At 39.1% G+C, this 72,089-nt stretch overlaps 3 protein-coding genes across 6 annotated transcripts; all 3 read left to right on the top strand.

Annotated features, from left to right (window-relative positions):
- The first annotated feature begins 26,946 nt into the window (after positions 1 to 26,946).
- Positions 26,947 to 27,972, top strand: LOC147502927 (uncharacterized). Its single transcript, XM_086604654.1, has one exon. The coding sequence runs from the start codon at positions 26,947 to 26,949 to the stop codon at positions 27,970 to 27,972; it is 1,026 nt and encodes a 341-aa protein (XP_086460780.1).
- Positions 27,973 to 30,517: 2,545 nt separating this feature from the next.
- On the top strand, positions 30,518 to 30,877 carry LOC147502926 (uncharacterized). The gene has a single exon (XM_086604653.1). It carries the CDS (start codon positions 30,518 to 30,520, stop codon positions 30,875 to 30,877), a length of 360 nt encoding a protein of 119 aa, XP_086460779.1.
- A 3,927-nt stretch (positions 30,878 to 34,804) lies between these two features.
- On the top strand, positions 34,805 to 36,405 carry LOC147502925 (uncharacterized). 4 transcript variants are annotated; one of them, XM_086603923.1, is made up of 6 exons: positions 34,805 to 34,903; positions 35,350 to 35,427; positions 35,511 to 35,549; positions 36,015 to 36,078; positions 36,155 to 36,253; positions 36,349 to 36,405. In XM_086603923.1, the coding sequence occupies exons 2-6, from the start codon at positions 35,381 to 35,383 to the stop codon at positions 36,388 to 36,390; spliced, it is 291 nt and encodes a 96-aa protein (XP_086460049.1). In that variant the 5' UTR covers positions 34,805 to 34,903; positions 35,350 to 35,380; the 3' UTR covers positions 36,391 to 36,405. The 4 variants fall into 4 exon arrangements, with proteins under 4 accessions (XP_086460049.1, XP_086460046.1, XP_086460048.1 ...); XM_086603920.1 differs by having other exon boundaries at positions 35,499 to 35,549; XM_086603922.1 differs by lacking the exon at positions 34,805 to 34,903 and having other exon boundaries at positions 35,286 to 35,427.
- The last annotated feature ends 35,684 nt before the right edge of the window (positions 36,406 to 72,089 follow it).

The following is a 72,089-nucleotide window of genomic DNA, read 5'->3' as shown; positions in this document are numbered from 1 at the left end:
TGATTCTACAGGTGAAAGAGAGAGTTTTGTAGAATATTAGAGAAAAAGGGGTAAAACGGAGCAATTCCTCCCATTAAGGATCACATGGGAAGCCCGTGGACAATCATGGAGAAGGCCAAGGAATTGGAGCTTTTAAATATGCGACTTGGACCTATTTTAAAGCCTATTTGGAAGCCCAAGGTCAAAGGATTCGTTGCTTGGACCAAAGCCAGTAAAAGAGGATAGAAGAATAGAGCAGAAGAGACAAAATAGGCTTACGCATCTGGGATGCATGGATTGACACTGTAGCCAATTCTTCTCAGTTTTGGACACAAAGTTGGACTATGAAAGAAGTCTATTTGTATTAGGAAACAAATGACTATTTGGAATGCTTCTAGAGCTCATTGTAACCTCTATAAATAGATGACCTAAGTGCCTCATGTAATTTCCCAATTCACTTATACTCTTGTCTCCATCTTGAGGCAGAGAGAGATTAATAATAAAAGATCGGTTTTAACTAGCTGAGTCTTAATAAATTAGTCTTTCTAGTCTTATGTTCTTTGACTTTTCTTCTTCTCATTCTTCGTGTTCTTCCTTCTTTATGGAAGGCTAATCTTCTCCTTCAAGGGAGGAGATGAAGCTGATGCTTAAGGTTTAATGATTCTTCTGGTTCATGGTGTTCTTCAATCAGGTTAGTTTTTTATGTTTTTAGTTATTAGTTCCATTGCCCACACTAGGGGATGGAAGTATAGAATAGGGTTTATGTTTTCCAATATTAATATCATGCTAGTGTTCTTTACTTTTCTTCTAGTAGTATAGTTTTTTAGAGTTAGGAAGTATTCTTTGTATTGCCTTAGAAGGGGTAGCTCGGGGGAGTGGCTGCCTAGGGAAGTATTCTTTGTGTTTTGCCTTTACGTGGTGATTCATTGAATGGCCACCCTATTAGGAAAGTACTCCTGATGTTGCTCTGTAAATACATTAAATGGCTGCTGCCCGCTTACATAAAAGGAAAGAATATATTAATAGCATAAACATAGAAACAACCTTAAGTAGAGTTAATTGTTAATAATGTTTTGTCCAGAGGGCATCGGCAGACTTCATTTCGATTACCTAATTGTAGTCTACTTGTAAGAACAACCATGAAGCGAAGGTCATAGATTAAAAGTATTGGTGGATTCTAATCTCTTGAATTCCCTCTCTTATAAATTCTCAATAGTTTAGTAATTTAGTTTAGTTTAGCATTAGAATCTAAAATCTCTACAATCATAGTTTTTAATCCTTTAAACCCCATTTCCAGTCCTGTCCTTCACATAACATACACTTAAAAGTGGAACGATATCATACTCATCCTTTACTTCTTAAGAGATAATTAGGTTTTGATACGCTTCTATTTTGTTCAACGATTATACACCATCTACATACACAAAAAGAGGCAAGGTCATATGGCGCCGCTGCCGGGGATATAATTAATTGTAGCCCTGGAAGAAGGTCAAATGGCGCCGCTGCCGGTTTAAGTTGTTTATGTTTAACGTTTTCTTTCAAGATTAGAATTTTGGATCTTGAGGTAATTTTAGTCGCATCATCCATCCTTTTAAGAAAGAAAGAAGCTTGAAGGACATCTCGAAGACAAGATCTACCATCCAAGTTAGTCGAATCTTCATTCTTTTTATTTTATTCTTAGTATAGTTGCATCATAGTTTAGTTTTATTGCTTTCTAGTATAATTACATTTAGGACCTTTTCAACAATTGAAGTTGTAAGCCAACACAGCGAAATATCAAACTCTAGTGTTTCTTGTCTGAATCTTGACAAACGGACTATCGTCTATGGGCCGTGGTGCTTAAGCAATCCAAGTGATTCACCATAACCCTAGAAGAGACAACTTTAGACAACGTGCGAGATACTAGCTGCAAAGCCCAACCCAGTTGAAGGAAAGTAGTTTTACATTTTAGTATAACTTAGAATAATTGCATACTATTCAAGCATTATATGATAGTTTTTCGTCATTTTCATAGCATTTTCTAGTGTATGCCCCGTCGTCCATATCATCGTCCGGTAAGAACACAACAGTGGACAAGGTTTAACAACCGACTCACAAGAATACTAGACGAGATTGATCAATGGCGCCTTGAATGATGGAGGTGTTTTGGACACCAATAGTCCTAAAGCTATCCCACCCATGCAAGCAATGTGAGGAAGAAGCCGAAAGTGATTTCTATTCGCCAATCATTGGAGACCCACCTAGCAGTATTGTTTTTCCAGAGACAGAAGTTAACCAGTTTAAACTTAGGGTATCAGTAATCTCTATGCTTCCAAAGTTCAATGGTTCGCATTAATGTTGACCTTTATGTTCACATGAACAAATTTCTATCAGTCCTCAAAACTTTCAAGAACCAGAATATAAGGGATTAGAGTATCAAGTTAATTCTTTTTCCACTCTCACTCGAAGGTAAAGCATCCGGATGGTTAACCGCCTGACAAAATCAATTCAATCAACAACTGGGAGAAGTTGAGAACAAAGTTTATGAACAAGTTCTACCCACCCCAGAAGACAGATGCCATGCAGCAAGCCATCAACAATTTCAAACGGAAGGTGACTGAAGAATATCATCAAAGCTGGGAGAAATTCAATAATCTGCTAGTCTCATGTCCACATCATGGTTATGATAAGAGCACACTAGCTCATTTTTTCTTTCAAGGACTTTCTACTATGAACAAGCGGATGATACTGATCCAATGCATCAAGGTAAGTTTACATCATTGGATGGAGAGGAAGCCTACAACTTTCTCGAAATTTAGTCAAGACACTCAACAATGGAGTACTAGCAACGAGGACGTAGCTAGAGTGGAGGGGGTGCCGAAGCAATTTGGTAACCAAATTCAAGAAGACCCAAATCAAGCGATGATATCAATTATGGCAAGCCTATCAACAGGATTTGAAACTCTGAACAAGAAGTTTGATAAGTTCTCCATGAATCCTCCAAAAGCAAACAATTTCCAAGCTAAACCTCAGCCATCCAAGCCTTGTTATTGATAGGGTTATATACTAAAAGCATTACTTTTGTATTAACTCCAATTCTTTATATTTTGAATGAGAATCATATGGGCAAATGTTATGCATATTATATATGTTATTAGTTATATGCATGTGTCTAATACTTTATGTTGTAGAAGATATGGTGTGAACACACAAAAGATCATATCATCAGTACCTTATAAAGTATAAGTAATCGTTCACAACCTAGATAAATTTGGACAAACCATTAGTACGGTTGTAGTATAATCTGGTATTAGTCTATCTTGACCATAGGATTAGACTAGTACACTTTGTGTGTATTGAACAGGACCAAGTGAGGTTGTTTCTCCTTATACTGACTATATAAGAGAACAAACACCTCTGTTATTATAGATGTTTGTCCTCCTAATCCGGATATAATAACGGGCACTTACATGCATTGTACATTGCTTTAAATTATCAATGAGTGAGATTCATTTGTGAATCAACAAACTCGATGGATTGGGTAATGACATTATATGTAAGGTGACTTGTTGATTATAGAAGGAATCCATGTCCCGCAAGAAGTCGGGTTGATGATGTCCCCTTGAGGAGCTCAAAAAGATTGTCATATAAACCCTGCAGGTGGATTTATTCCGACATGACAATGAGGTTGAGTGGTACTACTCAAGGACATAAGAAGTTGATTAATGTAGTTGTCAGTAACTTGACTTAATCAACGGACATTCGATATCTTAAACACGGGGAGATCAACGAGCATATAATATGGAGCCCATAAATGCTGACATGTAATTTGGGATTAGGGCGGTAGTGCAACAATGGCCTTTAGTGGAATAAGCCATTTGTTGACGGACTTGGGCCGTGTGTTCTGGGCGAACATGGGAAGCCTAAGCCCGTCAAGAGGCCCAACCCTAATTTCTCCTCATGGTCCCTGTTGTAGCCTATAAATAGAATAATCTTTCTCTCTGGCCGAAATTCACTATTCATCTTAACAGAAAAAGAGGCAAGGAAAGATAGATTCAAAATTGGATCTAGCTTTATGAGAAAGAAGGGGATTAGTAGATCGTTGTCCACACAACGTCCAATCTATTCTAAAGGAATACAACAGAAGATCAATTGTTGATTCGGATTCATAAAGCTTGGATTCTCAGTGTTATCAAACCGGATCTAAAAGGTATGTTCTCTATCACAAATCGTGGACACCCATTGATTTCACTGCGCGTGGTGTTCACGGTTTGTAGAAATATTTGCATTCTGAATAATGGTTCCTACAGTTATGTCATTTGTGAGCTATGTTCTAATGAAGGCCACACCACTGAAGAGTGTTCGTACTATTTAGATACTAATACAGAGGCATGTAGTATCAACTCTTTAGGAAGAAATAACCGGTTCAATCGAGGGACGAGAATTATTGGAAGCCACAAAATACAAATCGAGGAATTTTTCCTCCGTGATTCCAAAATCATCAAATCGATTACACGAATAACCAAGATCAATTCCAAACTGCCGGCAAACCATACGTAAATCAACAAATATACCATAACCCGGCAATACCAAGCCAATAACCGGGAGAAGTTGAGAACAAAGTTTATGAACAAGTTCTACCCACCCCCGGAAGACAGATGCCATGCAGCAAGCCATCAACAATTTCAAAGGGAAGGTGGTCAAGAATATCATCAAAGCCGGGAGAAATTCAATAATATGCTAGTCTCATGTCCATATCATGGTTATGATAAGAGCACACCGGCTCATTTTTCTTTCGAGGACTTTCTACTATGAACAAGCGGATGATGATCATATCAATACATCAAGATAAGTTTACATCATTGGATGGAGAGGAAGCCTACAACTTTCTCGAGAATTTAGCTGAAGGCACTCAACAATGGAGTACTAGCAACGAGGACGTAGCTAGAGTGGAGGGGGTGCCGAAGCAATTTGGCAACCAAATTCAAAAAGACCCAAATCAAGCGATGATATTAATTATGGCAAGCCTATCAACAGGACTTGAAACTCTGAACAAGAAGTTTGATCAGTTCTCCATGAATCCTCCAAAAGCAAACAATTTCCAAGCTAATCCTCAGCCATCTAAGCCTTGTTATGTTATTTGTGAGCTATGTTCTGATGAAGGCCACACCACTGAAGAGTGTTCGTACTATTTGGATACTAATGCAGAGGCATGTAGTATCAACTCTTTAGGAAGAAATAACCCGGTTCAATCGAGGGACGAGATTATTGGAAGCCACAAAATACAAATCGGAGGAATTTTCCTTCGTGATTCCAAAATCGATCAAATCGATTACCCGAATAATAACCGATTATCAATTCCAAAACCGCCAAAGAACCATACACAATCAACAATCATACGAAACCATCCAGTAATACCAAGCCAACACAAATAGAGAGTTAGTACTACATCTTATGAGTGGAAATATTGCCCTTACGCCTCAGTCGAGCAAAGCAGTTATCCCACATCTGGAAGAAGCTATCACCACCATTGTTAATGAGCTGAAACAGACAAATCAAAGAACCCAGAAGTTGGAGAGTAACTTTAGTGTCATTCAAGGCCAGATAGGGCAAATCGGTGCCGCCTTGACGAAAAGATCGAAAGGAGCATTACCAAGCCAGCCGGAGCTAAATCCAAAAGGAAGAGGTGTCCTGCAGGTGGATAACCTGGAGATTACTCAGTCGAATGCCCAACTTAATTTTGTCACCACTCTGAGGTCAGGAAAGAAAGTTGATAATAAGATTGTCTATGAACCAGGAAAAGATTCTGTGGAGCCTGAGGTAACTTGTGTTCCCACCATCCCACCCAGTTCTAACATTCCAAATATATCTAGTGTTTTGCCACCCACTGAAGTAACTGTTAAGAGAGAAGCTGAAGGAACTATTGTGGAAGTAAGTAAGAAGAAGCCATCACGAGTGACTCCAGCTGTCACTCTACTATTTGTTACCAAGCCAACCGAAGCCGAAAGAAGAGAATCAATATTGAAGAATCCGCCAGCACCGTTTCCTTCGAAACTAGTGAATACTAGAAAGGATGACCAATACAAGGAGATTTGCAATGTATTTCAGAATTTACATATTAATATCCCATTTCTGACCTCCATCAAGTAAGTTCCTTCGTATGCCAAATTCGTGAAAGATCTAGTGAAGAAGAAGACCAACATTCCGAAAGAAGTTTTTATCACTCAAAGATGTTCATCGTACCTACAGAATCTAGCGGTTGTGAAACTAAAAGATCTAGGAAGTCCAACTGTTACATGTAGAATTGGAGATTCTTTGGAGGAGCAAGCTTTATTAGATTTGGGTGCTAGTGTGAATATTCTACCATATTTCGTCTACGAGAAGTTGGGCTTGAATGATCTAAAACTGACTGATGTTACTTTACAGTTGGCAGATAGATCAATAAATATACCTAAAGGAATCATTGAAGACGTCATAGTCAAGATCAAAGATTTCTATTATCCGGTTGATTTCGTAGTACTCGACACAGAACCTACATCTAGTAGGCAGATACCAATCATTCTAGGCAGACCATTCTTGGCCACTGCAAATGCACTCATCAACTGTCAAAATGGTAATATGAAGTTATCCTTGGGTAATATGAAAGTCAAGACCAATGTTTTCCATATGTTACAGCAACCACAGGAGGTGTGTGTTGTGAATGAGGTATGCATGATTGAAGCGTTATCACAAGATTATCTGACTCATTTATATCCTGCTGACGAGTTGTTGAAAGCTCTGACAGACTCAGACTGTGAAGAACTTAGTGTCGAGGCAATCAATGCGATTTTGGATTCATCATCTATCATGGACGATGACGACAGCAAGTTTAGAGAAAAGTTTGAATCGCCTATGCCTAATGGACCATCTAAAGAGCTTAAGAAGGAGCCGCCTAAGCTAGAATTGAAGCCTTTGCTGTCTACACTCAAGTATGTTTTCTTGGGAGATTTGGGAACCTACCCAGCAGTCATTGCATCAGATTTGACTGAGGAGCAGGAATCCAGGTTAGTAGCACTTCTAAAGGAATACAAGTCAGCCATAGGTTGGACAATTGACGATATCAAGGGGATCAGCCCTATGATAGTTCAACATAGGATTCATTTGGAAGAGGATTCCAAGACTTCTAAGCAACCACAGAGGAGGCTTAATCCAAAGATGAAGGAAGTAGTTTGAGAATAGGTCGTCAAACTCCTTGACGCCGGCATTATCTACCCTATTTCTGATAGTCAATGGGTTAGTCCAGTTCAAGTTATGCCGAAAAAGTCCGGAACCACAGTGATCGAGAACGAGAACAATGAGTTGATTCTTACCAGGATTCAGACTGGATGGAGAGTTTGCATCGATTACAGGAAGTTGAATAGCGCATCAAGGAAAGACCATTTTCCATTGCCATTCATCGATCAGATGTTAGAAAGATTAGATGGACAAGCTTACTACTGCTTTCTTGATGGTTACTCTGGATATTTTCAAATCCATATTCACCCTGAGGACCAAGAGAAGACCACATTCACATGTTTGTTCGGAACATTTGCCTACCGTCGTATACCTTTTGGTCTATGTAATGCATCGGCCACTTTTCAGCGATGCATGATGAGTATTTTTGACGACATGGTGGAGAAATACATGGAAGTTTTTATGGATGATTTTTCAGTTTTTGGATCATCTTTTGAGGATTGCCTACACCATCTCTCATTAGTCCTTAAACCTTGTTGCAATACAAACTTAGTTCTGAACTGGGAAAAGTGTCACTTCATGGTAAAGGAAGGGATAATGCTGGGTCACCAAGTTTCAAAGGAAGGAATTCTAGTAGATCGAGCGAAGATTGATATTATAAAGGACCTACCCAAACTAAGAACTGTCAAAGATATCCGTGCCTTCCTAGGTCACGCGGGATTCTACCGTCGATTTATCAAGGACTTCAGCAGAATTACAAGACCGTTGACACATCTGTTAGGGAAAGATATTGTCTTTGATTTTGATACCTCATGTGTCGAAGCTTTTATGAAGTTAAAGGAAGCACTCACTTCAGCACCAATCATTCGTGCTCCCGACTAGAGCCAGCCATTTGAGATCAAGTGTGATGCATCTGATTATGCTATAGGAGCCATTCTAGGACAAAGAGACAAGAAAGTGTCGTACACAATCTATTATGCTAGCAAGACTCTAAGTGGAGCTCAGATTAATTATTCTACCACTAAGAAGGAACTCTTAGCCGTCGTCAATTCTCTTGACAAATTCCGACAATATCTGATAGGTTCAAAGGTGATTGTTTATACTGACCATGCTGCCTTGCGTCATTTACTCGCTAAGCAGGATGCCAAGCCTAGGTTGATCCGATGGATACTACTTTTACAAGAATTTGATTTGGAGATACGTGATAAGAAAGGACCAGAGAATGTCGTTTCTGATCACCTTTCAAGATTGCTAGTGGAGAATGCGGAAGACATCTTACAAATCTGTGAGACTTTTTCTGATGAACAATTGTTCAGTATATCAGAAGTACCATGCTATGGCCACATCACAAATTATCTTGTGACCGACAAGGTACCATCGCATTGGAGCAAGCAGGAAAAAGATTTATTCTACTTAAAGGCCAGATATTATTTTTGGGATGATCCATACTTATTCAAGAAGTGTTCGGATCAGATTATTTGACGATGCATCCCAGAATCGGAATAGGAATCCATTTTATCATTCTGTCATGATCAGCTTTGCGGAGGACACTTTGGCCCGCAATGTACTGCAGACAAGGTATTACAAGCTGGATTCTATTGGCCTACTCATTTTAAAGATGCAAATGTTTATTGCAAAGCATGTCCGAGATGCCAATTTTTGGGTAAGACCTCGAAAAGGTTCTAGTGGCCTCAACAACCGATCCTTATCTCATAAATCTTTGATGTATGGGGTATAGATTTCATGGGACCATTTCCACCTTCTTTTGGTTACACCTACATTCTACTGGCTGTGGACTATGTTTCAAAGCGGATTGAAGCAGTTCCTACAAAGACCGCAAATCATAAAGTCGTCATGGACTTTCTGAAGAAGAACATTCTACCAAGATTTGGAACACCGAGAGCCATCATCAGTGATAACGGTCTTCACTTTTGTAATCGTGTATTTGGGAATCTTATGGCAAAGTATGGAGTAATTCACAAGCTAGCTTTACCATATCATCCTCAGATTAATGGTCAAACAAAAGTTTCGAATAGGGAAATCAAGAGTATTCTGGAGAAGACAGTTAATCCTTCTAGAAAAGACTGGTCTCTTAGACTCCAAGATGCACTATGGGCATACAGAACAACATTCAAAACACCTATAGGGATGTCGCCCTATCGCTTGGTATATGGAAAGGCGTGGCATCTACCTGTTGAGTTAGAACATAAAGCCTACTAGGCAGTGAAATAGATGAATTTTAGCCTAGATCAAGCAGGAGAAAGGAGAAAGCTTCAGATCATTGAATTAGAGGAATTGAGAAGTGATGCTTATGATAAGTCAAGGATTTACAAGGATAAGACTAAAGCATTACATGAAAAAAGAATTATGAAGAGAGAATTTGAACCTGGACAGAAGGTTCTGGTCTACAACTCTCGTCTAGAAATTTTCCTTAGAAAGTTGAGATCTAGATGGACAGGACCGTTTGTAGTAAGACATGTCACACATTTTGGAGCTATTAAAGTAGAAGACATAAAGAGAAGAACTCGTTTCAAAGTCAACGCTCATCGACTGAAGCCTTTTCTGGAGTTGCCTACTGGAGACGTAGAGGCCGTTTTTCTCAAGGATCCGGTTTATCAGACCACTGTTAAAGTAGAAAATTGGGGTAAGTTACCTACACACCTTAAAGATTACAATCTATGTCTTGCTGAACCTATTACTCTGTCTAGTTTAAGTTTTTTGCATGAGGAAGCCAAGCGTCGTAAGCTTAACTCCTTAGGATCTCATTAATATAAGTGCCACCGATAGCCGGGCCCTCAGATTTTCATAACTTTATCCTTTACTGAGAGGAGTTGCAAGCGCCGGAGTGAAAGTCTCATAACTCTAGTAGACCGAGTATAAAATGTCTACAGGAAGTAAGCATGTTGTTGAGAGATCAGTTTTGAGGTGGGAATACTAGTCTTGAGAATCTGACTATAAAAGACTCAAAAGTCTTGAGAATCTGACTTTCAAAGACTCACATTATGTCTTGGGGATCTGACATAAAAAGACCTTAAAAAATATATATATATATATATATTGTTTGTATGGGTTTGGACCGAATCACTTCACATTTCAGCCCAACTCATTCTCTTCCCCACACCACCTCAAAACCCTAAACTAGAATAGCTACCACCACCACCACCCATTGTCGGAAATCAGTTAAGGAATCATCCCCCAAGAATTCCGAACCTCACCACTCAACTGTGCGTCTGGGACACATCAATTTTACCTACCCCTTACGTCCAGACGCAACCAAACCAAACTTTTTGATTTTTTGCATTTTGGCACCACCACTTCATCCTATTTTCATATATATCGTTCACAACACATTATAAGCTACCCACCATTGCCATTTTCCAAAGATACCATCAAATTTCACACCCCACCAAAATCAAAATTTTGAACTTGACCTGTGCGTCTGGGACTCATAGGATTGCACTGCGATTTGCGTCCAGACGCATTAGCTCGACTAGGGAACAATAATTACAGTTTTGCCGTTTTAGTTGTTGTTGTTCGTTTTCGTTTGTTTCATTATTATGGAAGCCTTAAAAGAGATACATCCGGAGTTGAAGTTTGGGAATTTGTTCGAGCAAGAGGGTCTCTCGACACACTTTGGAAATGCCATCTCGACGCTGAGTTGGGATGTTTTTTTGTATGACGATAGCGACTCGTATGATGAGGGTCTGGTTAGACAGTTTTTCAGTGCTATAGACCATTTCATACCATAGACGAGTGAGCTTGTGTTGAAATTTGAGACAGACGAGTTTAAGTTGACGAGGGAGATGCTCCAAGAGTTCACCCAGATTCCGATGTACGAGGGGGATAAGACACCTATACTAGGAGGATTGAAGGATTACCATGGACGTCTTGGCCTACATGCAGAGGTTAATCAAGCAGGCCAGACGAAGACCAAGTCTTTGTAGAAGAACCAACAGCTAGCATACAGATAGCTTTGCCACAACGTAGTAGGCACGGTGAGTGAGAACACTTTATACCAGTCCGGTCTACACTTGCTTTGGATGTTGATGACTAGGGACGTTAAAATCTGTATGTGTAGATTTATTCTTAGAAGGCTGGGGAATATGAAGACAAAGAAGGTGGAGCATTCTAAGATAGCGCTCCCGGTCATAGCCACAAAGATCATGGAAGGCTTAGGATTTAGATCAGCTACTCGGATGAGACTCGAGAGCAATGATCCTGAGAGTATTTTGGCTACGAGGACTGCAGGAGAATGGAGCTCCGAGTACTTAGATGTGTAGGGACAACCGATGTACCCTGTAGCTGCACCATACCCTACTGAGTATGATTTTGGAAACATAGCACCCTATCAAGCTATAGAGGATCAAAACATGAGGGCTGCTATGATACATATGCAGAGGGGGATGCAGGCGTTGTTTGAACATCAAAGGACTATCGAAGCAAAGACCACCTATACACTTTCGGGACTAACGAGGTCAGTAGATACCCTGGCTGGTAGTGTTGACGAGATTAAAGAGCAGGTAGTCAGGCTGGAGAGTCGACCGAGAGGCGGACGAGCAGATAGAGGACGTCGTAACGCGAGGTCGAGGCCATTTAGTAGTTTTGAGCACTGTTTGCTCAATAGGATTAGTTACTTTAATAATCCTGTATTTGTTTTGTTTCTTGAACTAATTATATTTGATTTTCTCTATTTTGTGAGCTTAACCTTTATATGACAGAGAAAGATCAAAATATTGATATTCGGCATCAATGGTAATATCCTACCTTTTTCTCATCCATTTCATTTATTTCTTTATACATTGAGGTCAAGCATGCATAAGTAGGGGGAGGGTGTACTTGAGAAATGAATTTCGAAAATTAGTTTTCAAAAACAAAAATATTTTTGTTTCTATATCAATAGCATGAAAAAAATGGATTTTAATGATGAGTCTGGGATATATATTCTATATTGCTTAGTATTGAGTTTGATAAATAGTTGATATTATTGATTTCATTACCGCTTAGACTATTTATTATGCTCGGAAACAGTTCTTGTTGATAGAATTCTTTATCAAGGCACCACCATATAATACTTGGTCAGTTTTGTGTACTTTTGCTAGAAGAGAGATTTAAACCCCTAGTAAACTGGAAGTAGAATTTTTAGACTTAGCTCGTGAGACTTTAGCTTTATACCCATTCTTTGGAGAGTTCTTACGAAAAATCTGAGTCTTAGGGACTCAACATCTTTCAGTTCTTTATGTCGTTGTAATATAGTCTCATTATTTGTTGATTTGGTTAATCATGAAGTGATATCAATTGGGGAGATAGCCATTAGGTCTTGTAGTCTATTCGAAACAGAGTATCATACTGATAAGTCAAGTAGTGAACCTATTTAGCCTTTATCCCACCTAGTAGGACCATCATGTTAAACCCTTTTGAGCCTTATAATAAGCCATTTTCTTTCATAAAACCATTTACCCTTTATCCAACTCCAGACAAGGAGTATAGCCAAAATCTTTATCAGCCATACCCATATGTTTCTGAGAATACGAGGGGCACAAAGAGGAAGAAATAGCACAAAAGGAAGATTACAAGGAAATACCAGAGAGATACAATGAAGACCATCATTATGTTCTAAGTGAAAAAACTAATGGAAAACAAGCATATCCAGTACTAATCAAGGATATACCACTGAGCTATAAAAAAAAAAAAAAAAAAAAAAAAAAAAAGGTTGAACAGAATGGATGGAAAAGCTAAGACAAAGGAAAATTTTTCTCTACAATACAGAATTTGAAGAAATCTTCCAAAGAATGAAGGAAAACCCTTAGTGTTTTCAGAAACAACCTTAGAATCCTTTTTACCTTTCCTTCATAAAGCAATATCCAAGCCAAGTTACAACCCATGACTTATCACTACAGTATGGGACAAAGTCTAGAATAGGTGAGAGGATGCTAAAGGGAAGGACCCGACACTTCATATGTGATTGACATTCTTTCCATGAGACTACTGTCATCTAGAAGTCTGTTTTTCAAGGTAGTATGTGGGATGTTTATATGCATTATTCTTTTCCCCACATACATGAGGTAAAATAGTATACCATCTTCTAAGATATTCTTTTCTGAGAGTATGACTAGTGAGGATTGAAAGTCAAGATTATCTATCTAAAGGTAAACTAGGGATTCTGTTTCTTGGATAGGAGAGTATAGGAGATTGACTAAGTACACACATGAGCCTTGATTTAGAATTTTGTCAATTTTTACTATCTCCCATCATAATCTATGAGTCTTTACAGCAATGTAGTTAGCAATGGAGACCATCTATTGGAGTAAGCACTAAGTGGGTAAGGAATTTCTCTCCATGAAAAATACTATCATTCTTAAACATGATATTGATTGATTTTGTGGGTATATCACCTAAAAACCCTCACGAGACTATAACTCGTCCTTTTTGGGGAACTTAAAGGTTTAAAGCCTTGTTGCATATGGTAAATGCAATCGCGATGCCTGAGAAAATGAGTTAGGATTTTCTTTTTGTTATTAGGATGTGATTTTGATCACTTATCTATTTTTTTTATCTTATTTGCTAAGAGACTAGTAAAAGGCTAGTTGGGAGTTGTGATAAGTGCTCAAAAAGTGCTATTTAACCCTCGATTATGCCTCTCGTTTAGCCATCTTAGTGGATTAATAGTGTTTGTAAGTTATGTTTTATGATTCTACAGGTGAAAGAGAGAGTTTTGTGGATTATTAGGGAAAAAGGGGTAAAATGGAGCAATTCAGAGCATTAAGGATCATATGGGAAGCCCGTGGACAATCATGGAGAAGGCTAAGGAATTGGAGCTATTAAAGATGCGACTTGGACCTATTTTAAAGCCTATTTGGAAGCCCAAGGCCAAAGGATTTATTGCTTGGACCAAAGCCAGCAAAAGAGGATAAAAGGATAGAGCAGAAGAGACAAAATAGGCTTACGCATCTGGGATGCATGGATCGACACTGTAGCCAATTTCTTCTCAGTTTTGGAGACAAAGTTGGACTATGAAAGAAGTTTATTTGTATTAGGAAACAAATGATGGTTTGGAATGCTTCTAGAGCTCATTGTAACCTCTATAAATAGAGGACCTAAGTGCCTCATGTAATTTGCCAATTCACTTATACTCTTGTCTCCAGAACTTGAGGCAGAGAGAGATTAATAATAAAAGATCGGCTTTAACTAGCTGAGTCTTAATAAATTAGTCTTTCTAGTCTTATGTTCTTCGACTCTTCTTCTTCTCGTTCTTCGTGTTCTTCCTTCTTTATGGAAGGCTAATCTTCTCCTTCAAGGGAGGAGATGAAGCCGATGCTTAAGGTTTAATGATTCTTCTGGTTCATGGTGTTCTTTAATCAAGTTAGTTTTTTATGTTTTTAGTTATTAGTTCCATTGCCCACACCAGGGGATGGAAGTATAGAATAGGGTTTATGTTTTCCAATATTAATATCATGCTAGTGTTCTTTACTTTTCTTCTAGTAGTGTAGTTCTTTAGAGTTAAGGAAGTATTCTTTGTGTTGCCTTAGAAGGGGTAGCTCAGGGAGTGGCTGCCTAGGGGAAGTATTCTTTGTGTTTTCCTTAAGTGGTGATTCATTGAATGGCTACCCTATTAGGAAGTATTCCTTGATGTTGCTCTCGGTAATACATTAAATGGCTGCCCGAGCTTACATAAAAGGAAAGAAGATATTAATAGCATAAACATAGGAACAACCTTAAGTAGAGTTAATTGTTAACAATGTTTCGTCCAAGAAGGCATCGGCACTCGCTCGATTGCCTAATTATAGTCTACTTGTAAGAACAACCATGAAGTAGAAGGTCATAGATTAAAAGTATTGGTGGATTCTAATCTCTTGAATTCCCTCTGTTATAAATTCTCAATAGTTTAGTAATTTAGTTCAGTTTAGCATTAGAATCTAAAATCTCTACAATCATAGTTTTTAATCCCTTAAACCCCCTTTCCAGTCCTGTCCTTCACATAAGATACACTTAAAAGTGGAACGATATCCTACTCATCCTTTACTTATTAAGGTATAATTAGGTTTTGATACGCTTCTATTTTGTTCAACGACCATACACGATCTACATACACAAAAAGAGGTAAGGTCAAGGAGTTAGTTCGATCGTTTGTACAAGGAATCGGGGGACGCCAGGTTTCAAATTCTTAAACTCCTCAAAGTTTGTCGAGGATATTATTTGCTATAACCTGTTTTACCTCGCATGTTTGTGTGTTGGCATGAGAACTTGTTGCATGTAAACGTAGTTCGTCATTACATCTTCGCGTTAACACGATTAATATGATTCGAATATATTTGGATGTATGCATAATTTCAAACCACCTGCTTAGAATATTTTTGTATGTGTATGGTACATCAATTCACGTACGTGGTATTCATTTGCATGAGTTCATTCTCGACATCCCCCTAGCTCACATATAGTTGCACGTATCGGTAGCTATAGATTATTGCATGCGTAAGACATAATTCTATTCACATATAAATAATATAGATTTGCATGTGTAGACTTCTTGTGTAAAACTAGCATATATGTTTAGTTTATATTTTGGCATCTATCATTTTAATTGCATATTTCGTAATCACGTCTCCATAATACATTAATTACGTAAACACAAAATACAAAAAAAAATTAAAAAAATAATAATAATTATTAAAAATTAAAAAATAATAAAAAATAAATAAAAAATCATAATAATTAAAATTTCATCATAATCATCTTAATAATACCCCGCATAATACACCATCATAAATCATCATCCTATTCCATCAGTGTCTAGGAAACTTGAAAAATTGAGGTTACCTAATTAAAGAACGTGCCAGCACGAACAACCTCCCTCAATTCTCTCAGGTCACCTAGCTGCTGAAATATTTACACGTTGTCCTAGCTTACCTGCTCAAGTTAGCAACAGCTCAGGAAGACGTGCTTCACCTCCCTCCTTCCTTAATTCTGAAATCTCTTGTCATAATTCGTTCCTTATGAGCCTTGAATTAAAGTTTGTATTTGTATGAGACTACGGTCTGGTAAACATAAGGAATTAGAACTTACATATCGTCGTCGGAAATACAATAAACAACTGCTTATGCTATCTCCTAGACATAGTTCCTCCTCTGTAAACCAACCTCGTCAAACATCTCCGTTGCCATTATCTCCCTTAATTATGGCCCAGGAAAATCTCACAGTCGAGAAACCCTTTTCGGATTTCTATACTGCCTTACAAGAAGGACCTGCTTCCTGCATTAAACTCGATGCGATTGTAGGTGATTTTCGCATTCCGCCAAATATTTTCGGTTTATTACCTGTGTGCCATGGTTTAGACCATGAAAAACCGTACAATCATCTTCGTCAGATGTAACAAGTAGTCACCACTTTCCACCATCCGACTGTTACCAACGAACAAGTTTTGCTTAGGTTGTTTCCCTACACCTTAGCTGATAAAGCTTCAGTTTGGCTCGCAGGACAAGTGCCGCAATCCATTGACACATGGGCCAAACTTGTACAAGCATTCATGATAAAGTTCTATACTTAGAAGAAAACTACAGAAATGCTTCAAAAGATTCAATTCTTTCGCCAACATCCCCAGGAATCCTTTTTGGAAGCATGGAGCAGATTTACTGAATCTGCTTCTCGAATGTCCCCATCATCAACTCGACACTGCTGTATTATTCCCTTCATTCTTTAATGGTCTCTCTGACCATAAAAAGAAAACATTAGATATCATGAACGGCGGTTGTTTCATGGACAAAGGCGCTACTGAAGCATACACTTTCCTTGAGAAACAAGCTTCACGAAGCACCCATTGGGGAAACACTGATTTTTCCAGATCTTCTAAAGACACTCCTACCAAACTTACGTCTATGTTTGAGGTTAAACCCGATCCGGAATTAAAAACTTTGATCGAGTCCTTAAACAAAAAGGTCGATGCTCTTTCGGTTCAAGTAAATGATCAGTAACCCAAACAGGTCATGGCTGCCAACGCTTCCCCATGTCCTCTTTGCTTAAGTCCTGTGATAAACGTAAAATTGATAGTTTTACTAATGAATAAAGCGATGAAACTTTAAACGCAAGTAAAACTAAAAATGAACTACACTCGTAATTATCAAAGATTTCTACTCTCGATACTATTGAAGTAGAGTTGGAATAGAATATTCGTTCCACTCCAAGTTCTTTAGCATTCAAGTTTCCTACGACTATCAATCCTACCAAAGTCAATGAGAGTTTTATGAATTATACTACGAAATACTACGGAATACTAAAGTTTCAATCTAGAATAAGAATTAGGGGGGAATTGAATCCAACTTAAAAAACTAGCATAGATTGTTATAATCCAATTCTTACGTTCTTACAGTAAGAATTGGTCGTTCTAATCCCTAATTATACATGACATCTCTTCCAATTCATAACTAGCATGTGAGGACGTCCACCCATTCTCATAGCGAATCAACGACCTTTTAGAGTTGAATGGACTCTTATAACGATTCTATACTACACAATCAAGTTTTCATCTAACCCCTCTAATGGAGGTTTAGCCTTGATTCATCAAACTATCATTTCCATATGAAATTGAATACGACATAATATAAAGATTCTGCCTTTATTAAATTTAACTAAACAATAATTGAAATCTAAATTAACAACTAAGAAATTATTAAATAACAAGAATCGAAATTAATCTAAACAATCATTAAATAACAAAGATCGAATTTAACAAGAACTAACTATTTTATTTATCTAATGAATGATAAACAATGATTCCATACTGAAATTAAAATAAGAATAACAACTAATTAATTAATTGAAAAACTAGATCTAGAACTAAGCTTTAATGGCTACTCTAATGGCTACTTTCTATCCTAAGCTAATTATTTTTTAAGAGCTAAGTCTTATGTGTGTAAATAGAGGAGACCAGATCCATATTTTCATGCATGGGTTGAGGGTCCCTGTTTTGGGCCAGAAAATCGAACCCAAAGCCCAATTTCTTCAGTCCACAAGGCCCTTTTCAGCTTGCTTTGACTTTAACAGGCTTTCTATCCACTTCTTCTCCTCTGATTGGGTCAACATTTGTACCATTGGAAAGCTCTTCCCAAGCCGGTCGTTTTGACATAAGGTACGCCCAATTCTGATGCTTGAGTCCAAAGATACGATCTTCGGAAGTTCTGTTGACTTTTGTGTGTTGTTTCTGCCCGCGTTAACTCTGACTTTTCAGCTTCTGACCGGGCTTTACAGAGGCTTTTTCTCCTTGAATCTTGACCTTTAATCATAGAACTTCTTAGCAACCAACCCTTGCTCCTTTATATCGCAAAAGTGGCACATTTCTGCACATAATTGACTTCAATGCCTGGAATACATAAAAGCGCGTAATTAACATTAACTTTTATTTATTACTCACATAATTGGTCTAAAAATATTATTGTTAAGGGGTTAAAACTACAGTTTTGGGCTCTTATCAAACCACCCCCAAACAATAATGTGCAGCAAACGAATGCACGTCTTGCAATGCACTTGGGCATCTTTAAAGAGAGTAGGCCAATAAAACCCACATTAAAGAATTTTAGCAGCTGTTTTGATACCACTAAAATGGCCACCACACTCTTTGTCATTGCAGAATGAGAGAACCTCATTATATTCCCATTGGAGAATACAACGACGAATAATCTTATCCGCACAATACTTGAAAAGGTAGGGCTCAACCCAGTAGTATAGCTTAACTCTGGCCAAGAACTTCTTACGTTCATTTCTTAACCAATCATAAGGAATAACATCAGACGCTAAATAATTCACAATGTCAAAGATACCATGGTGCGTAAAAAAATAGCATACAGATGCTCATCCTGAAAAAAGTCCGGTATGGAGTCAGAATCACTATCATCGTCGTTTGTAAGTCTAGATAAGTGGTCGGCAACTATGTTTTTGACCCCTCGTTTGTCTTTTATTTCTAATGTGAATTCTTGCAGGAGAAGAATCCATCGGATTAATCTCTGCTTAGCATCCTTCTTTGCGAGAAGGTACCTAAGGGCTGCATGATCCGTGTAAACTAGAGTCTTAGAACCAACCAAATAAGGACAAAACTTATCTAAAGCATAAACGACAGCTAAAAATTCTTATTCAGTAGTTGTATAATTCAGAGTTTTACTAGGATAATAAATAACAGTGGATTTATTATCTAGTTTCTGTCCCAAGAAAGCACCAACTGCATAATCACTAGCATCACACATGAGTTCGAAAGGTTTAAACCAATCGGGAGGCTGTATAATGGGTGCAAAAGTTAAGGCGGCTTTTAAAGTTTCAAAACCCTGTTTACAGTTAAAATTAAAATCAAAGATGGCCTCCTTTAAAAGCAGATTAGTTAAGGGTCTAGCTATTTTTGAATTTTTTTTGGTAAAACGCCTATAAAAAACTGCATGGCCTAGAAAGGCTCTAATATCACTGACAGTCCGTGGTATAGGTAAAGTTGCTATCTTATCTAGTTTTGCATTATCTACTTCGATGCCATCACTAGATATGATATGACCTAGTACTATGCCTTTTTTCACCATGAAGTGACATTTTTCCCAATTTAAAACGAGACTCTTCTCTTCACATCGTGTTAAAACTTTAGACATGTTAGACAGGCATTCAGTGAAAGAGTCTCCATAGATAGAAAAATCATCCATGAACACTTCCATGAAATGCTCTACCATGTCACTAAATATATGAAGCATACACCGCTAGAAGGTACCAGGAGCATTATAAAGGCCAAAAGGCATTCGTTTATAAGCGTATGTTCCAAAAGGACATGTGAAGGTAGTCTTTTCTTGGTCATCAATATCAATAATAATTTGGAAATAGCCAGAGTAGCCATCCAAAAAATAATAAAAAGCATGACCAGCTAGACGTTCAAGCATCTGATCTATAAAAGGTAAAGAAAAATGATCCTTTTGTGTCATGGCATTTAAACGTCTGTAATCAATACAGATCCTCCATTTCATAGGACCATGCGTGGCAACATATTCACCTTTGGCATTACGTACCATGGTAATCCCTGATTTCTTTGGAACTACAAGAATGGGACTTACCCATTCGCTATCAGAGATTGGGTATATGATACCCACATTGAGTAACCGTAAGACCTCTTCCCTGACCACTTCTTTCATGGCAGGGTTTAAACGACGCTGTGGTTCGCGGGAAATATTTGTGTTATCCTCTAAATGGATACGATGAGTGCACACATTAGGGTCAATTCCCTTAATGTCGGCTAGGGACCAACCAATCGCAGAACGATGTTCCCTAATCACCCTGATTAACTGTGTCTCTTCCTCCTTAGATAACAGAGAAGATATAATTACTGGATGACTACCATCCGGATCAAGTTGAATATACTTTAACTTAGGAGGAAGAGGTTTAAGCACCGGGGTGGAAGGAATATCGATAAATGCTTCTAGAGAGTCCTCATCTTGAGTAATGAATATTTGCTTAGGCAGCAAGTCTTCAAACTCTGTATATGTAGCAACCGAAGGGTCTACGATTTGTGTAGACTCGAAGATGGTGTTGACTTCCTCTATGTAGAAGTCATCGACAAAATCTGAACTTCCAAAAGAAAGGAATTTATGCATATGGTTTTCTGAAAAAGTAATCTTAAGCTAAGCTCTCGATCATTCTAGCCTCTCCATCTATAAACGAATCTGGTAACTGTTTCATCATTTTAAAAACATTTACCTCAACCGAAAGATGGCCAAAAGACAAGGACATCGAACCATCGCGATAGTTTATAAGCGCGTTGGCAGTCACCAAGAAGGGATGCCCTAAGATGATCAGAACAGAGTCGTTAGCGACTTCTATATCGAGGATAACAAACTCAGTAGGATAGTACAACTACTGGACCTTAACAAGCACGTTTTCAACCACACCCTTAAGGTACTTAATAGATCTATCCGCTAATTGCAACATCATTTTAGTAGGTTGCATCTCTTGTAGACCTATTTGTTTGTATAGATAATACGAGAGTAAGTTAACACTCGCCCCCAGGTCTAGTAAAGCGGTCATCGTGTGGGAATCTCCTAAAGTGCATTGTACAGTAGGACGACCAGGGTCCTTGTACTTAACAATTCCATTATGTTCCGTTAAAGTTGGAAACTATTCAGTTAAAAAGGCATCTTTACGAATATTTGTCTTACGCCTTTTAGTGCATAACTCTTTGAGAAACTTAGCATGGTGAGGTAATTCTTTAATTGCGTCTAGAAAAGGTAAGTTTATCGTTAGATTTTTAAAAACTTCCCTAATCTCATCGAAGTTTGTATCCCTGTTTAACATAGCTAATTTCTGGGAAAACGGTGGTTTCTCTCTATATTTAGCATATGGATCAACTGGATGTCTAACCTTTGCTTTATGTTTCTTAGGTTGTGGTTTAACTGGTATCTCTACAGGGGTAGGCTCTTCAATTTCTATTACGGTATCTAATACAATCTCCGGTGTAGGGACAACTGGTGGGGTAACTATAGGCATAGTTACTTTGTTATCAACCATCAGAACGGAGAGTGGAGATGGCATTTAGATCACCTACATTTTCATTTTCCGTACTAGTATTACCATTTACCTCAAAGGCTGTGTTTGTTGTTTTAGGATTACCTATCGCTTGTCCTGGAAACACACCTTTGGGTTGTACTTTCTCTTGAGCTAATTGCTGTAAGGAAAATTGGATGGCTTGTAAAATATGTTGTTGAGATTGCATAAAGGTATCAAAATGATCCGGTTGTGGAGGAGTGTTAGCTATAGGTTGTGTGACAGGAACTATGTCACGTTGATTATTAATTGGTGGATTTTGATAGTTATTATTTACCGAAACGATACCTTTATTAGTATTATAATTATTATTGTTATAATTATTATAATTACCCTGACCTTGTCCTTGTCGTGGTTGAGCTTGGTTGCTATAATTATAATTACCCTGACCTTGTCCTTGATCTTGTTGTGGTTGGCCTGGGTTATAATTGTTTGTTGGCCTAACATTTTGATTATTAAACCCTGGAGGTGTTACATGTTGATTATTTCTCCAACTGAAGTTGGGATGTTGTCTCCAAGGGGCGTTAGGAATAGGAAAACTATTAATCGAGCAAACATTATCTTGTTGTGATTGTTGTTGTTGTTCATAGGCGAGAGGACAGTAGGAGTCGGGATGCTCTGGACTCAAACAGAAATTACTTGGATTGGAGTTGACATTCATGACGGGGATCGGCGTTTGTTGAACAGAAATAGCTTCTATCTTTTTAGTTAGAGATTCGATTAAATTTTTAAGTTCAGGATCGGGTTTCATCTCAAACATACCGGTGGCTTTAACTGTTGTAGAAAAACTAGCAGAATGGGAGAAATCGTCACTACCCCCCCACCCCCCCAGTTATTATTACGCTTAGTTTGATCTTCTAAAAATTTATAAGCCTCTGAGGCTCCTTTACTTAGGATACTACCCCCATTCATTATGTCAGGCACCTCCTTGTGGTGGTGTAACAGTCCCTTGAGAAAGGCACGAACAAGCATGTCTTTCGCGAGGTTATGGTGTGAACACTCTATAAGTAGATCGGTGAAACGATTCCAAGCCTCTGAAAATGATTCATGAGGATTCTGTCGAAAGAAATGAATCTTGGAAAGCATTTCATCGGTCTTCAGTGGTGGGTAAAAATGTTCCATAAATAGTTAAACAAGTTTAGCCCACGAGTCCACAAAATTTGGCGCTTGGGCAGTTAACCAAGACGCCGCCTTATCGGCTAAAGTGAAGGGAAATACCCTTAGTTTAATTTGTTCGACACCAACTGTAGGATGGTGGAATGTAGTAAGGACTTGGTTAATCCTACGCATGTGCTGATAAGGCTTTTCATGGTCTAACCCATGAAAAACGGGTAACAAATTAAATATATTTGGGGGGATTTGGAAATCCCCCACTGGGTTTGATAGAACGATGCAAGATTTAGGGCTATCGTTCAAGGCTTTGTAAAAGTCAAAGAGAGGAGACTCTCTTTCTTTAGCCATTACTTCAGGTTGTATGTGTGGTATATTAGTTAGAGGTGTAGTGAGTGGTATACTAGAAAGGCGTATTTGTTGACGTTGCTGGTTGATTACGTTAGGCGTTTTTCTTCGGCCTAACCTTAATCTCATGCAAGGCTAAGCCAATCTTAACGAAACACAACAATACTCCAAAGAATCCTGATATGTTAGTATGAACCTCTAATAGGAGATGCGAGGTGTGGAAGAAAAGAGTACCTGAATTCCTCCTTGCTTCGCTTATAAATAGCGTCTTGTTTACGCGTGCTTAGTGTGTATAACAAGTTAAAACACTGAAAACTATAAAGAAATGGAAATTTGAAATAAACCTGTGGAAATCGGGCAGTTTTAGCGAAGGGCGCATGTCGCACTCAGAATAGGCCTAAGTAGGGCGCAGGTAGTGCTCAGGTTTGAGCTGGAGTTCCAGGCGCTTGGGCGTAGGGCACGCTCCAATTTAGCCTTGGTAGGGCACGGGTAGCGCTCAGGGAAAACCTTGAGGTCCAGGCGCTTCAGCGCGGGGGGCGCTCGTGTTTTGCCTTGGCAAGGCGCGGGTCGCGCTCAGCCAAAAGGTGGAGTTCCAGGAGCTTGGGCACGGGTGGCGCTTCGTGTAATTCTTCGAGGAAAATTTTTAGTGCTGAAACGGACAATCATAGTGAGAATCAAACAAGGGTGGGTGGGTTATGGGACTTTGGAAAATTAACAATTCTAAAGAAAACAATGCTAAAGGCAACTAAGATGGCAGCGGCACCATTTGATAAACGTAAAATTGATAGTTTTACTAATGAATAAAGCGATGAAACTCTAAACGCAAGTAAAACTAGAACTGAACTATACTCATAATTATCAAAGATTTCTATTCTCGATACTATTGAAGTAGAGTTGGAATAGAATATTCGTTCCACTCCTAGTTCTTTAGCATTCAAGTTTCCTACGACTATCAATCCTACCAAAGTCAATGAGAGTTTTACGAATTATACTACGAAATGCTACGGAATACTAAAGTTTGAATCTAGAATAAGAATTAGGGGAGAATTGAATCCAACTTAAGAAACTAGCATAAATTATTGTAATCCAATTCTTACGTTCTTACGATAAGAATTGGTCGTTCTAATCCCTAATTATACATGGCATCTTTACCAATTCATAACTAACATGTGAGGACATCCACCCATTCTCATGGCGAATCAACGAGCTTCTAGAGTGGAATAAACTCTTACAATGATTCTATACTACACAATCAAGTTTTCATCAAGGCTTCATCAAACCCCTCTAATGGAGATTTAGCCTTGATTCATCAAACTATCATTTACTTATGAAATTGAATACGACATAATATAAAGATTCTGCCTTTATTAAATTTAACTAAACAATAATTGAAATCTAAATTAACAACTTAGAAATCCTTAAATAACAAGAATCGAAATTAATCTAAACAATCATTAAATAACAAAGATCGAATTTAACAAGAACTAACTATTTTATTTATCTAATGAATGATGAACAATGATTTAATACTGAAATTAAAATAAGAATAACAACTAATAAGAATAACAATTGATTGAAAAAAGTAAACTTGAAGTTTGGCAATGGGGACCAAAAGTTCGGAACCCGGTGGTGATATAACTTAAATTGCTTAAGTGATCCAGTGCCCAACTTTTTTTGCCGCTTATAGTTAAAAAACTTATAGGGAGACATGTTCTTATCTTTAAACCATTAGTTTTCCTTCTCTTTTAGGAAAAGATTTTTGCCTAGGTTTAATCTCGCCAAGGAATCCTATCCTGCTCTTCTTGTCTTCTTTGTCTGATCTTATCCCGGTGAAATCCTTCACTGCTTGAGAGTATGAGTTCGGGTAAGAGTTCTTGTTAGCTATCTTTTGTGGTAAAATCCTCCACTGAGCTACAGTGTGAGTTTGCTCAAGATAGCTAACTTCCTTGATTCCTTATTGGTAAAATCCTTCACTCTTGAGAGTGAGAGTTCGTAAGGATAGAAAGGATGGATCTGTATGAGTTTGAAAACCCTAATCGCCCCAGCTTTGTGTTTGTTGGTAACGCCCAAACAGTTGCACAAGTTTATTGAGCAAAATCCAGTTGCCCCTTCGCTGGGTTCCACTAGATCAGCATCTGAGCGAAGTCCTGTTGGCCCAGAGCAAGGTATAGAGCATATGGCTTCAACCAGTGACCCCACGTCTCAGGCAACAGAGACACAAAATCAGCATGCTACAGTACAAAATAACGGTGGTGGATCTAGGTGGAGTGCTTTGTTTGGTCGGAATGGAAACAAAGAATCTACAGTAGCTTTCACATCGTATTCTCCTATTATTATAGATGGAGTTGCTGAAGTACCAGAGGAGCTGGTTGAACAGGGGATAAAACAATGGGATGAGTACTTGGTTGGATACTTTTTGGATAAGAGGTTGTCGTTTCCTATGGTAAAAGAATTCATGGGAAAGAAGTGGAAGCTTAAAGGAGAGTTTGATATTACGACTGATAAGGAGTTGTTTTATATGAATTTTACCTGTTCAGAAGATCGACAAATGATATTAGATGAAGGAACCGATGTTTATTGCGGGGAGAGTGTTTGTGATAAAGCCTTGGACAATAGAAGTCAACAGCTACAAGAATAAAGAGAATACAATACCGTTATGGGTGAAGCTGATGGACGTACCAAAGGAGATGTGGACTTTGGATGGATTGTCTTTTTTGGCGAGTTTGGTTGGTGGAACACCAAAGTTTATGGACGATGCTACTGCCAAGTGGAAAAGGTTGACGTTTGCGTGGTTTTGTATTGAATTTTCGGTAAACCACGAGTATAAGGATAACATAAAGATCAAGGTTGGGGATCGCGAAATTAATATACCTTTGGAGTATCCATGGAAGCCTCAGTCCTGCAAAAAGTGTAATCGGTTTGGGCACACTACTCACCAATGTGGTAGTCGGGCAACGAGGTCGGGGTCACGAAAGGATGGACAGCCGTATGTTGGTGGAGGGACAAGTAGAGTGTGGATACGAAGGCAGAATGGACAGAGCGGAATAAGTGAACACAGAGAAGAAAGTCGCCAGATGGCAACAGAGAGGGATGTATATAGGGAACAAGAGGGTGTATGTCGGGGTGAGCAGCTGGCAGAAGGAGAAGCAACTCTTGGCCTTGTGGTTGCTGGAAACGTTGAGAGGTGAACTGATGAGTGGAGATTGAGCAGTGGTGAACAGGACCAGTGTGACTTGAGCTATTAGTGTCCTAATGCAGAAGGTCAGCAAGGTACACAAAACAGTATTCAACTAGTATCTTCAGGTAGAGTGGAATGTACCTTTCAAGGGCAAGAGGATGACGCTGATGAGCTAAGGTTGACGGTAGTGCAATCCCCCCTACAGCAAGGCAGACCTATGCATCCTGAAACTGGAGTGTTTTCTGCTGAGAGGAACATCTTTGAGGAGCTTGCTGATTTGGAGGAGGATGACCTCTCGGATGCGGAACCTGAGCTGTTCAGTGACTCGCTGTCCACTCCTGTCCCGGTGAGAGTAGTACCAGAGAATAGTGTTGTCCAAACAAGAGCCCAGAAAAAATGAAACTCAGAACAGCAGGCAACATCGGGGAAGAGAGGAAAGGGACGGCTGAAAGGGCGTGGAAAGAGGCGGGGACACTAAACCAATTCCTCATCAATGATTAGGGTGTGTAGTTGGAATATAAGAGGGTTGAATGATCACATGAAAGCGGAAAAACTTAAATAAGTTTATTGTAGAGAAGAAGATTAGTTACATGGGCTTCTTGGAAACAAAAGTGAAGATGGAAAAACACCTCACTATTGCCGATATGGTTTGCTCCTCATGGGAATGCATACATAATTATGCGAGTGATGAACATGGACGTATATGGATTGTATGGGATACTAGCAGTTTGGATGTACATAGAGAGGTGGAAGGGGACCAGTTCTTACACTGCAAGGTTCAGAGCCTACAGCATGGGTTCTCCTTTTCCCTTACCATTGTTTATGCTAGTAATAGGAGTCATGAGAGGCTCATTTTATGGGATGAGCTGAAAATGATAAGTGCCGGAACTCAAGGTGCATGGTGTGTGATCGGAGACTTTAACAATGTTTTGTTTTCACATGAAAGAGTGGGAGATAAGGCTGTTCACCCAAGAGAGACTCTCCCTTTTGCGAATTGTCTAAATACAGCAGGGCTGTTTGATCACGCAGAAATTGGATGCTTTTACACATGGAACAGCGGTGGGGATAAAATAAGAAAGTGGTCAAAGATTGATCGGTGTCTTATCAATGCGCCTTGGACGTCCATTCCAGTAGCAACAAAGGTGGAGATTTTAACCCAAGGGCTCTCTGATCATTGCCCGTTGATTCTGAGTTTTTTGGAAACTTTTAGAAGAAACAATCCTTTCCGTTTCAGCAATGTGTGGACAATGAGTCAGGATTTTCTTCCTACTGTTAGAGCTTGTTGGGAAATCGATGATCATGGGAGTCCGCCATTCATGCTAACAAGTAAACTCAAAAGTTTAAAAGGAGTGTTGAAAGGGTGGACACGATCTATCAGGAATGATACTCAGAAAAGGGTGGCTGAAACAAGAAGTGAACTGGAAGCGATTCAAGGAAAACTGAATAGTAAGCCGCTCGACCTTATTCTTAGTACACAAGAGTTTGCTGTGAGGGAAAAGCTGTGTCACCTACTCAAGCTGGAGGAAGCTGAGTGGTACTATAAAACGGATATTGACTGGCTAAGCTTCAGGGATAAATGTAATGCATTTTTCTTCAATACTTTGAAGGAAAAATAGATCAGAAATAAGGTGTGGAGTATCACAGATGCGCAAGGAACCAAAATGGAAGGAAAAGAACCAGTGGCTGAAGCATTTCTGAAGTACTATGCAGAGCTACTTGGGGTGTCGTCAGCAGCTTGTTGTGACACCGAGTTTCTAAATGGTGTGCATGTTACTGAGGTAGAACTTAGTACACGTCAGCTATTAGTTTCCCTTATCAGTGACCTGGAGATCAAAGATGCATTGTTTGCGATGGGAGATAACAAGGCACCAGGTCCGAATGGTTTCAACGCTTGCTTTTTCAAAAAAAGCTGGGATATTATTGGCGATGATTTCATTCGAGCTATTCAGCATATTTTCAGCCATAAGTAGATCCCAGGAGGTATAAACTCTACTTTTCTGTGTCTTATCCCGAAGATGAAAAATGCCTCGCATATTGCTTCCTTTCGTCCTATCGCATGTTGCAACATTGTTTATAAATGTGTCTCAACAGTGTTAACTAACAGAATGAAAGGTTGCATTTCATCTTTGGTATCAAGTACCTAATCTACTTTTATCCCTGGACGATCGATTCAAGACAATCTTTTGATAGCCCATGGACTGCTGCGTGGGTATTCAAGGAAGAATGGGCAGAAAAGATGTGCAATAAAGCTGGACATTCAGAAAGCTTATGACTTTGTCTCTTGGGTAGCAAATTCTACACAAGTTTAAGTTCCCACACTTATTCATAGAATGGCTTCAGATGTGCTATACTTCGCCGTACTTCTCGGTGATGGTAAATGGGTCTCCTGAAGGGTATTTTCAAGGGAAGCGAGGTTTAAGACAGGGAGACCCTGTGTTTCCTTATCTGTTCATGCTAGTCATGGAGATTCTGAGTGCGCTACTCCTCCAAGGGCTGCAGTCTCGGAAAATTTCAGCCCACTCTAAGTGCAAAAAGCTGGAGATATCTCACTTATGTTTTGCTGATGACGTGCTCCTATTCTGTAAAGGTAACATGGACTCTATTATGGCTGTTAAGGATATCTTGCATTCTTTCTCTGAAGCTACAGGACTAAAGCTCAGTAATGCAAAGACAACTCTTCTAACTGGAAGTATGACTGAAGCGGAAGGGCTAGCATTAGTAGAAGCCATGAACATCTCTCTTGTAACCCCACCAGTCACTTACTTGGGGCTGCCACTCATGGCTACAAGATTAGGGGTAAAAGAATGCTTCCCACTCATAGAGAAGATTACCGGAAGAATCTCAAACTGGAAAAACTAGGAGTTGAACAGAGCGGGAAGAGTGCATCTTGTGAAGTCAGTGCTTTCATCCTTTCAGAATTATTGGGCAACAACATTTGTTCTCCTGAGAGCAGTGTTGGATAAAATAGCTAAACTGTGTAATAGATTCATCTGGTGTAGGACCGAGTATGGCGAAAAAAATGCACCATGCGAGCCACGCTACTCTCAGGCTTGACAAAGAGCAAGGCGGACTTGGTTTGGTGGATCCACGGGTTTGGAATCAAGCTGCATATTGTGGATTAGTGGTGAAATTGGCCCAGAAAACTGATTGTGTATGGGTTAAGTGGGCTTGGGAGAACCACATAAAGAAGAAGCATTTTTGGACCATGAAAGTTCTGCAGGACTGCTCATGGGTGTGGCGAGGGATACTAAAGAACAGAGAGACTACTTGGAAGTTTGTTAGATACAGCATAGCAAATGGTAATAGGACGAGTTTTGGCACGACCCATGGTGTGCGTGCCCACTCATCTTGGACCCCTCGATGCAAGGGCACTTCGGGCCAAAGAAGTTCCAATGGATGCTACCGGTCGGGCCTCGGTGATTATAAATGGAGAGTGGGCAAGGAGTATCACCGACCTACCTGAATGTGAGGTGAAGAGGCTGATCATAAACACAGAGATTAACTCGTACAGCTCGGAGGACCAAGTAGTTTGGACACCATCGAGTTCAGAGTTGTTTTCTATGTCCTCTGCCTATGCGGTCTTGAAGAATGTTAGAAGTAAAGTAAAATGGTACAAGATTGTATGGGGAAAGTTGTCGGTGCCGAAGCATTCATTCAGCGTATCGTAGCTGTTTTCTGGATCGCTACCAACCCAGAACAGACTCATGGCGAAGAAAGTGATTGGGTACTCGCGATGCTGCCTCTGTGATTTACATGTGGAAAGTTTGGCGCATTTGTTCTTTGAGTGTTCCGATTCGAAACTGGTGTGGAGCAGTTTTAAAGAGGCGATGGGGTTACCAGGAAGAGTTCGGAATTCCCATGCGGAATGGTATTACATCACGCGTATTTGCGCACCAAAATCTATAGCCTTTGAAGTGTTGAGAGAGCTTAACCCGTAAGCAGCAATGCAAGCTATATGGAATGAGAGGAATTGAGGCTCAAGAGGCAGCGATTCCTCGATCTTCGATTTAGTGAGCATGAAGGCTTTGAACAATATGAAATTGTATCCGGGGAAATCGCTAGAAGCAAAGAAAGGATGATGTCGCAGATCGAACCGTTTTGACTAGGCTCGAATTGGTGTTACATGACACGCCGGGCGGGAGGACCAAGTGGGTCAAATGGATGAAACCTGAATCTGACATTCTTGTCCTTAACACGGATAGATCATTACAGCAGGGCAAAGCAGGCTATGGAGGGGTTTTAAGGGATCGAAATGGAGAGGTTCTCATGGCATTCTCATGGAAACTCCACAAAACAAATCGATCTTATATCGAGCTAATTGGGGTCCAAAAAGGCATTGAAGAAGTGGAAAGAATGAACATAAAGGAGGTGGTAGTGCAGTCTGACTCACTGAGAGTGATACAGATCTTGGAAAAGAGGGAAGCTCTACCTTGGTATTGTAAGAACCTGGTGGCTCAAATTGGGTGTGCACAAGCAAGATTTGCAGAGGTTAAATTCCAACATGTCACTACTACAGAATGACACATATACCACGGTCAATAAAAACGTTTATACCACGGTTCTTCCAAAAACCGTGGGAAATACTTATATACCACGGCGGAAATTTCTTTGGTCATTGGTTTACTAGTATATGCCACAGTTACATGAAAACCGTGGGATAAGTTGGGCCATATACCATGGTTAGTTTTTTTTTTTCAAAGATGAGAGTACTCCACATCCCCACTACCTTAAACATAAATAGTGGTATATAAATTTTCCACTTTCTACCGTGGGTTTATGACTTTATGCCAAATAGTCAAATCTGTTACACAAGATCTGAAACTCATTCAAATTGATTCCCGCTATTCTCTCGGTCTCTCCCCACAACTTGTGCAGTTCTACGACTCTTAGGATTCCCAAAACATTGAGAAAACCCACGTCCACTACTACACCATAACAAAGGTGCAAAGAATGGATTTCTTCTCGACCTCAACTCAAGAATACAACAAAGAGAAACCCTTCCCTCTTAACTCCGCATGATGTTTTCTCCATGTTTCTTGATCTATTCAATTCCACCTCATTTTCATTCATCTTCCCCAAATTTCGATGAAATTGAACTAAAGGAAGCGGTTTTGTTCATCTCAATTTCTTCATCTCGCACAAAGGTACCATCTTTCCGATTTTTTAAAGGTATCCATACTACTACTTTCGTCTTCAATTTTATCTTTCGCTATTTTGGTTTTGTAATTCTTGAATTCGTTTTCTAGGGTTTATAAATTTCTTGTTGATTGAGTTTTAAATTTTATTGTTTTTACCACCTATATCAGCCGTCATGGGGACTAAGAGATTACCGTATCCTGGCGGGGGTCTTTGATCTTGTCCATCATGCGTCTTTAGGGGCACCGTGGCACATTGAAGGTATTTCTATCTTGCAATGGCTTTCTGGTGATGTTATTTAGTATAACCTCTTACTTACGGAACTCATTGGGATTTGAGTATGCAGGTGGCAAACTTCTTTTTAGAGTTGAACCGGTTTGCAACCCCAGTGGTTACTTAGCGTGGTGCCGCTACTCCGATACCGTAAAGGGCGTAAGATGTTGAAATCTGGGACGGTATATTACGTTTCTAGTTGTCCGCTTTAAATAGGGAATTGATAGATTGCTAACTCGTTACTTGCAAAATTGATGCGACCATGTCCGCTATCAAGGCCAATCCCTCAGTCTTCACGAGGTGTATAACTTTTGAGATTTAGCTGTGTTGAGTCTTTTCAATCGTTTGATGTCACACTCATCCGACTCATTTCTAACCGAAGTAATGATTATGCACTTTATGATATTGTCTTACATTCCTTGGTGTATTTCAGGCTTTGGAACGCCTCATTGAGAATCACATGCTTAAATCGAGGGAAGGTAATGTGGCTCTATGGACTTCTGTTTTGTGGTTTAGTTGTATGTCGAATCGAGCAATATGTTCTCTATCTTTGACCGTCTTGGTACACGCTATAATTTGTAGCCCTTCTTTCATGCCGATGAAGCGGTGTAATCTAGATTCTTCATTTGTGATGAGATCCTTCATTGACATTTCCTCAAAATTGCCTCTTAAATAGTGTGCTCACTTGGTATGATATTTCAAAATCAAGTCTCATTTCCTCACCGAAATTTGCTCACGAAGATAAATGGCTCTCTTCATTTTATTCATGTTTAATAAAGAAGGTGAGATTTTACTTGAGAATATGGATAACATAACTCATGCAGTTTTATCCCCTTCCCTTTAGTTCTCGCCGGATAGTTTAATTTTGTATGGTCTCATTACCGCCTCTCGAGAAATATATTTTTTCTTTTGGCGTTTTCGATTATGACAAAGAAAGCATGGTAGAAGCAAAATTCAGGGAAGCTAGAACAAGAAACTTGTGATAATAACACTTGCCGGTTTACAAAGCCCTTGAAAAAAACAACAAATCTCATTGGCACATAAGCTGAAAGTACTACCATCAAAGTGGAGAATATCAAAAATGTTTTGAGCTGACTTCCGTGTAAGTTAGTAAATATTTGCATAGAGATTTAATTGGTAACGTGTTGTTTGGACGATGTAGCTCTTATATTCATTTATACTATGTTTATTTCACTTACTTGAAAGAGACCCTTTCCATTTGAAAAGCACATTGGTGCATCTAACCACCGCTATGGAGCTTGGCCATTCAAATGAACTGTATCTAATGGCTTGTAATTTGGTGAAAGATTATCCTCAAAAGTTGGTAACCTATCCCTACTCCATGATTTTCATTTTGTTTTCTGTTCTTTACACGGTCTTTCACTAAGTCACTTCTCAATTTTGAGAGCATTATCATGGTTTGCTTGTTGGTTGCTATTACTATTGTATCAAGAAATATAGTGAATCGCGGCGTTTTTTCAGGTGACAACTTTCCTCTTAATAAATTGAGATATTCACTCATGATGCTAATCTAGTTATTCTTGAGTTAAAAATTTTGTGCTCCATATCTAGATGTGTACTATTCGATCATCAATGAAAGCTTTTTGTGCTACATATTCAAATTTGGTTTAGTTGAACTGGTACACTTCATTTATGTTTTACAAAATAAATTGGATCTCAATGAAAAGCTTCTCTATTTTTCCCCACTCATAGTGTCAATGAAAGGCGCTACTTTGTCTGATCTGGCAATATTTTTAAATACCCAAAGACATTTTTTTATGAGCATATATATGCATCGTGGATCAGATTTACATTTAGTGTTGGCCGTTTGAGGTTAAAAATGCTTCTTTCTTCCTTGCTAACCCAACTTTTGAAACTTTTGATCTTATGCTGCATTCATTCGTATTCAAAACAAAATCTTTTATGTTTGTTTTATTATTCACATCCCAAACCGATATTTGCTCATCCATTAACTTTACGTTTTCTACAAAGAAAGCTACAACTCGGATGGAACATTTCTCCCTGCTTGGATAGGTCATGGAAATGCTTTTCGCTGCTCAAGAAGAGGGTGATCAGGCTATCTTTGTCTTCCTTCCGAACAGCTGACTCGTTCGCTTCGGGGTAATTGTTAATATGAACTCTATTGTTCAATGACATAATGAACTACATGTCTCTCGCTTTTCGTGTTGTGCTGATTTTGATGAGTGCAAACTCATGTTGATTACATAACTTTTTAGCTGGAAGAATTATCTTGAAATGCTTTGGATGTGTAATTGCTCAAACCAGTTTACGCAACCTAAGTCATTTACATTTATTTGGATCGCTCAAAAGTGTGGTCCATTTTCTTACAATTGTCTCTGGATACTAAGAAGTAAGAGAAGAAGACAACTCTATAGAATTGCACATTATTTGGTATACGGCTTTAACATAAATTGCTCAAAAATAGCTTGAGTTTCTAAATGAAATACATTCATTGTTTCCTCGTTGAGTTGTATCTACTTGTGGCAGCGTTACTTAGCTTTTAAAGTGATCTCCTTTAAATTAACTGAAAGGGACTGTGTTCTTAACTTAAATAGCATTTCATCTTGAGAGTTTCCTTCCTGTTTGGACCTTGGTATTTTTAAGTCAAAACGTTTAGTGTCTAAGTTATCCTTCATTGTGGATCTATAAGCTCTGTCGCCATGTCCACAAACATCAACTATAGTATATTACTGCACTATAGAACTTTTCATGGTGCAAAGTACTAGGCTTTGTTATATCCTATAGTTCGAGGAAAAACAAAATATGTCCGACTCTTTAATACTTCATACTTTCTCAAAGACATACTCATTGGGTATACACGTTCCATATTGTGATAGCAAATCCAATAGAGAGAAAGGTTGATTTGGGCTAAAAAGTTGTGTGTACAATGTCCTTATTATTATCCACTTTTGGATTTCTTTTCATTGCATTTTTAAAGTATGCCACGGAATAGTTTTATTTCTCCTTATGTTGGCCATAATTGAAATTCTCTTATCACATAATAATGTTTTGTTTACAGGTTGAATCTTGATATTCTCTTGTTCTAGGTGCCATTTGCCTACTTTGTACATTGGGATGGAATACATGCGAACACATAACTTAAAACTTGCCGAGAAGGTGAAATTTTCATGCCTCTAAGCTATGATAGCTACATTTTATAACTATGGATGCTTAAAAGCGGTTTGCAATTGAAGTCTACATAATGAACACATAACCTCATGGGGAAACCATGGAAATAGGGCTCGTTAATATCGGGATTAGATATAAGTGTGACACACTTGTTGGCTACCTAATGCTTAATAGTTTGAAATAGAGACACGGTGGACTGTTTTCAACAAATGAATTGAATAACTTTGGATATTTGTATATCTATCTCATGAGTATTTTTCAGTATAGCTTCTTACTTATTTCTCACCCCTCCTCTCTCTCTCTCTTTTCTCCGTTCTTCTACTTGAAAATGGAGAGGACACTACAAAGTAACCTTGATCCATTCTCGACTTGTCAATTGTAGCTTAATTTTCTACACGATATGTAATTTATCTGAGGAAATGCAATTTCGATAGGGTGATAGCAAAGGATCTATGAAGGGTGGTCATGGTAGAAAAGAGGTTGCTGGAGTTCAATCGGGTCAAAGTTCCCAGGTATTATTACATTTCAATGGTCTTTTCGGATTTAAAGAGTTGTTGTAAATACGGGTAATTCAATTTCATAGCTCACTCATCAGGGATCTTTTGGGCAAGGGGCAAGCTACATCAACTCTCCGGTAAGGACACCCTCTCTGATATTACTTTTTTTATTGCAGTGCAACTTAGGAAGTAAATGATTGATATTTTTTTTCTTGGTTTTCCATTCATATTAATTTGTTTTTGAAGATACTGCGAACCACCTTATTCCTTTTTGTTTCATAATGTGTCAAGTTGATGATTATCATTGATCATCCTTACCATAAAAAAATGTTAATTTATGGATGGAGTAAATCGTCTGATAAGGGACCTACTTGTTTACCCCTATTACCTGGTGGTGTTTTGCTTTAATCTTTATAGTTTCTTCAATTCTCTTTCAATGCATCTATTCTCAAACCTCTTGGCAGCCATGTGTGAGGTGAAAACCTGTATGTACAAACTATGTGGGAGTGAATCATGTTTCGCTTAATAGAACGTAGCTTAGTTTCTATTGGTTGTCTCTAAACCTTGTGAATTAAATATTTTGCATTTATCTTATTGTGAAGTGCGGTCCTCACATTACAAAGGGTTGATGGGAAACAAGTTCCACTGAAGTGGGACAAGATCAAGGTAAACAAATCCTACACATTATTGTCTTTTTCTTTGAAAAATATATGTTTACATATGTTGTGAGTCTATATGTTAGGGCCCATATCAACCAGGTGGCACAGAGTGTGGGTATTATACAATGAAGTTTATGAGGGAAATAGTAGAAGCTTGTTCAACTGGATCATTTGAAAATAAGGTATTTGAAAGTTTTGACAAACACTTTATTTGGCTCAACGACTTCGCCTTATTCTTATATAGTAACTCCATATGTTGTGCTTTTGACTCATCCAGATAACAAATTTAGAACTGAATGAGACATACACGCTAAGATGAACTTGACGGTGTTCGGCTTCGATATTATTCAGTTCATCCACGAAAATGGGGTGTTTTTAGATTCGAAGCGAATGAGGATGAATATTAGCTATGTTGGACCCTCCAGTTTAATTTATGAGTCTTACCTTTTTAATTTATGAAAAGGAATTTGAAGTTTGTTTTCTTAGTGCATTCAAAAAATTAATGGAAGTTTTTTATTATTATTATTATCTTTTTTTGCAATGTTTGATAGTTTATTGTACATTTTGGAATTTGTTGGGAAGATGGAAATGTTGTATGTAGGCAGGTTAAATTTTGTTATGCGAGGTTCGGTTTTAAGTGGAAGATCTGTTACTAGCATTATTATTAATATATATATATATATATATATATATATATATATATATATATATATCACGGTTTGGCATAAACCGTAGTGTTTAGTATAATTATATACCACGATATTATAACAAATACACTAATATAAACCACGGTTTCAATAGCTTATATGTCACAGTTATGTTGACAATCGTGGTATATAATGGGAATTACAAACCACGGTTCTTTGAAAAACCGTGGTATCCGTTAAACATATATACCACGGTTTTGCTATTATTATATACCACACCACCTATTGTCACGGTTGTATAACAGTGGTAAATATATTTATACCACACTTAAAAACAGTGGTATAAGTGTCATTCTGTAGTAGTGTGTGTTCAGAGAAGGAAATCAAGTTGCGGATTACCTATCAAGAGTTAGTAGTAATTGCAGTACTCATAGTACAGAATGTAGTAACCAATGCATGTACTTTCTCCCCCCCCCCATGGATCAAAAACTTAGTGAATTGATCAAGGGGGATAAAGAAGGAAAGTTGTACTTGCGATTTTGTCATTAATAAAAGGTTGGGGTCTCCTTAACCCCTAGTTATGGAAAAAAAAAATTAGTTAATTGAAAAGCTAGATCTAGAACTAAGCTTTAATGGCTACTCTAATGGCTACTTTCTATCCTAAGCTAATTTTTTTTAAGAGCTAAGTCTTGTGTGTGTAAATGGAGGAGACCAAATCCACATTTTTATGCATGGGCTGAGGGTCCATGTTTTGGGCCGGAAAATCGAGCCCAAAGCCCAATTTCTTCAGTCTACAGGGCCCTTTTCAGCTCACTCTGACTTCAACATGCTTTCCGTCCACTTTTTCTCCTCTGATTGGGTCAAGGTTTGGACCATTAGAAAGCTCTTCCCGAACCGATCGTTTTGACATAAGGTACGCCCAATTCCAATACCTGAGTCCAAAGATACGATCTTCGGAAGTTCTATTAACTTTTGTGTGTTGTTTCTGCCCGCGTTGACTCTGACTTTTCAGCTTCTGACCGGGCTTTACAAAGGCTTTTTCTCCTTGAATCTTGGCCTTTAATCATAAAACTTCTTAGCAACCAACCCTTGCTTCTTTATATCGCCAAAGTGGCACATTTCTGCACATAATTGACTTCAATGTCTGGAATACATAAAAGTATGTAATTAGCATTAACTATTATTTATTACTCGCATAATTGGTCTAAAAATATTATTGTTAAGGGGTTAAAACTACAGTTTTGGGCACTTATCAAATCACCCCCAAACAGCATTTTGCTTGTTCTCAAGCAAATATGAGAAATTAGCATAAGTGACTAAAAATGAAATTCTAACTAATCTCATTTCGCCGAGTGCGATTGCATTGACCATATGCAACAAGGCTTTAAACCACTAGGAATTCCCTAGTGGACGAGTTATAGCCTTGTGAGAGTTTTTTAGTGAAAGTACTCACAAACTTCATCTATACTATAACGACTTAGAAATAAACTATTGTTTCCTTATCTATGTCTTAATTATCTATACATTTCACTAGCAATGAATACAGAATAATCAAGTCCAAACCTAAGCTAATATATGCATAATAATCAATCATCTATGAATAAACATATATACAATGAGTAATACTATGAGATGAACTAGCAAGTCCGTTTCTGAAAACTCGAAATAGCGTCCTTAAGTAGGTCCTCACATAAATGTCAAGACAAAAACCACTCTGATTTTTCCGCTCAAGTTTCGCTACTCCAGTGTGCAGTAGGAACACTTTACCTTACAATCTCAATGACACACAAGAAAGCCGTAGTCGATCAAACACATCTGCCACTTACTATCACACTAACTTATTCCTAATTGAGCTAGAGGTCTTTATTAGGTGTTGCGGGGATTAGGAGATGGTTTAAGAAGGAAGGAAATGGATATTCAAAGAGGACAAGTCTGAGATAATAGAGGCTTCATATTATTTAACTAGAGAAACCCTTGTTCTTTACTTTTGCTTCTACACTTTGTTTCCATCCTTGGCCATATTTTCTTTTTATTTTTCTTTTTCTTTGGCTTTTGAGTCCTTGATTCTATTTTTGGAGTTCTAACTCTTTATTTTCTTTTATTTTTTTTTTATTATATTTTTATTTTTTTATTTTTTTTTATTTGGATGGAAACTTACTTTTCTCATTTGAAGCGACTAACGAATTCTTGATTTCAAAGGTTCTTCTCTTTTCTATTCTTCATCTCTATTCTCAGACTTATTCAAAGAATTGGGTAGGTTGATTTTTTATTTTGTTTTATTTTGTAACAGGGTAAAGGATTTGCGGTTTATGAAAGGCTCAGAGGGGAGACTAGCGGAAAATAATTCATAGGTTTGAATTTCTAGCTATATCAATCCAAAGAGGGCCTAAATTCTCGCTTAGGATATGGTATAGTAACCTAGCAAGTGGACGTGTGATTTCTCTATCCAGATTTTACTTCTCCCTTGTATCATTTCTCAAATGTTCACTCATATAAGGCTTTAGGCTATATTCTCACAGGATTTGTAGAATAAGTATTCTAGCCTAGATTTCATAAATTTACTGCCAATAATCATAGATACTCATGTAACATATTTATAGATAGATGCAAGGATTATTACCTACATATTAGCCTAAGTTTCTAAAAACTATTCTAATGCAAAAGCTACGTGAGACTTCTAGATTATTGAAAGCATAGAGAAAGAAAACAATACCAATATTCCTAAGTGTATAACATACTTTTTATTTATATTTTTAAAACAATTAAGTTTTTTTAACTAGAAAACAAGTGCAAATTATACATATCTATATCCTAACAGATGCCTTAATTACACGTGTTTCTATGCCCCCCTCCCCCCCAAACAAAAAGCATGCTTTGTCTTCAAAGTATTTAAATAAATAGGGTAGAGAAATATCATTGAAACGCGTGAAATTCTGGAACATCTACAAAATAAGGTTAAACATACTAATATAGAAAAGAAAAATTGACGCAACTCTATAAGAGTTCCACCCGCAATGGGGTTAATGAGAAACAAATTGCTTGGGACATAAGCAGACACTAACTGAAATAAAAACTAACCTTAACTCCCATTTAAACATTTTCCTCCTCATCCTTAATGAAGAAATGAGGTTCCTTCGCATCCTGCCATGCCATGGTAATTTGCCAGGCTTCACGCCACTTATTGCCTACTATAGCTAACCTGACAAGCGCCACTTGGTCTGATAGGGTGTAAGGTGCAACCTGATGAGGTTGTATCCTCCACCCTTGCCAAGTCATTGCACGAAACGATCGAATAATACAATTGGTGGGTCTCACAATGTCGACCCCAACCCAATCCGTGAAACGGGCACAAAAAACAAGGAAGAAACATAGCATTATACGGCAAATTAAAACATGCATAAGAAGGTACTCATGCCTCTTGCTATGGGCTCGGGCTAAACTAGGCATTAAGGTCTGGGGAATATCATAGAGTGTACGTCCCCCAGCTAAAGCAAGGAAAATATCACAAGTTTCGTCATTCACAGAAGAATAACGCCATTCCCCTCTAATGTTTAGCATGATAAAAAACATAACGGTGCCCACGTTCATAGACAGACTACCAAGGGCGACGTTATAATCCCCTTGGTCCTCTATCCTAAAGATTCCTGCCCCGTAATGCTCATGTAAATCATCATAGTTATACATGTACATATTATCTACCAAATAGGCCCATGAGTCTTGTATTTTGGCCGGCATAGCAAGTCCAAGCACAAAGGCTATCAAGAACCTGGAAATTTCCATTGGTTCATCCCCAATGGTGATGGAGAACACTTGTTCTCCATCTGGTCTATCAAAGAACTTACAATTATCATAAAAATAAGATGTAAGTGCGGGAGAATAAAGTTCATCAGGACTTACCAATAGTAGCTCCCATCCTGCTAGAATGATCACTTCGCGAAACCACGCACCATAGGTGTCACTTTGGAACAAGTCTTCAAAAGACTGTTCCGGTATGATACGAGGGAATGTCATCCCCAATAAACTTGCTGGAATAGCTGTGAAGGATCCTGGAACAACCCACAAAAAATTGGAATTTTTCTTGGCCACGAGGTTCTAGGCACGAGGTGAGCTCCACCTATGCCTGGGTAGGGCGCGAGGTGTGCCTTGGTGATTTTCGAGTTCCAGGCACTTGGGCGTAGGGCGCGCTCACTTTGTGCCTGGGATGGGCGCGGGTCGCACTCAGGATGAAAACTGGAATTCCAGTGTTGTGGGCACAGGTCGCGCTCAGCTCAGGACTTGGTAGGGCGTGGGTCGCACTCTGATGAAATTCTCGACCGATTAGGTTTGCATGAAGTCGCTACTCCAGGGAAGCGCAGAGGCGTTTCTTCGAAATCTTGATAGTGCTAAAATGGATAAGAAAGATGGGAATCATGGGAGTGAAAGGTGAGAGATGAAAGTGAGGTGTAGTGTGGGTTGTGAGTGTAGAATGAATGAAGTTTTTATAGGTTTTAAGTTGCTAAAACGAATTGGGAAGTTGCCAAAAAGTTTTAAGGCAATTGCCAGAAACAAAAAATTTCCAAAACCGAAAACGAAAACAACCCATATTTTCTATTCCAAAACAAACCTAATATTTTTTAGAGTGAATTTAGGATAGAAACTGCCTAACTCATCGAGATTTCATCCTACCATAATATCTATTCATAGGGATGCCCATATCGGCAATATTCTCAACCCTCACTCCAACACAAATTCTAAATTGGAGGATCATATCAAAAATCATGCTAGAGTACATAATACCACCCCCAAACAATTCGGGAAGGTGGGATTAACGATAATCACAATGCGCAATTTGAACAGAACCAAATTATATTCAAATTCAAATTCAAATACAATTAACTACCAAATTTAAATTTAACTACTGAATTTAAAACAACTTAATATCCGAACTAAGAAAAAAAAACAAATACAAAACAACATCAACTCATAATATTCCTAAACCACTCGTTGCTGGTAGTGGAAGGGACATGGGAAGGTGATGGCTCCTGAGCTCCTGATGGGCCAGAGCCATCCGTCCTGCGGCGATGATGCTCATGCCTCACAGACTACTCCTCAGAAGAAGCACCCCCCTGGGGTGGAAAGCGTGCAAGCATATCATCTCGGAACTTGCACTGAGCTTCTATCTCGGCCCTCGTCTGTTCCCACCGCTCATCCTCGCGTTGGGCACGAGTCTCGAAGTTATAATGCATGGTAGCCTTCTGAGTTCAGAGGTCTTCACAAATAATATTGAGAGAATGCATGCCACGATGAATCACAGCCATGTGTTCTGCATCCGACCTACACCTCTCCAAGGCATCGACATCAAAACATGTCGTGTCCTCCTCATCCTCTTCGACTACCCTCTCTTCAGGCAACCTCCAAACTCTTTGAATACACTCCGTATAAATATGAGGATTTCGGTGCTCTTTTAAGCAAATCCTATCAGAAGTCGGAGTCGCTCTCAACGTCATCATGATCTTCGTTATCAAAACAGGGAGAGGTGCAATACTCTTCCTAACTCCCCTAATCATGTTACTCAAAAACTCCAAAATACAGAACTCGTACTTCTACTCCTGGAGTATCCATAGAATGTGAAGGTAGTTCAAACTGATGTCACTGACTTTCTCCTTCCCTATGACATTCCTACCAATCCACTGAGCTACAGCCAACTGGTTGGTTCTGAGAGACGACTGGTGAACACAATGCGAGCTCGCATTGTAGTTCCCTTCCGAAATAGTCACGTTCATCAAAGGCTCAACCCCAGTAAATTGGGAATCCTGTAATGTGGAATCGAGATGGCATCTAGGCGGAATGCCTAAAATCTCAGCTAACAACCCAGTAAATACTTCTCTCCTCCTCCCAGCCACCTTAACAAAAATCCTATTTCCATCCAACTCCCTCGTCCTATAAAACTGTCGGACCAAATCTTCATGGTAAAAATCGTCTATTGAGTACCACAAACCACTCCAATCTCTCCTAACCATCTCGTTACCATAAAACGGCACGCGAAGTGGTCGGCAGTAAACGCGTGCTCCGGCAAAATCCGACGTCTTTGAGCCATTGAGACTTTGGAACAATTTGGGGGTTTTAATGGAATGTGGGGATGGAGTTTGAGACAAACCCACTAACCAAACAGTGGTGGTGGCGCGGTGGTGGCGTGGCAGTTCAAATTCCTCAAATTGTTTTGTTTTTTCTAATGTTTTGGTGGTGGGAATTGGTGGGGATGGTGGTGGGTGTAGTTTGGAGAAGATTTGGGGTGGATTTAATTGATTGGCGTAGGTATAATTAGGTTTCTTTTTTTTTTAGGTTAGGTTTTGAAGCTTAAAACTTTGTTAATGGCGGTTTTGAGGAGGAACGCGACCGTTATGTTGAAGATGGAGACGCTCGTGCGTTGCACGTGTGCGCGAGATTGGGCCCAAGCCCAATTTGATTTTTCAAAATTTTCGATTTTTCGCGCAACTTTGAACTAAATTTGCCGCTTCGTTACCGGTCTGATTTTTGCGAATAAGATATGGAAATGATCAGGAGAGAATTTCCAATCCAATGATCCATAAAACACTCTATTCCGACAGTGGATGACATCTAAAAAGATAGAAAATACCTCGAAGTGCGTGCGTGACATAAGTTATGCGAACGAATGAACTCTAATTTCATAGATGAAGTCAACCCGAATCGAAATACAATTAAACGACCAACACAACACAAATGGAAAGTTGAACAATCCAATACATAAACGAATACCCCACCCCTAAACAAATTTTTGGCAACGAAGTTTAGAAAATTTGTTTTAAAAGTGGGTCTTTTAATGTCAGATTCCCGAGACTTCCTAAATTACTATTTTTATGATTTTAACAATTTTTATTTTTTTTATGAATAAGATTTAATATAAGAAAATCAATAAAGCAATAAATGCATAATTCACACCATAGAAGAACATGACTAAAAATTCGAGAAAACATGCAAGAGTGGAAAACATGAATTATGTTTAACGTGGACTTAGGATCCGGTACTTACAGCCACACACTTCATAAGGAGGGCCCGATTACCTGAGTGTTACACTTACCAATATATGGAAATGAAAGAAAGTACACCAATGAAAAATGTCAGTCCTCATAGACAAGGTCCTGTAAAAGGACTTCTTCTACATCAGGGGATAATAGCTCGTGAAAATGTTTCAACCGTTGGCCATTGACTTGAAAGGTACTATTGTCCTTGGGATTTACCAAGGTAATTGCCCCATGAGGGGTAACTTCAGTAACCAGAAAAGGACCAGACCAACAGGTTTTAATTTCCACGAAAAATATGTAGACGGGAGTTGTAAAGCAAGACTTTTTGACCTACCACAAACTCTTTGCGCAAGATTTGCTTATCATGAACACGTTTCATGTTACCTTTATAATCCTTCGCGAGATCATAAGGATCGCTACGGATTTTTTCAAGCTCATTCAATTGCAACTTGCACTTGACACCCGCCTCATCGACATTGAAGTTAAGGCTTTTTATAGCCCACATAGCATGGTGCTCCAATTCAATGGGCAAATGACAAGGTTTCCCAAATACAAGTCTAAAGGGAGACATACCTATAGGAGTTTTGAAAGACGTCCTATATGCCCATAAGGCATCAGATAGATGCTTTGACCAGTCTTTTATATCAGGATTTACAGTTTTTTCTAATATCTTTTTGATTTCCCTATTAGAAACTTCTACTTGTCCGCTAGTTTGTGGATGATACGGAGTTGCTACTTTATTTGTAGCGCCATACTTTTTCACTAGAGATGCAACAACTCTGTTACAAAAATGTGTTCCACCATCACTAATGATGGCTTTGGGAATGCCAAATCGACAAAAAATATATTCTTTAACAAAACACAACTATCTTATGGTCATTGCTATGACAAGTCATGGCCTCTATCCATTTAAACACATAGTCCACGACGACTAGAATATAAATGAAACCGTGGGAAACTGGAAAGGGACCCATGAAATCAATGTCCCATACATCAAAAATTTCTACCACCATGATTAGATTCAATGGAATCATATTACGCTTCGTGATTCACCCAAGTTGTTGGCAACGAATGCACGTCTCGCAATACACTTGGGCATCTTTAAAGAGAGTAGGCCAATACAACCCACATTGAAGAATTTTAGCAGCTATTTTCATACCACTAAAATGGCCACCATACTCTTTGTCATTGCAGAATAAGAGAACCTCATTATATTCCCATTGGGGAATACAATGACGAATAATCTGATCCGCACAATACTTGAAAAGGTAGGGCCCATCCCAGTGGTATAGCTTAACTCTGGCCAATAACTTCTTACGTTCATTTCTTGACCAATCATAAGGAATAACATCAGACGCTAAATAATTCACAATGTCAACATACCATGGTGTAAAAAAAATAGCATACAGATGCTCATCCGGAAAAGAGTCCAGTATGGAGTCAGAATCACTATCATCGTCATTTGTAAGTCAAGATAAGTGGTCGGCAACTACGTTTTCGACCCCTCGTTTGTCCTTTATTTCTAATGTGAATTCTTGCAGGAGGAGAATTCATCGGATTAATCTCTGCTTAGCATCCTTCTTTGCGAGAAGGTACCTAAGGGCTACATGGTCAGTGTAAACTCGAGTCTTAGAACCAACCAAATAGGGACAAAACTTATCTAAAGCATAAACGACAGCTAAAAATTCTTTTTCAGTAGTTGTATAATTCAGAGTTTTAATAGCATAATAAATAACAATGGATTTATTATCTAGTTTCTGTCCCAAGACAGCACCAACTGCATAATCACTAGTATCACACATGAGTTCGAAAGATTTAGACCAATCGGGAGGCTGTATAATGGGTGCAGAAGTTAAGGTGGCTTTTAAAGTTTCAAAACCCTGTTTACAGTTAAAATTAAAATCAAGGATGGCCTTCTTTAAAAGCAGATTAGTTAAGGGTCTAGCTATTTTTGAATTTTTTTTTATATAACGCCTATAAAAACCTACATGGCCTAGAAAGGCTCTAATATCACGAGACAGTTCGTGGTATAGGTAGAGTCACTATCTTATCTAGTTTGGCCTTATCTACTTCGAAGCCATCACTAGATACGATGTGACCTAGTACTATGCCTTTTTTCACCATGAAGTGACATTTTTCCCAATTTAAAACGAGACTCTTCTCTTCACATTGTGTTAAAACTTTAGATAGGTTAGACAGACATTCAGTGAAAGAGTCTCCATAGATAGAAAAATCATCCATGAACACTTTCATGAAACGCTCTACCATGTCACTAAATATATGAAGCATACACCGCTAGAAGGTACTAAGAGCATTACAAAGGCCAAAAGGCATTCGTTTATAGGCGTATGTTCCAAAAGGACATGTGAAGGTAGTATTTTCTTGGTCATCAATATCAATAATAATTTGGAAATAGCCAGAGTAGCCATCCAAAAAACAATAAAAAGCATGACCAGCTAGACGTTCAAGCATCTGATCTATAAGGGGTAAAGGAAAAGGATCCTTTCGTGTCATGGCATTTAAATGTATGTAATCAATACAGATCCTCCATTTCATAGGACCATGCGTGGCAACATATTCACCTTTGGCATTACGTACCATGGTAATCCCTGATTTCTTTGGAACTACATGAATGGGACTTACCCATTCGCTATCAAAGATTGGGTATATGATACCCGCATCGAGTAACCATAAGACCTCTTCCCTGACCACTTCTTTCATGGCAGGGTTTAAATGACGCTGTGGTTAGCGGGAAGTCTTTGCGTTATCCTCTAAATGGATACGATGAGTGCACACATTAGGGTCAATTCCTTTAATGTCGGCTAGGGACCAACCAATCGCAGAACGATGTTCCCTAATCACCCTGATCAACCGTGTCTCTTCCTCCTTAGATAGCAGAGAAGATATAATTACCGAATGACTACCATCGAGATCAAGTTGAATATACTTTAACTTAGGAGGAAGAGGTTTAAGCACCGGGGTGGAAGGAATATCGATAAATGCTTCTGGAGGGTCCTCATCTTGAGTAATGAATACTTGCTTAGGCAGCAGGTCTTCAAACTCTGTATATAGAGCAACTGAAGGGTCTACGATTTGTGTAGACTCGAAGATGGTGTTGAATTCCTCTATGTAGGAGTCCTCGACAAAATCTGAACTTCCAAAAGAAAGGAATTTATTCATATGGTTTTTTGGAAATGTGTTATTAAAGTAATCTTGAGCTAACTCTCGATCATGCTAACCTCTCCATCTATAGACGAATCTGGTAACTGTTTCATCATTTTAAAAATATTTACCTCAACCGAAAGATGGCCAAAAGACAAGGACATCGAACCATCGGGATAGTTTATAAGCGCGTTTGCAGTCGCCAAGAAGGGACGCCTTAAGATGATCAGAACAGAGTCGTTAGCGACTTCTGTATTGAGGATAACAAAATCAGCAAGATAGTAGAAATCTTGGACCTTAACAAGCATGTTTTCAACCACACCCTTAAGGTACTTAATAGATCGATCCGCTAATTGCAACGTCATTTTAGTAGGTTGCATATCTTGTAGACCTATTTGTTTGTATAGATAATACGAGAGTAAGTTAACACTCGCCCCCAGGTCTAGTAAAGCGGTCGTCGTGTGGGAATCTCCTAAGGTGCATTGTACAGTAGGACGACCAGGGTCCTTGTACTTAACGATTCCATTGTGTTCTGTTAAAGTTGGAAACTATTCAGTTAAAAAGGCGTCTTTAGGAATATTTGTCTTATGCCTTTTAGTGCACAACTCTTTGAGAAACTTAGCATGGTGAGATAATTTTTTAATTGTGTCCAGAAAAGGTAAGTTTATCGTTAGATTTTTAAAACTTCCTTAATCTCGTCGAAGTTTGTATCCCTGTTTAACATAGCTAATTTCTGGGAAAACGGTGGTTTCTCTCTATATTTAGCGTATGGATCAACTGGATGTCTAACCTTTGCTTTCTGTTTCTTAGGTTCTGGTTTAACTGGTACCTCTATAGGGGTAGGCTCTTCAGTTTCTATTACGGTATCTAGTACAATCTCCGGTGTAGGGACAACTGGTGGGGTAACTATAGGCATAGTTACTTTCTTATCAACCACTCTCCCAGAACGGAGAGTGGAGATGGCATTTAGATCACCTACGTTTTCATTTTCCGTACTAATATTACCATTTACCTCAAAGGCTGTGTTTGTTGTTTTAGGATTAGCTATCGCTTATCCTGGAAACACACCTTTGGGTTGTACTTTCTCTTGAGCTAACTGTTGTAAAGAAAGTTGGATGGCTTGTAAAATATGTTGTTGAGATTGCATAAAGGTATCAAAACGATCCGGTTGTGGAGGAGTGTTAGCTATAGGTTGTGTGACAGGAACTATGTCACATTGATTATTAATTGGTGGATTTTGATAGTTATTATTTACTGGAACGATACCTCTATTAGTATTATAATTATTATTATTATTATAATTATTATAATTACCCAGACCTTGTCCTTGTCGTGGTTGAGCTTGGTTGCTATAATTATAATTACCCTGACCTTGTCCTTGACCTTGTTGTGGTTGGCCTTGGTTATAATTGTTTGCTGGCCTAACATTTTGATTATTAAACCCTGAAGGTGTTACTTGTTGATTATTTCTCCAACTGAAGTTGGGATGTTGTCTCCAAGGGGCGTTAGGAATAGGAAAACTATTAATCGAGCAAACATTATCTTGCTATGACTGTTGTTGTTCATAGGCGAGAGGACAATTGGAGTCGGGATGCTCTGGACTCAAACATAAATTACATGGATTGGAGTTGACATTCATGACGGGGATCGGCGTTTGTTGAACTAAAATAGCTTCTATCTTTTTAGTTAGAGATTCGATTACATTTTTAAGTTCCGGATCAGGTTTCATCTCAAACATACCGGCGGCTTTAACTGTTGTAGAAGAACTAGCGGAACGGGAGAAATCGTCACTACCCCCCCCCCCCCCAGTTATTATTACGCTTAGTTTGATCTTCTAAAAATTTATAAGCCTCTGAGGCTCCCTTACTTAGGATACTACCCCCATTCATTATGTCAAGCACCTCCTTGTGGTGGTGTAATAGTCCCTTGAAAAAGGCACGGACTAGCGTGTCTTTCGCGAAGTTATGGTGTGGACACTCTATAAGTAGATCGGTGAAACGATTCCAAGCCTCTGAAATGATTCATGAGGATCCTGTTGAAAGAAATGAATCTTGGAAAGCATTTAATCGGTCTTCAGTGGTGGGTAAAAATGTTCCATAAATAGTTGAACAAGTTTAGCCCACGAGTACATAGAATTTGGCGCTTGGGCAGTTAACCAAGACTCCGCCTTATCGGCTAAACTAAAGGGAAATACCCTTAGTTTAATTTGTTCAGCACCAACTGTAGGATGGTGAAATGTAGTATAGGACTTGGTCAATCCTACGCATGTGTTGATAAGGCTTTTCATGGTCTAACCCATGAAAAACAGGTAACAAATTAAATATATTTGGGGCGATTCGGAAATCCCACACTGGGTCTAATAGAATGATGCAAGATTTAGGGCTATCATTCAAGGATTTGTAAAAGTCAGAGAGAGGAGACTTTCTTTCTTCAGCCATTACTTTAGGTGGTGTGTGTGGTATATTAGTTAGAGGTGTAGTGAGTGGTATACTAGAAAGGCGTATTTGTTGACGTTGTCGGTTGATTATGTTAGGCGTTTTTCTTCGGCTTGACCTTAATCTATTGCAAGGCTAAGCCAATCTTAACGAAACACAACAACACTCCAAACAATCCTGATATGCTAGTGTGAACCTCTAATAGGATATGCGAGGTGTGGAAGAAAGGAGTACCTGAATGCCTCCTTGCTTCGCTTATAAATAGCATCTTGTTTACGCGTGCTCAGTGTGTATAACAAGTTAAAACACTGAAAACTATAAAGAAATGGAAATTTGAAACAAACCTGTGGAAATTGAGCAGTTTCAGCAGAAGGCGCAGGTCGCGCTCAGAATAGGTCTAAGTAGGGCGCAGTTAGCGCTCAGGTTCGAGCTGGAGTTCCAGGCGCTTGGGCGCAGGGCACACTCCAATTTAGCTTTGGTAGGGCGTGGGTAGCGCTCAGGGAAAACCTCGAGGTCCAGCTCGTGTTTCGCCTTGGCAAGGCGCGGGTCGAGCTCAGCCAAAAGGTGGAGTTCCAGGCACTTGGGCGCGGGTGGCGCTCCAATTTAGCCTACCCAAGGCGTGTCGCACTCCATGTAATTCTTCGAGCAAAATTTTCAGTGCTGAAACGGACAACCACAGTGAGAACCAAACAAGGTTGGGTGGGTTATGGGACTTTGGAAAATTAACAATTCTAAAGAAAACAATGCTAAAGGCAACTAAGATGGCAGTGGCGCCATTTGATAAATGTAAAATTGATAGTTTTACTATTGAATAAAGCGATGAAACTCTAAACGCAAGTAAAACTAAAACTGAACTATACTCATAATTATCAAAGATTTCTACTCTCGATACTGTTGAAGTAGAGTTGGAATAGAAGATTCGTTCCACTCCTTGTTTTTTAGCATTCAAGTTTCCTACGACTATCAATCCTACCAAAGTCAATGAGAGTTTTACGAATTATACTACGGAATACTAAAGTTTGAATCTATAATAAGAATTAGGGGGGAATTGAATCCACCTTGAATCTAACTTAAGAAATTAGCATAGATTATTGTAATCCAATTCTTATATTCTTACAGAATGAATTAGTCGTTCTAATCCCTAATTATACATGGCATTTCTACCAATTCATAACTAGCATGTGAGGACGTCCACCCATTCTCATGGCAAATCAACGACCTTCTAGAGTGGAATAGACTCTTACAACGATTCTATACTACACAATCAAGTTTTCATCAAGGCTTCATCAAACCTCTCTAATGGAGGTTTAGCTTTGATTCATCAAACTATCATTTCCATATGAAATTAAATACGACATAATATAAAGATTCTGCCTTTATTAAATTTAACTAAACAATAATTGAAATCTAAATTAACAACTAAGAAATTATTAAATAACAAGAATCGATATTAATCTAAACAATCATTAAATAACAAAGATCGAATTTAACAAGAACTAACTATTTTATTTATCTAATGAATGATAAACAATGATTCAATACTGAAATTAAAATAAGAATAATAACTAATTAATTAATTGAAAAACTAGATCTAGAACTAAGATTTAATGGCTACTCTAATGGCTACTTTCTATCCTAAGATAATTTTTTTTAAGAGCTAAGTCTTGTGTGTGTAAATGGAGGAGACTAGATCCACATTTTCATGCATGGGATGAGGGTACATGTTTTGGGCCGGAAAATCGAGCCCAAAGCCCAATTTCTTCGCTCCACAGGGTCCTTTTCAGTTGTCTTTGACTTCAATAGTATTTTCGTCCACTTCTTCTCTTCTGATTGGGTCAAGATTTAGACCATTTGAAAGCTCTTCTTGAGCTGGTCGTTTTGACATAAGGTACGCCCAATTCCGAGGCCTGAGTCTAAAAATACGATCTTCGAAAGTTCTGCTGACTTTTGTGTGTTGTTTCTGCCTGCGTTGACTCTAACTTTTCAGCTTCTGACCGGGCTTTACAAAGGCTTTTTCTCCTTGAATCTTGGACTTTAATCACAGAACTTCTTAGCAACCAACCCTTGCTCCTTTATATCGCCAAAGTGGCACATTTCTGCACATAATTTACTTTAATGCTTGGAATACATAAAAACACGTAATTAACATTAACACTTATTTATTACTCGCATAATTGGTCTAAAGGTATTATTGTTAAGGGGTTAAAACTACAGTTTTGGGCTCTTATCATCCTGAGCACGCCGATTCTTATTATCCTTTGGTATACGAGTGCCTTCCCCAATCTTCTGAAGAGGCTTGTGCTTTTAACATCCCTAATGCACCTTGGCGACAACATCCGAATTTGGCTTGGGGACCCCCTGCCTAACAACAAGCTCTTTCGAGTGTCAACAATGCTCCTGTATGACCACCCACGAACTACAATTCCTACCATCAAGGAAATCCTCTGCAATTCCAATAAGGGCAAAATAATTTTCCCAACAATGCAAATATAGGGTACCAAAACAACCACAACCTTGTTCCCGCTAATCAAGGATATGGCTACCAAAATCAACCTGTAAGCAATAACTGTGAACTTGTTCCTACTGCTCCACTGGTACAATCCGCTATCGATAAAATAGCTGAAACTTTTTTGACTTACATGAATCAACAGAATCAAATCTTAGCATCTATCCAACAGTCTCTTCAGTTGTTAGCACAAGATAAAAGTCAAAAGGGTGTGTTCCCTGGCCAAGCAGCTCCAAACCATAAGCCTACAAACACTGCCTTTGAACTCAACAATGCACCAGGATCTAGTAATCCAAGCCAGGGTGAGGTAAATGTCATTACCACTCTTCGTTTTGGCCGAACCATCGACAATCACATACGTATGCCAGACGTTGAATCGACAAAAGCCACGATTGACGTCCTTCCAACTCCTACCTCGCAACCTATAACGGACGAAGTTGTTCCTACCAAATCTACATCCACGTCCCTAGGGAAAGATGCCATTGATCCATTTGTGCGATTCTGCCCAAAAGCTCCATTCCCTGCCCGTTTGGCAAAGAACAAACCTGACGAACATTTTGACGAGATCCGTGAAACCTTCAAAAATTTGACCATAAACCTACCTTTTTTAGATGAGCTTAAGCATTTGCCCAAGCATGCCAAGTTTTTGAAGGACATGTGCACCACCAAATGACGTACGAATGTTCTTCAACAAGCGTTCCTCACTTAGCACTTTCCCTTAATTACTATTACCAATGGTGTGGTTAAATACAAAGACCCAGGTCGACCAACTGTATCATGCACGTTGGGCGACAAGTATACCGCTACCGCACTTTTAGACCTAGGAGCCAGTGTTAACCTACTTCCCTACTATTTATTTAAGCAGTTAGGTCTTCATGAATTAAAACCTACTAATATGACTCTACAACTCGCGGATCGCTCCATCAAGTACCCAAAGGGCATAGTAGAAAACGTCATAGTCAAGGTCCAAGATTTTTACTACCTTGTTGATTTTGTCATTCTTGATATCGAAGTAACCTGTGATTCCATTCCTATCATCTTAGGACGTCCATTTCTTGCAACTGCTAACGCTCCCATAAATTGTCTGGACGGTTCAATGACATTGTCTTTCGGGAACCTTTTTGTCGAACTCAACGTGTTCAAATTAATAAAACAATTTCCTGATCCTATAATGGAGGGTGAGATTAGCTTGGTTGATAGTCTGGCACACGATTATTTCACAAACTCTTTTCCCGAAGACGAGGTACACCAATTTCTTTCTTTTGATAATCCTGAGTTTGACGATGACTCGTACATTAAGGATGTCCACGTATTATTAGAGTCAGTACCACTATTTGATCCTACTACTGCGGTGCCAACTGATTCAGAAGAACCGGACTCGATCTTTTCCATTGAAGAGACGGTTGCACACGAATCCTTAATCCCCAATCCTCCAACTCCAGATTTAAAACCTCTACCCTCTGATTTGAAGTACGTGCATCTCGATCCCGATGGTAGTCACCCTATAATAATTTCTGCTCACTTAACTACCGAAGCACGTTTGATTCGTCTCATTTGTGAACACCGCTCTACTATCGGTTGGTCCTTAGATGATATCAAGGGAATAGACCCTTAGCATATGCATGCATCATATACATCTCAATGACGCCTCAAAGACATCGCGAGAACCGCAACGTCGCCTTAACCTTGCCATGAAAGAGGTGGTGAGAGAGGAAGTTTTACGTTTACTTGATACGGGTATCATATGCCCTATCTCTGATAGTGACTAGGTTAGTCCTGTCCATATTATTCCTAAAAAGTCTGGCATTCAAGTTGTACAAAATGAAAATAGTTAATGCATCTCCACTCGCATTCCATTAAAATGGAGAATTTGCATTGACTATCACAAACTTAATGCCAGAACACGTAAAGATCACTTCCCTCTCCCATTCATTGACCAGATGCTAGAACGTTTAGCTGGTCATGCTTACTATTGTTTTCTTGATGGCTATTCCAGCTACTTCCAAATTGTCATCGATCCCGCCTATCAAGAAAAGACAAATTTCACATGGTCTTTGCAATGCCCCAGGCACCTTCCAACGCTGCATGCTTCACATTTTCAGTGATATGGTGGAATGTTATATGGAAGTCTTCATGGACGACTTTTCCATTTATGAAAATTCCTTTGACGACTGCCTATCCAACCTTTCTAAAGTATTAACGCGTTGCGAAGAGAAAAATCTGGTACTTAATTGGGAGAAGTGTCATTTCATGGTTACCAAAGGACATGTTCTAGGTCATATCATTTCGAAAGATGGGATAGAGGTTGATAAATCTAAAATTGTTAAAATTGCTTAGCTACCTTTCCCACGTACAATTCAGGATATCCGTGCCTTTTTAGGCCACGCTAGGTTTTACAGGCGATTCATTCAGGATTTTTCTAAAGTTGCTCTACCTTTAACCAATCTCCTGTTTAAGGATGCGGTATTCGACTTCAATTTCAATTGCAAACAAGCTTTTGAAACTCTAAAAACTGCCCTAACTACCGCTCCTATCATTCAACCCCCTGATTGATCTCAACCATTCGAACTGATGTGTGACGCTATCAACTTTGCTATTGGCACCGTACTAGGCCAACGACGTGATGACAAACCCATTGTCATTTACTATGCTAGTAAAACTCTTAATGACGCTCAACATAATTATATAACAACTGAGAAAGAGTTCCTAGCTGTTGTCTATGCTTTGGATAAGTTTTGCCCTTACCTAGTTGGATCATCCACCATCGTATATACTGACCATGCCACACTTGGGTACTTACTCACGAAAAAGGATGCGAAACAGCGATTGTTCCACTGGATCCTTCTCTTACAAAAATTCACCCTGGAAATCGAAGACAAGAAAGGAACCAAAAATGTCGTGGCCGACCATTTATCAAGGCTGGTTGGTGACATTGATAGTGATTCTGAAGCCATCTGTGATTCCTTCCTAGAAGAATATTTGTACTCTATTTTCTCATCTCCATGGTACACGGATATCGTTAATTACCTAGTTACTGAGGAAGTTCCTTCCTCTAGGTCACGTCCCGATCGTAAAAAGTTCTTATCCACTGTAAAATATTATTTCTGGGATGACCCATACCTCTTTAAGTATTGTTCCGACCAACTCATTCGTCCCTGCATTCCCGACTGGGAGCACACCGACGTATTATCCTTTTGCCATGAACAATCTTGCAGAGGTAATTTCAGTGGAAAGAAAACTGCGGCCAAGGTGTTACAATGTGGTTTTTACTGGCCGACCCTTTTTTACGATGCACATGAACATTGCATAGCCTGCATTCGTTGTCAGCACCTAGATCGAATTACAACACGCAATATGATGCCCCTAAATCCTATCTCGATTGTGGAAATTTTTGATGTTTGGGGCATTGATTTTATGGGACCCTTCTCGATTTCTCAAAGTTTTCTCTACATTCTAGTCACTGTAGACTATGTGTCCAAATGGATTGAAGCACTCGCATGTCGCTCAAATGACCATAAGACTGTCGTGAAATTTGTAAAAGAAAACATTTTCTCTCGTTTTGGTGTCTCCAAGGATATCATCAGTGATGGGGGTACACACTTTTGTGATAAAATTTTTGGGTTTTTAATGAAGAAATATGGAGTTACTCACAAAGTTGCTACTCCATATCACCCACAAACGAGTGGCCAAGTGGAAGTCTCCAACAAAGAGATGAAGTCCATTCTGGAGAAAACTGTCAATCCATCAAGAAAAGACTGGTCTCTCCGCCTATCGGATGCCTTGTGGGCAGACCGAACAGTATTTAAGACACCTATAGGGATGTCTCCTTACCGCATTGTTTTTGGAAAACCTTGTCATCTGTCAGTTAAACTTTAGCATCATGCCCTTTGGGCCATCAAAAGCCTCAACTACAATATCAACGAGGCAGGCGAGAAGCGAAAACTACAATTAAATGAGCTTGAGGAGATTCGGAGTGATGATTATGATCTCTCGAAATCCTACAAAGCTAATATGAAAAGAGTGCACGACAAGCACATTTTGCGTAAGATTTTAAAAATGGCCAAAAGGTTTTACTGTACAACTCCAGATTACACATTTTTCCTGGTAAATTGGAAACACGATGGTCTGGTCCTTTTATTGTGTCAGCTGTGACACATTATGGGGAAATCACTTTGCTTAATCCACAAGATAACAATGAATTTCAAGTCAATGGACAACGCCTAAAACATTACCACGAATTACGCTCCCCAGATGTTGAACAGACTCTTTTTCAGGATCCGATCTACATAGACTAGATGTTTTGTTTGGTGTACTCAATCTTGCTTCTATAGAGAATACACCATTTTGATAGCCGGGCCATCTTCTATTTTATGATCTCAAAAGTTCTTTGAAGTGTGTGGTTTCAAGCTCTGGAACCTTAGTCCACGAAAACTCTATTTCAGAACAGAGTATAAATGTCTTTTGCAACACGAGCAAACGTGTCTGTCGGTAAACTATGGGTGCCTAAAATTTCACTTCCTTCCTTCTCTTGCCATTTCTATTCTCTGCCTCGCGAATTTCAGCTAATCATTTGGTGTAAATCTCACTCATCACGAATAGGGAATGGTCGTAGTACTTTTGCTTGCAAACGACGTGCGCAAAAGATGGGATGGTGTATGCATTGTCAAACACCCTTTTGTCTAGGACTTGACTTCCTATCCGATATTAGCAAGTTTAAGGTATACTTTTGTCTGACACCAGCTGTGCAGGATAATATTTGCCGCCGCGCCGTTTCTCCCACGGGTTGGGAATCGTCTTGAGAATCTGACAATAAAAGGCTCGATTCGTCTTGAGGATCTGACGTTAAAAGACTCACCTTGTAGATATGTGTATATTATTGCCTTTTATAAACAAATTCCCCGTGTTTAAGTTGTACCCATAGAGATTTGTGTTCAACCTCGGATGTTGCATACTTTAAGGGAACACAAATGGGCAATGGATTCCACCATACCAACCCCTAGAATTGGTTACTTTGAGTTCCCTTTGGGGCGGTTTGAGGATAGCCTTATGTAATAAGGGCAATATTATTAGACCGTAGCGCACGGTCCAGGATGGTACCATCCTGCCCCTAACCCCATAATACATAAAGGTAAAGCCACAGTCTAGCTGGATTGGGTTCACTCCAAAGCCGACATGATAGTTGCCTATGAATTTAGATGTTAACTCTTCAGGACATCCAGTGTGTTTCACGTAATCTCCCTTGTATACAAATAAAACATTTGTTTATAAATAAAACACCCTCCTTTATTTTCATAACTCTTGTGACCTTTAAGAATGACTCATATAATTGGATAGCATTTTTTGTGCCGATCATTTCGCTATCTCGTTCATCCAATTCAGAGTCCAAACGAGTCGTGGGTGAGCGTTTAGATTTTTTAGGCTTAAATTGGGCTTTAGGCTTGGGAAATTTTTTTGGCCCAACCAATTCTCAAAATCTCGGGCCATTTAAACCCAACCACACGTGTCACCATCACCCACTTCGTCTTCCCAAATTTTCGGATCTTGTCCCCTCTCGATTAAGTCTCGCACGAGATAGGCCCACGTTATATCCAGGTCTCGCGCGAGACTCCTACTACTCCGACAAGTCTCATTTCTCCCCCTCATCATAAATCAATAGCCAGCCTCTCCCTACGAGCAGTAATGGGCGGAAACAGGCGAATTTGTGTGGAGAAAAATTTGGAAATTTATTCGAAAATGGGATGTTTGTTCCATTCTTTGATAATGAAATTCACTCTAGAGGATGGGAGTACTTGTTATATGCTAATGGCGGGCTTTATTCCAAGGATTTGGTGATGAAATTCTATGACAATGGGAGCTTTAATGGCGACCATTTTTGGGTTACTGTCGAGGGTGTTTGCCACAAAGTCACACCTGTTTTGATCTCCGGGATCACGGGCATTCCTCTGGTTGATCACGTGCTGACTCAGCAGCAGTCTATGTACCCACAGACTTATGACCTAATGCTCAACATGCTAATCGAGGGAGAGTACAACATAGATGGGAAATGCGCGTATCAGCGCTCGGTGTGACGGAACCAGCTGGCTGTGACTCAATGGCTGGGACTGAATGTCATTGGCACCTCGAAGCCCTCGGGCATCAACAAGACCTTCCTCTACCTTCTCTGGATCCTCTAAGAGTGAAAGGGTAACTTCTGCATAGTTACCTTTCTTTTTGATATTATTACGCATGCTACTCTTAGGTCAGCCCCTCTTGCCGTTCTTGTAACGGAAGTTATGATTAATTTGGGTTTTCTGTCCACCACCCCGCTACTCCCTATACCACAATATGAGAATATGATTGTCTTCAAGAAATGCATACTGACCCTTTGGGAACCCATAGCACCAATGGCTGCTGAGCATGCTAACGTAGGCCCATCTCACCCACCCTACTTTGATGAGATTGCTATGAGTAAGATGAGTCACCCTATGGATGCTTTACGTGCTATAAACAGTGGCATGAGAGACATGTACACTCGCCAGGTATCAATGAAACATGCCTTGGGCGAGTTAAGGAGAGACATGACCACTCGCCACGGGGCGTTGACAGACAGCATGGGCGAATTTCAGCAGGAAATGCGAGCTTCCATGAATGCATTTTAGGACTAGATGACTACTCGCCAGAACAAGTTCCAACGAATGTTCATGGAAAACCAGCATCAGTTTCAGGCTCAGGTGTTGGATACTCTGGGTGATATCCAGGAGCAGTTAACCTCCACAAGAGCTCGTCCTGCATGACGTCGCAGGACTCCTGGTTCTTCTTCTGCAGCCCCTGAGGATTCCCCTGCAACCCCCGAGGATTCTCAGTAGAAAGTTTATTTTCACCATTCTTGTATATTAATTATGTCAGATATTTTATTTACGTGTTTGCATTTTTATTTTCGAACTTAGGATGTCTGTCAATTCCTACATTCTCCAAAATTTCTGCCTTGTTAAATAGTATATTAGTTAGTTCTAATATTATATTATATAGGTAGAAACATATATAATAATATTAGTAATAAAAATATATATAGATATATAAAAATATATACATATATTTTTAACGTCACAATTAACGGAAATTTTTTACCGTAAACCAATGTTTTGCAAAACGGTCATGAAATCGCATCTAAAAACGGTCAGAAAACGGCTCAATTTTCTTCTATAAATATGTTCAACACATTCTTCATATTTCACTCCTTTCACTTTCTCCCCTCTCCACTTTTTATTCTAAAAAACGTTTTTAGATCACTCCAAGTTTCAAGATTCATGGATGCACTAGAAAAGTTTGAGCGTATGCATTTGAATATGCTACTCAAGTCTTCATGCTCGGTTGTTTTATTATAGTAATGTTGTTAATGTGGCATATAATTCTATCTAATATTTAGGTTTGTATTTTATTTCATGTATCATTATGATGTGTTTCCAATCCTCTGTATGTTCTTACATCTTATTGTAATAATATATTTACATCTTCCTTTGCCTTCTACATACGCTATTTCTTTTCCAAAAAAAAAAATAAAAAAATGGGCACTCCTTGTAGTCACATGCCCCATTCTTCTCATCCACACTTGGCGCCATATTTTAGAAAATACACGTGGTCTAACTACCCTGTGACACCTCGATCCGTATTTTCTACATCTTTGGATTGGTATTTTCGGATTGGTGCCTATTTATAACAAGGATAGACACCCTAAATACCAACTTCCCTTTTTCCACTAAAAATTTTCTTTACCCCTCCATCTTTAATGGCCCTCACTCGAATTTTCGTGCCCAAGCAAAATTTTATGGAAAATTTCCAAAACAGTCTTTTTCATCCATTTTTTTATACAGAAATTTTACGTCGAGGATGGCACCCTCTCTTACATCATAAACAGGCTTTTTTTTCCAGAGAATTGGTCCTGTTGTTCTATAAACACAGTTATTTCTAGAACGGGCAATTCTTTGTCCGTGCAAACGGATCCGAACGTGAATTGACTATGGAAATTATCTCCGAGGTACTTCAAATTCCCATTACAAACCAAGGGATACATCTTCAGGATTCACCATTCGACAATATCAGACATCTGATGTTTGCAACTATCCTTCACGGTGAATACAACCGGAAAAACCGTGTTGTTTATCAGCGATCCTTGCAAAAGAACCAATTATCTGTGATCCAATGGCTGGCTCATAATGTGCTCGGCACGTCTAAGACTTCCGAAATAACAAAGCCCCTCCTCCATCTACTCTGGGTCTTACAGACTAACTGCAATGATTTTTGCATTATTAAATTTATCTGGAACGCTATCACACGTGCCAAGAAAAAGGCAGCTCCTTTGCCAACCATTGTGACACTTATCATGATACGTTGGGGTTTTTCTAGTACTTCTCCTAATATACCTCTCAGAACAGCTAACATTCTTACCATCCACTCAGTTTGCAGGAACGGTTTCTGGAATCCCGACGTTGCAAAGAACCATGTCAGTACAGAAACCGAAGAAGCTTGTTCCGCTGACAACAACTTCACTGAAAATGCATTAACCAATGTATTTAATCCTATGGAAGGCCTTCGTTTAATTCAGCAAGGACTGATGACATTATACAAACGTCACAACATTATCATCACCAGTCTCCTTGAATTTCACGACCTGCGGACAATGCAGGAAGAGGAACAAGCACAATTCTTGCACAATCACAACCTATTCTCAGCAAATCACACTCTCATAATGGAGAACCACACCGAGATTTACCAGACACAGAGTGAAATTATGCAACGAGCTGTTACCAGAATTGATGGCATCGAAGATCTTATAAATGGATTCCTTTCACAAAAGGATCCTCGTCGTTACTTGGGCCCATGACACAATTTAAATTTTGCAATTTTATATTCTTTGTCATTTTCTTTTTAGTTTTTTAATATAGTGCTATTTCCCTATGGTAATTCGTTTTTTCTTAATTATTCTCATCATATTCTAATATTTGTTTATCTTTGTCTAACAGGTAGCATCTTTCTTCATACATCTTCTACAATGGAAGCTCCAAAGATGATTCCAGAACAATCTTTCCATTCGTTGTTGAATTCCTCTGCATATGGACATCTTTTCAGAGACTTACATCACTCAAGTCGGTTGGAACTCTCTTATTCTACACCCGGAGCAGACATACTCTCCAGGTTTGGCAACTTATTTTTACGATCATATGGAAGATCTACCTGCTGTATAGGGTTTCCCTTTGAACGGATTTACAATCCGTATTGGTAACACCCAACACTCATTTTACAAGCCAACAGTTGCTATGGCTCTAGACCTTCCTCCTTTTCAGCTAGACATCCCCATCCAATACATGGTAGAAAACAACTTTAACGACTATTCTTGGGAAAAATTTGCCGCCCGTTATGGCGATGGCCTTTCCCAGGTCAGGGAACGTTCTGTAGCTGGCAGATGGCCAGACTTTACTATTCCACTTGCCAGTATGACCATGAATGTTGGAACTGCCATGTTATTTATTCTTCTGAACATCATGGGGGATTGGCATTTTTCCACTGCATCAAAGTCGCTTTGTAAGGCGTTCCATGCAGCTAGCCCGAGAACATACCGCCTTGACATCACGGACCTAGTAATTAAAAACCTAAAGAAGGCTCGGTCTTTTCGGTATCACTATATCACCTTGCCAGTCATAGCATGCAGGATAGTGAGGACGTACTTCCACAGTTTGCAGCCACCTGTCAGGACTGGGGTAAAGGTCGACTCTATGTGTCCAACCAACAAGATCATTCGTTCCTTGCAATTTCGGACATGGCGACGCCCTGCAAGGTATCTAAAGAAAGTGCGTTCCTTCCCTAATGATGATAAAATGATTGCTCATCTTGACACTGCAAAGAAGAGGAAGTGGAGCGAAGTCTGGAAAGCTATGATAGATTGGCATGATGCAAAGGAATGTCATTTCTACAGGGACGATGCAAGGATGGACTATCCCCCAGTTCAATGTTGGTGCAATGTGAGTTGATACATGTACATATTTGTTTTACGTTTTGATGTGAGATAAATAAATAACCTAACAGTGTGCCAATCTAACAGTGTGCTTTCACTTTTATGATGTATAATATATAGTGTGTTACAATAAATTTTCGTGGAAGATGTCAGCTATATTTTTGCTCAAAGCCTCTCAGGTATACTCTTTCTTCCTCTTAACACTTTGAGGACACAGTGTCCGACTGTTTGGGGGTGGTGAGAACCTTTCGCAAAAATTAAGCATGCATAGTTGTATATAGTTTACTTTATGTCTAAATAAACGTATATAGTGACAAATTCTCATTTCCTTTTCTGTGATGAAAAATATTTAAAAATCTCACCCTAGCATCAGAATTAGGACTGGTTCTTAGAAACTTAATTTACTATGTATGCAATAGTTTTACATCTTTTCATGAGCATTCATGCACTGACTATCATTAAATGTACACAGCAGTAAGTTTCAGGGACTCACGGTTAGACAACATAGTTTCCATATCCTGTAAGAATCTAACCAAAAGGCCTTAAAATGTGTGATATGTGAGTAATGACACAAAGGAGTAGTTTTTCCGAATAGAAAAGTTCACGCGTCTACTTATTTAATCACTACCCAAATCCTAGGCGAGAATTTAGGCCTTCTTTAGATCGATATAGCAAAAAATTCACATCTGTAAAATTTTTACCGCTAGTCGCCCCACTGAACCTTTCATTAACCCTTTCTATTTCACCAAAAATTCATTACCCACCTATTAACCACAAATAAATAAGCCTACCTAGATGATGAGTATGAGAAATAGGATGAAGTGCAGAAGAATGAAGAGAAAAACCTTGTCACAAATCAAATTCAGTTACCTGTTTCAAAAGAAAAGAAAAAGAAAAAATGAAATATGTTTCCAAAAATCAAAAGAAATATTAAAGTTAGAATTCCCCCCAAAAATCAAATCAAAAGGGAATACAAAAGCTTGAAAAATCCAAGTATGGAAACCCATGTTAGAAGCAGGAAAGATAATAAGGATTTCTCTAGTATAAATATCTCGAAGACCCTATTCTCTCATACTTATCATTTTTTGAATTTTCTATTCCATTTTCTTCTACACTGCCTCCTAAGCCCCATAACACCTAATAAAGACCTCTAGCTCAATTAGGAGTAGGATAGTGTGATAATAAGTAGTAGTTGTGACTTCTCGACCTCGGCTCCTCTGATTGTCATTGAGTATGTGAGGAAATGTGTGCCCACTGCACACTGGATATAGCAAACTTGAGTGGAAAAATAAGAGAGAAATTGTGTTTCAACACATACCGGTGAGAACCTACTTAGATGTTTTGATTATTGTGTATATATTAACTTGAATTTCAAAAGAATTAAATCCTTGTTTCCCCCGCTAGTGAGATGTCTAGATACCTGAGATTATTTCAGGAAACAGGCCCTTGTTACTGAGTTGTTGTAGTATAAATGAAGTTTGTAAGTATCTTCTCTGGAAAACTCTCACGAGGCTATAACTCGTCCACTAGGGAATTCCTAGTGGTTCAAGGCCTTGTTGCATACGGTCAATGCAACCGCACTCTGCGAAATGAGATTTAGTATGACAACACATTTTTGACCACTTATCAGTTTAATGTCTCTTCTTTGCTTGAAGACAAGCAAAGTGCTGTTTGGGGGTGGTGTGATAAGCACCCAAAACTGTAATATTAAACCCCGAGAGACATAGCATTTTGATCAATTATGTGTTTAATAATCATGTAATAATTATAATTTCGTACTTTTGCAAGTTTCCACAGTTAACATGAATATAATGATAAAACATGCATTGAAGTATGGGAATACTGGAATATTTGAAGTTTCCCACTCAACCCCAGTGAAGCCCAACAAAGCCTGACTAGAGCCGAAGTTTCCAAAATAACAAAACCAGTGCAGAACGGGTCCACATATAAAGAAGCAGCAAACTTCCGAAGCTCACATCTGATAAATCTAGATGCCGACGTTGGCTAGTGAACTGCCAGAGCAACCAGGGCGACGAACCCTACGCAAAGACAGAAAATTGTGAAAACGCCAAAATCAGCGCCGCCACTGGACACACTAAGTGGACCCACTCGGCGGGCCCAAAAGGCATGACGAGTCAGCATAAGCAGGTGGCAAGTGATGGTCACAAATTTGTGCCACCTTGCAATGTGAGAAGACACGTACCTGTTCAAAGATTGAAATGAAATTGAGCAAAGGGACAAAAGCAAAACATAAAAGGACGAAACATTAAATGAAGTTTTGTTTCGTGGAAACAAAACTTTGGTTAAAGGGAATTCACATGCAGACAAAACTTTGAATATCAATTTGAGAAATGGCCAAAACTCAATTAAATCCTTCTCCAGTCATCTAGCCTATATATATGAGAGGGGGTCTTCAGATATTCTCCTTCAGCAATTATGTTTTAGCTTATGCCTTAGTTAGTTTTCATTCCAGCACATACATTCCGTCCTTTTTATTTCAGCAGCTTAAATATTGTAAGTCATTTTCTTCTTAATGAAAGTCATTTCTTTCCAAGTTTAATTTCTGTCCTGCATTTATTTATTTAATGTATACAGCAAGTTTAATTATTTTTCCAATGACCATGAGCTAATCCCCCCCCCCTCAGAGGGAGGGTTATGATGCTCGTGTGAAAATCCGGATTGACTCTTTAATATTCTAAAATTACTACTTAGGAATTAGGTGTAGATTAGACATCCGGTCCCAAAATGACTGAGACTGTACAAAATTGGAGTAATGATGCTCCATAACAGTCTCGCGAGAGACCCAAAATGTCTTGTGCGCGACTCTCTGGTGTCAGACAGCTCTCCAATTGGTCCAGCTGATGTAGAATCGAGCCAGGAGCTGAAATAATATTCCAGAGATGAAATATTAGTTCAACTTCTTATGCTAGTGCGATGCGGCTCAGAGATGTGGGCATTTCGCTAGGGATCAATACTCGACGTCGTCTCAGATTTGTCTATGAACTCGAGACGAATTAGAGCTGTAGTGATGTGGTAATATAAACTATTAAAAAATGATTCTTGCATGAGCATGATTAACCCTCTCCCTGTTTCTCTATCTTTGTTTATTTACATCGAAATCACCATTAGTTATTTACATTATTTACATTTCCCTTAAATTAATTAAACAAACTAAAAAACCTAAAATCCTACTCACTAAAGTTGTAATTCCAGTTGTGAACCTTGCCGAGCCCTAAGGTTTGGACGATCCGTTACTCGACCTATCCTACCAAACCAGAGTGTGTAAGGTAACTTGACTAAACGAACGACTGTACGGACTTTGGACTTTGGTCTTTGGACTGTGGACTTCGGACTTAAGTAACTAAAACAATAAACGTACAAATTAACGTTTTATCAGGAGGCAACACTACAAAATCAAAATTAAACAATCATGATTTATTCTTTAACAAATTTGAAATGATAAATAGTATAACCAATATCAGTTAGGAACTAAAAATAATAATAATAAATATTCGAATAAATTTAGCACAAAATGCAACGGTATCCATTTCATTTCAATGAAACCAAACGAAAAAAATATATTAAAACAAAAAAACACCATGTTAGACATTTTGTCAAACATCTAGTGCACTAGCCTTCATCAAACTTATATTTAAAACCAACAAAATCAACAAATTCATTGACATAGTCTCGAAGTTCTTTTATGTATTTAATCAAACAAACATTACACTTTAATTTACAATCGTTTAAATCCAACATTGAACCAAGTAATGTTCCCATTCGTAATCTATGGTAGAGCACTTCTGTCAATCTTCCAGCGTTGGCTTTCAAAATCTATTTAAGGAAACAAATCCACTCAATCTTGTAAGCAACTACAAGATGATGGAGTGAGATACATGTTTAGGTTATGGGGCGTTCTAATTTTTTACCCGTTCTTTTAATGGGGACAGCTGAAGGGGGTTATGGGAATGAGATAACATAAAGTGCTTCCTAATCTTATGCCCTTTCTTTGCCTAAAATAGGAAATTCTTTTGGTTAGGACAGTTTTCTTATCCTACTTCTTCCTCGTTTCTTACTACAATAGGTAAAATCCCCCATTGAATACAGTGGGAGTTCTTAAGAGTAAGTAACGTTAAGTTTTTTGGGTGTATCTCTAAGGTAAAATCCTTCACTGTTTACAGTGGGAGTTCTTAGAGATAGTTAAGTGCCGGCTCTGTGGGTACCTCTAAAGGTAAAATCCTGCACTGGTAACAGTGTGAGTTCTTTAGGGGGTAGGTAGCCATGGCTGAGGTTCCTCTAGGGTTTGGGGTTGGACGTCACCAAAGAGGTGGAGTGGAGGTTTTAGATCAGACAGGTGGGAGTAACACGGCTTCTACAAGTGCAAATAAGGAATCTTATCTCAATATCGCTAAAGGTAAGCTGAAACAAACAGTGGATGTATCTTCTTTACCCTTGCCGACAAAAAAAGATGACAAACCAGCGATGAAACTCTCTCGTGAATCAGTGGAAAAGGGAATAGAAGCTTGCAAGTTTGCTCTGATAGCGAGGTTGGATGTTACCACTCTCAACATTAGCACGATTAGAAAGACAGTTGATAGTGAATGGGCTCTGACAGGGACACTAAAGTTATCACCTTTGGGGAAAGGGTTTGTGGTGTTCAGGTTTGATAATGAAGTAGACTTCAACAAGATTTTAGTTGGAGGTCCTTGGTATCTTCAAGAACAGTTGATGAGATTTTTCAGATGGGTGCCGAACTTTAATGTTGAGACGCATAAACAAACTTCTGGTTATGTGTGGGTCAAGTTTCCGGGGTTACCATTTGAATACTGGGAAGTGGATATTCTAATGAGTTTGGGACGAGGTTTTGGATGCCCAATAAGAGTCGATTTGAACTCATTTGAACGCATCTAATGGATACTATCGAAAGTGTATGCGTCTTTGTAGATATTGATCCGTCGAAACCTATTCGGATCAAATATTTGTTGAAGTGCCCGAAGTTAGGTGTTGAATTCCTCGCGTAAGGTACAGTTTGGAACATTACCCAAGTATTGTAACCACTGCAACATAGTAGGGCATCTAGTGGCAGAATGTAGAAGAGTGAACAGAGGTGGTAATGCAGAGTCACAGCAAGGGGTACAACAGAATGCACAGGGGCTGGATAAGGAATCAGTTGTTCCAGAATCACAAGGCGCACAAGTTTCTAATGTCCGGATTTCTAAGAGCCAACAAAGGAGGAATAAGAAGAGAAATAAGGCAGCAGAATGGAGGCAGAAAAGTTCTGAGGAAACTGATAGCACCAGAACAAGACAAACTCGAGTGCAAGACAACAACACCAATAATAATGAAAGGAATGGAGACAGAGAGAGAGCGGATGATGGGATAGATGGAGACCATAATGAGAGAGCACTAGAAGGCAATCAAGAGGAACAGAGTAATGGGGGTCCGACTTCTAGTAGTAGTAGTATGGTGGAATGGCATGAAACTCGTTTGAGTGCTGACCTTACAGTAGAGCAAGCTATGGTAGTTTCTGAAAAGGAGATGAGTGCAGACTTAGTTCAGAGGCTAGAAGAGGAGCTGCTGCAGGCGTTTAACATGGAAGAGAGTAGATTCCACATGCTGTCGGACATTAATGAGATGGAAGAGTTTATAGAAGAAGAGGTCATGGATGGGGATATGGAATTTTTTCATGACCAAATAGTTGACCCTGTTAATGAGATGTCACTACGCGACACCAACTACGAGAAAACCAAAGGGATGGTGACAAGATCGTAGAGTGTGTGGTGAGAAGTCGAATCAAGAACGTTCACCCAATACTCGAAACAAAGGGAAGAAGGGTAGGGGCAGACCTAAACGCTCCAAGAACAAAAATCGAAGATGATAACATCCATGGGCTTTTGGAATGTCAGAGGAACGAATGACATAGAGAAGGCGAGGGAAATCAATAAAGTCAGAATAAATAAGAAGCTGAGTGTTTTCTGTTTATTGGAAACTAAAGTGAGACAGGAGAAGTATGACTTGATTAGGAATATTTGTTGTCCACTCTGGGCACACACAAATAACTATAATAAGGATCCGGCAGGTCGAATATGGGTGTGTTGGGATCCGTTCAAGATCGATATAGTAAAGTTGCATGAATCTGATCAATTCATACATTGTCAAGTTACATTTAGGCCAACCAATGAAGTATTTTTCTTGTGACGGGGTGTATGCAAGGAATTCAAAGATGCTCGGGCTTGGGCTATGGAGGGAAATTATCTGCGATACACAATAATCAAATCCACGGTGCCTTGGACTGTGGTGGGAGATTTTAACAACATCTCTAAAGCTGAAGAGAGAGGGTGGCAAACCGGTACATCCGAAAGTGAAGTAGTGGATTTTGTTGATTGCATCCAAAGCGCAGGATTGTCGGATCTAAGTTTTAATGGGTTTTCTACACGTGGAATAACAAAGTGGTGGGAAGAGGAAGGATTATGACCAAAATCGATAGATGCTTGGTTAATGGTCTATGGAATAATATATACCCTACTTCAAGGGTGGAGTTTTTGCCGCAAGGAATTTCAGACCACTCTCCAGTGTTACTTTACTGGTATGATTATAACAGTAAAGCTTTGCCATTCAGATTCAAAAATCATTGGGTGCAGCACAAAGAATTTCAGGAAATGTTGTCGGAAACATGGGCAACACAGCTTTTTACTAATCCGATGTATCTACTGATTCAAAAGCTTAAGCTCTTGAAGGATAAAATCAAGCCTTGGGCTAGGAGGAATTTTTCTGACATCCACACAAGAGTGCAACAGGCGAGAGAAGTGCTATATGATTTGCAAAGACAAGTGCAGAACAAGCCTTGGGACTTGAACTTAGGACAAAATGAAAGGATAGCTCTGGAGAAATACAGTTAGCTAGCAAGAATTGAGGCTGAGGAGATTAAGGAGAAATATGATGAAGCGTGGGTAAGGGAAGGAGACAAGTGTACGGCTTTTTTCTTTAAAGCTTTGGAGGAAAAGAAGGCCAAGAGTGGCATTTGGTGTCTGCAGAACCAAAGTGGTGATTCTGTGACTGGTCAAGCAGAGGTGAGCAAGGCGTTTTTGGAATTCTACGGCGAGATGTTGGGGTCTGAATCTGACGAGATAAGTGGCAGAGGCTTCTTTAACAGCTTAAAAGTCAAAGCAGTGGTATCACCGAACATGGCAGCAGAGTTAGGCAGTGATATATCACCGGAAGAAGTGAAAGCAGCTCTCTTTGGCATGAATAAGAAGGCAACCCCGGGACCAGATGGTTTCACACCTTTCTTTTTCATGAGTTGTTGGTCTATTGTAGGGAATGACTTTACGCAGGCCATTCTCAATGCTTTTAAATTTTGTAAATTTCCGAGAGGTGTTAATGCCACTTTTCTCTGTCTTATTCCTAAGGTTCAAAACCCCACAAAGGTTGAGGACTTTAGACCTATTGCTCTATGTAACATGGTGTATAAGTGCATATCTAAGATCATAGCAAATAGGATTAAGAAAGTGATCAATGATATTGTTCATTCTAACCACCAAGCGTTCATTCCCCGACAGATCTATACAGGACAATATCCTTCGTCTCATGAACTCCTCGGAGGCTATGGCGACAGAAGTATGGTACTCCCGGATGCTCTATAAAGCTGGATATAAGGAAAGCGTATGACTCGGTGAGTTGGGAGGCTATACTAACGATGTGCAGAGTTTTCAATTTTCCGGAAACTATAGTTAAATGGGTAGAGATGTGCATTGCGACTCCTTCATATTCTATCGCGATCAATGGAGCTCCGGAAGGTTTCTTTGCTGGAAAAAAAGGTATTCGCCAAGGTGACCCATTATCACCGTATCTCTTTGTGTTGGTGATGGAAATCCTAACTGCTATCCTGATGCAAAGCTTCAATAACAAAGATATCCTTTTTCATTCCAAATGTAGCAAGGTGAGGCTGTCTCATCTAGCTTTTGCAGATGATGTTCTCATGTTTTGCAAAGGTGATAGTGCATCAGTGACAGCGATTAAAGCAGGATTAAAAACCTTTGGAGATGCGACAGGGCTAAAAATCAATACTCACAAGACGTCTTTACTAGCTGGAGGCCTTAGTCATCCGGATGCAACAGCTTTAGCAGAGATTATGGGTATTGATTTGATTAAACCACCAGTAAGATACCTTGGGCTTCCACTCATCTCGCTAGGGGGATTAGAGAATGTCAACCGCTAATAGAGAAGGTTACTAGTAAGATTTCGAACCGAAGTCAAAGTCCGTTGTCTCATGCGGAAGATTACAAGTTATAAACTTCGGTGCTTCCGGCTTTTCACACCTTTTGGTCCAGAACTTTCATTCTACCTTCTATGGTTCTTGAACAAGTGCAACAGATATGTGCAAAATTTTTGTGGACTGGGTCTACAGAGAGGAAAGGGCATCACCAAGCTAGCTGGAGTTCTGTTTGTCTGTCTAAGGAGGAAGGGGGTCTGGGAGTCATGAACTTACAAAGGTGGAACATTGGAGCTTATTGTGGGTTGATTTTTAAGGTGGTCACAAGAGAAGAAACGGTTTGGGTCGACTGGACATGGCAGCAGCACATTAAAGAGAAGTTTTTCTGGTCCATGAGTATCCCAAAAGACTGCTCATGGACGTGGAGAAACATCTTGGAGACAAGGTCTGAAGCCAAAAAGTTTATCAGGTATGAGATTGCGAATGGGGAAGACACTCTTTTATGGCATGATATTTGGTGTTCGAGATCTCCTTTGATCGCAGACGCAGAAGCAAGAGATGCATGGGACTATCCACTGAATGCTATAGTAAGTATCCTTATATCCGATGGTACATGGAACTCAGAAGTCCAAAATCTGCAGGCGGCAAGTTTGAGGAAGGAAATCACTGAAGTGCAAATCAGCTCGCACATGGAAAAAGACTACATTGTCTGGACTCCTCATCAAAGTGGCAAATTTACTTCCAAGAGTGCTTATGAAGCTTTGACCAGAGCAAGAGAGAGGAAACCTTGGTGCAGTATGGTATGGGGAAAGTGGGTTCTGCCACGCCATTCCTTTTCCACTTGGCAGCTATTTTCTAATAGTATACCAACACAGGACGGTTAGTGCATAAGAGGATCCTTAACAGTCGATGTCTTTGCTTATGTAACGATAGCGGGGAATACTCGGTAAGCATTTATTTTTGAGTGTCAATACTCAAGAAATTTCTTTGAAAGGGTGAAAAGCAGATACTAGGTATTCACACTGATGCCTCCAATGCGAATAGGGAATGGGTTTCGATTATCCAACAATGTAAAAATGTTGAGGTGGGGGAGATATATAAGGTGTTCATATGTGCATCGGTGGATTATATATGGAAGGAACGTAACTCAAGACTCTTTCGACATGATGGAAAACCTCCGGAGTCAGTTTTTAACAAGATGGTTAGAGATTTGAGAAACTATCTTCAGGTGCTTCGACTGGAGCTCAGAGAGAGTGCAAGGGGAAGAGGGTTGTTGCTTAGAATTGGGATCACCAGTGAATTCAAGCAACAGATGCAAACGAACTGCACATGGATTCCTCCGATTGGTATGAGATTGAAAGCGAACACTGATGGAGCCTTGAATAGCCATGGACCGGGACATGGAGGAGTGATAAGAAATAATGAAGGCAGGGTTATGGCTGCATTCAGTGGAAGTGGTGGTATGGCGTCAGTTATATTCCAAGAACTAAAAGCTATAGAGGTATGTCTTGATCGATGCCTGATAGAAGGATTCTTAGAGGTAGAAGTAGAAGCGGATTCTATAAGAGCCGTCAATGCAATCAACAAAATTGAGGAACCTCCCTGGTATTGTCGAGATGTTGTAGCGGCTATTGAAAGGATGAAGGAAAGATTCAGTTTCATATCTTTCTCACATGCTTTTCGAGAAGTGAATAGGGTAGCTGATTATTTTGCTAGTTTACATAGAAGTGATGAAAATGCTGAATTTTCTACTGTACATTTTGCTTATCCTCTGGATTTTGTTGTACAGAATATTGTAAATGAGGATGAGAGGGGTACTATATATGTAAGGAAAAGTTAAATTAATACAGGTGGGGGTCGGCCTAACCCTAGCTTATTTGGAAAAAAAAAAAAAAAAAAAAAATAATGTTCCCATACCCCGAATTCGATAACATTATTAAAAGAAGCAAAATAGTGTCAAGAAAACTAAAGGCTAATATTCATGTAAAGTAATAACATTAAATTCATTTTATCAAACTAAAAAAAATTGCATATGCATCATCCAAA

Source organism: Coptis chinensis, chromosome 4, assembly GCF_015680905.1.
Source record: "Coptis chinensis isolate HL-2020 chromosome 4, ASM1568090v1, whole genome shotgun sequence".
Lineage (NCBI taxonomy): Eukaryota > Viridiplantae > Streptophyta > Magnoliopsida > Ranunculales > Ranunculaceae > Coptis > Coptis chinensis.
Note: the sequence above shows the minus strand (reverse complement) of the source record. Positions and strands in the feature narration are given on the sequence as shown.

Coding starts and splice junctions, on each gene's coding strand:
- LOC147502925 (XM_086603920.1), top strand. CDS start 35,381: ATGGTAGAAAAGAGGTTGCTGGAGTTCAATCGGGTCAAAGTTCCCAG. Junction 35,428..35,498: donor AATCGGGTCAAAGTTCCCAG/GTATTATTACAT, acceptor TCAATTTCATAG/CTCACTCATCAGGGATCTTT. Junction 36,079..36,154: donor TGAAGTGGGACAAGATCAAG/GTAAACAAATCC, acceptor TCTATATGTTAG/GGCCCATATCAACCAGGTGG.
- LOC147502926 (XM_086604653.1), top strand. CDS start 30,518: ATGAAACCTGAATCTGACATTCTTGTCCTTAACACGGATAGATCATTA.
- LOC147502927 (XM_086604654.1), top strand. CDS start 26,947: ATGGGCTTCTTGGAAACAAAAGTGAAGATGGAAAAACACCTCACTATT.